Here is a 72,089-nt window from a genome sequence, read left to right on the forward strand (position 1 = left end):
GTATGGATTGAGTACACCCTCCTCTTGTAGTTGAGCCTTTGTTGTTGTTGGCAGATCAATGGGGTTTACTCAGGCCACTCAGTGACAAGGACTGGCTGTAACCACTTACCACCAACTTCTGTCATCTGTGGAGGATCAGCTGTGCAGAGACAGGGTGGCAGTGCTCCAACATGGTCTGTAGCTATCCACTGGGTATACCAGCCCTGGGATCTCCCAGGTGATGCAGGCCAAGGTCAGCCCCACCTATGTTTTGCCTGGGGCCACATTTCCTGAGCTATAAAGCAATCTGAGATAGCTACTACTTGTGCTAGGCTTGGAGATTCCCAGGCAAAGCCAAGCTGTGAATGTAGGCTGCCTGCTGCTATTGCTGGGCCTGAGACTCACTGAGGCCAGCCAGCTGTTGCTTATTTGAGGAGATTTAGGAAGTTGTGAAGCACGAGCCAAGACTAGTCATTCATGAGGAGAAACAGCTTGGGTGGGCCCATAAGTTGGGTGAGACAGAGTCCCTGAGAATCTCCAAGGCCAGTCAAACAGAGTTAGCAAGGTTGATGGAGTCTCAGATGTGACACCAGCTTGCCGGCTCTGTGGAGGGAAGGTTTAGAAAAAAGACAGAGGCCTCATTTCACTTTGATTCCAGACATTTCAGTTTCTACCTGTATACCACTGGTTCCTTTCAAACTGCTACCCCAGTGCTGGAGCTCAGTGAGAGTGAGTCTGAGTCCATGAGTCCATGTGTGTGTTCTTTAAGAGGAACTGCTTGGGTCTCCAGAAGTTTCTTCCACTGACTCAATCCCCGCTGGTTTTTGTAGCCAGAGTTGTGGAGAATTATCTTCCTGTCACTGAAACCCTGGAATTGGGGGCCTGGCGTTGGTCTGGGACTCCTCACTCCAAAGAAATGCCTCCAAATTTTTATCCACCACACATGAGTGAGGGACCAACCTGTTCTACATCTGTGCCCCTCCTACTAGTCTTGATAAATGTGGCTTCTTTAATTCCATAATTGTCAGCCTTTCATTTTCATTCAACTCAATTTCTGACAGTTCTGATTGATGGTTGTTCTATATTCTAGTTGTCATTTTGATGTGGTTGTACAAAGAGGCAAGCCATGTCTGCCTATACTGCCATCTTGACTGGAAGTCCTCCAGACTCATCCCTAGAATCAACCATGTTTCTAAGCTATTCAGAAACCATGGCATGGTTTTTAAAAATCTATCCAGAATGTCTCTAAAATCATATCAATAAATTTATGTCCCCTCAACATGTAGCCTTTGGGAAACTTTTTTCCATGTAATTGAATGGTCCTCCCTCGCTGACCACATAGAAATGTTACCTATACTTTGGCAATATACTGTTACCTATACTTTTCCATTAATATATAGGATTTAATGGAAAATGGTATTTCAAATCCAAACTCTGAGTGCTAGCTGTCTCACTGTATCAGGGTGTAATTGTTTCTATTCAGTGGCCAGAACTAAGAAATATAGACTTTTATTATAAATATGGCATATTTTAAATCATGAGTTGGGAATATATATGTATCAATATATATTATACTATAAATTCTTATATCTCTAATTCCAGTCTAATACTATACATCCTTTTCTACTTTCTCTAATACATATTCATATCTCCCTTCTCCCACAGAAAGAAGCCTATCTCCCTACAATAAGAATATATTTACTCAGTTTCTCAATCCTCCTGTACACACAAAATGTTTCCAGAATTTCCATACCCATACTATACAAATAAGAAACAATTGAGAAGTGTTCAAGGATCAAGATTATGTTTTCTGTGGGGGTTTTTTTTTTTTTTTGCAGTTCTGTTGTCTTTAAACTGAGAATATATAATTAAAGCACTATGTTTAAAAGTTATGTACTAATACTATTTAAAATCAGTACATTTAATGTTTACAAAAGAATTCAATCCCTCTTATCCTGAAATTCTTCTTTAGTCTTTATTATGATATAATCTACATCATAGAATGCCCATAAACATTCATTTTTTTGCTGACCAGCATTACCTTTATTACATTCTGATCTTGCCAGGTGTTTTCAAAGCTTAATATCATATACTGAGTCATGTACAACAAGTACAAAGCACATTTCCTAAAAATATATCAGTGAACACACCCCTACACAACTGGTTATATAAAGATGCCAATAAAGGTCAGTCTTAGAACTATATTGAATAAGACCATTTCAAGTGTTTCTAACCACTAATGCTGCTCTTAAACTCCAGAACATGGATTTACACTTCCCAATGCAAATGTGCTAAGGATCTTACGATCTGTGTATCTACTCCCACTCAATATCCAAGCCTGGGTTCCCTAAAAGCCTCTAGAACCAGCAAATTTACAGAAATAAGCAAAAAATTGCAATAAACCATTGCCATAGCTACCCATATTGCCAATTGTGGAATTTCTTACCTAGCGAGACACTTCTAAAAAGTAATAACTAATGCACATGCTTCAATCAAACTCTAAACCTCTCACTGGGGTTAGTTATATATCCAGAGCCTCAAGGTTCTCCATGGGATCTCAAGGATAGAAAGAGACAAGTGACTAATAAGGAAAGTTATGATTCAACTATTTTGTCATAAATCAGTTGAGAACCATTACATGATTTGTTAAATCTACCAAGAATATTCCTTCTTCTTAATTAGACCAATTACAGTCGGACAGCAACTGGTACCAACTAATTATGTCCTGTCAATACATACACAAGTGATAATTTTTCCTATATAATTAGATGGGGTAATGGCATGCTAATGACTTCAAAATGTGCCCTACACTTTGATAAGATCATACTGCCTTTCTAAGAACTTAAATCTCTCTGCATCTCACATTTTTGGTGGGGAACCTAACATAGCAACCTATCAGAAAAGATCCGAGATGCCAGATATCATGAGGATTTCTTCCTCCAACTGAAATGTGTGATCCACAGTTTATAAGTGACCACAACCCAATGACAAATAAAAGAGCTTAAGCTTTAGACATCTACCCAACCCACAAAAAATTGTTGCCTTCAATAGTCCAAGCTAATAAAATTGTCCCTGATTATTTACAGGCCAACCAAGTATTGAGTCATTAAATTAATAATGCTTGTGTAAACACTTCAGGAAAGGTGGATTTGTTAATTTAGGAGAAAAAAAAGACATAGCTTTCAAGGTTGGCCAAACTGATCCATGGGACTTATACTCCTATTAGTTACGGACCTATTTTTCCTTTTAGGACTCGCTCCCTTCTTTCCAATCCTAATACAGACATATCTCAGACATATTGTGGCTTTGGTTCCAAATCACTGGAATACAGTGAATATCACAATAAACTGAGTTATATGAAGGTTCAAGGCTAATTAAAAGGGGCATAATGGGATTCAAAATATTTTTTATATTTATGATTGTCCTCAGACCTCTTGTCTTTTCTTCTGAATGATATGCATGTGCTTAAAAAATCACTACACTGACACTATACTAGGCTGACCCCAGCTGATGTTCCTACATTGAAGAGACTGAAGCTACCATGGATCACTCAGCTGACTTTGACTCAAAGGAGGGGAATGATATTGTAACAGAGAAATGGTGCACTCTTAGCTTATCTAAGAAGAGATCAGTAGAAATCCAGTCAAGAGTTCAGCAATAGCCACACCCAGAAATAAAATGCATTACTTTCAGGCATAGGATTTCTCAGAAATTTCATAAACAACCAAAGTTGGCTTCCCTGATAATGGCCAACCCCTGATAAATGCCCCTTTGCTTCAAGGAAATTGTTCCCACTGGTAAGTGTTAAGTGATCACCTTGTGCATGGACAAAAAAAAATGGTATTTCACTGTTCCTTAGACTGCTGCAGCTTTCACTTTATCAATTTTCCTTGCTTTGGTTTCACAACTGATCTCCCTCATATGTGAATAAATATCGGTTGTGCTTTTAATTAAACTGACTATATCTGGATTATTCTTTGAGGCAATGGTCCTGAATCTAGTCAAGAGAGTTGACTTCCATTTACAGGAAACATCAAACAAGTGACCACATAAAACCACACAGTCACATCAGAATGTAAGAAAGTTCATACCCAGTGTCTGCAGTAACTCAATGGTGGAAATTTTAAAAAAAAGGGGAGATAGGCTCCAGATCTAAAGAGATTTGAGCAACATAACACTGAATGGAATGTTAAACCATATTTGGGTCCCACTGCAAACAAAGAAATTGTAAAAAGGTAGTTCTGGGATAATCATGAAAGTGTGATTATTAACCAGATATTAGATCATAGCAATAAATTATTATTAAGATTAAGTGTGATAGTAGAATTGTACTTATGTCAGAGAAGGTTCATATTTTTAGAGATAGTTAAGTATGTAAGAAAATATTTAAATAACATCTGGGATTTCCTTTTAAAGATTTCATCAAGGATGGAAAAAAGAAAGGAATAGAAGAAAACTCTTGATAATTTTTAACTTGATTGATACAATTTCACTATTTGCTATCTCTTCCTTTGTGTCCATCTGAAATAGTTCATCACAAAGATTTTCTTATATAATGGTCTTATATTTAATGTAAATATTTAATATATATGTATACACTAGTTTTAGAATCCTCTTTCCAAAAGAGAACATTTCCTGCACACTCTAAATAAACTCAAATAGCAAATCTGTGGGTAATTTCTCTTCTGCCACCATAGGCAGCATTTGCTGCCTAATCTGTATGTTGCACCATTGTTGCTAAACTGAATTCCTGAAAAGTCAGGTGGAATTACTTAGGCAGTGATTCTGGGAGCAATTTTTTTAAAAAAAGAAGAGTCCATCAAGATGAGAAAAAGTAGAGTGAGATTCTATTTTCTATAGTTGAGTTCAAGGCTAGTGTTACTTTTAAATTGAATTTTTCATGAAATAGCTTTTTAAAAATACTACTTACTAAATCAGTTCCATTTGATCATAAAGCAAGATAGAGGTGGGGGAAGTTCAGAGGATCAGAGAATGCATGAATAAATGATTAATTGGAAAATATCCTGGGAAAGCAGTATAATAAAAATGCTTCAGCTTTTTTCTTCCTTTACCCCCCTCCTTTCAGCTGTGATTTAAAATAAACAAAATTAAACAACAAATGTTAACTTCAGTGTCATAGAGGGGCTCCTGTTTGAAATATAAAATAAAATGACTGTGGGATAAAAGAATGAGTCATTCTTCTAGATTTCTCTTCCAGGCACTTCAGTATTGTCTCACTCAAGCATCATAAACTGAAATGCTGACTGAAATTCTGAGCAGAAGCAACTTCCCAGCTTTACTAGTGCCCAACTAATGTTCTCCCTGGACTCCACTGTAAATCAGCTCACAGAAAGAAGGAGTTACAGTAGTTCCTGCAAGATAGTAAATACTTGTTCAGCATTACCAATTTAATGTAAAGATTTCACTTAGTAAGTTTATATCATCCTTCTTATGATTAAAGCAAGTTCATTTCCAGAAAAGTTTAATTATGAAATTATCAATAAGACTCACTCTTTTCAAATAAGTTATTTTGCTTCAGGGTGAATTATACTAATTACTAATATGTACAAATTCCATTTGAACATTTAAAAAACACTAGGTAAATAAGAAAATAGTTAACTAAGCATTCTTTATTTTAAAATAACTGGTCCAAAAAGAAAATAATAAGATATCTTCATTCAGCATTGCAAAAACAACTCTAACCATTGGGAAATATCCACACCATACAGATTTATTGTTAATAAGGAACACTAACTCCTGCTTCTTGGAATGACTTTCCTTTTAAATAAACCGTATAGGATAGCTCTATTAAAAGACACCCAACCCTTTTTCATTTTTATTATAAGTCTATAGGGCTTTTTTAAAGTATATTTTATTGATTATGCTGTTACAGTTGTCCCATTTTTTTCTCCCTGTTGTTCCCCCTCTGCCTTGCACCCCCCACCCTCCAGAATCTGCCCCCTTAGTTCATGTCCATGGGCCATACATGTAAGTTCTTTGGCTTCTACATTTCCTACACTATTCTTAACCTCCCCCTATCTATTTTATGCTACTAATTATGCTTTTTATTTCCTGTATCTTTTCTCCCCCTTGTCCTCCTCCCCCTCTCCACTGATAATCCTCCATGTGGTCTCCAATTCTGTGATTCTGTTCCTGTTCTAGTTGTTTGCTTAGTTTTGTTTTTTAGGTTCAGTTGTTGATAATTGTGAATTTGTTGTCATTTTACTATTCATAATTTTTATCTTCTTCTATTTCTTAGATAAGTCCCTTTAACATTTCATATAATAAAGGCTTCGTAATGATGAACTCCTTTGACTTGACTTTATTTAGGGAGCACTTTATCTGCCCTTCCATTCTTAATGATAGCTTTGCTGGATAGAGCAATCTTGGATGTAGGTCCTTTGTCTTTCATGACTTCAAATACTTCTTTCCAGCCCTTCTTGCCTGTAAGTTTTCTTTTGAGAAACAGCTGATAATCTCATAGGCACTCCTTTGTAGGCAATTCTCTCCTTTTCTCTTGCTGCTTTCAGGATTTCTCTCCTTATTTTTAATCTTGGCTAGTGTAATTATGATGTGCCTTGGTGTGTTCCTCCTTGGGTCCAACTGTTTTGGGACTCTCTGGGCTTCCTGGACTTCCTGGAAGTCTATTTCCTTTGCCAGAATAGGGAAGTTTTCCTTTATTGTTTGTTCAAATAAGTTTTCAATTTCTTATCCTTCCTCTTCTCCTTCTGGTGTTCCTGTGATTCAGATGTAGGAACATTTAAAGTTGTCCTGGATGTTCCTAAGCCTCTCCTCATTTCTTTGAATTCTTGTTTCTTCATTTCATTTCAGTTAAATATTCATTTCTTCCTTTTGTTTCAAATCATGGATTTGAATCTCAGTTTCCTTCCCTTCACTGCTGGTTCCCTGTTCATTTTCCTTTATCTCACTTTGTATAGACTTCACTTCTCCCTTTATTTTGAGACCATACCAAACCATTTCTTTGAGCATCCTGATTACCAGTATTTTGAACTCTGCATCTGACAGGTGGTCTATCTCCTTGTTGCTTAGTGCTTTTTCTGGAATTTTGTTTTGATTTGTTCTTTCTTTTGGGCCATATTTCTTTGTGCACACCTGTTACATTGTAATAGGTGGATCCTTAGGTATTCTTAGGGAATAAACCCTCTTTGCTTCATTGTGTTGCTGTCTGTGGGGAGGGGTCAGAGAGGGGACAATTCTGCCCCCTTGATCTGCTCTAGCCCCACTTTCTGTCATTTCTCTTGCTTCCCACAAGTGGATTGTGCCCTTTCAGGTGCTGATTCCCATGTAGGTGGGTGAGTGTATGTTCTAGGATCCTGTGGGCCTCTCCAATGGACTCTCCTGTGAGACTGGGAGTTCCTCCCACCTTTGCCACCTCCAGAGGATTTTATAGCCAGAGGTTTTGAGTCTTTAGTTTCCTGGCCAGCCATCCCCCTGTCTCAGCCATGCAGTCTTCCACATGCCTCTGTCCTTTCCTCCTGACTGCCCATCCTCACCCCTCCCACTGGGCTGGATGAACGTTTCCTTAGCTCCTTGGTTGTCAGAGTTCCATGCAGTTTGATTTTCTGGTGGTTCTGGTTTGTTTGTTTGTTTATTTGTTTATTTTAATTGGCTGTTATCCTTCTTTTGGTTGTGCAAGGAAGCAAAGCATTGCTACCTACACCTCCATATTGTCAGGAACTTCTATAGAGGTTTAAATATGGCAAAATAATCAAACTGTCAGTCAACTAACTATTTTTCATGTGTCGCTACTTTAATTGTATCTCTATATACCTTTAACTATAATTGCATTTCCAACCCCCTAAAAAAATTCCGTGGCCTTTTATTTTTTACAAGCTTCTTTTGTAATCAACTGAGATCAGATAAAAATAATTAATTCATTCTAACAGTAGTTTTCATATCTTGCTAACTTTTAAAAATTACTTTGGGATTCTTTTCCAGATACTTGATTATTATTAGCAGAAAATCATATGACTGCATTAGATGACATCAGCTAATCCTCCAAAGCAACTGTTTATCTCCAATTTGGAAAGAAATCAACACTTCAGGCCTCCATGCAGAGAGAGCACACAATATGCTATAACCACAGTAATTAAAATTTGTTAGCATATCTCTAATATCTACAGTCTCATCTTACTGTTATTAAAGTTAAAAAATTCACAAGGGTCTTCTACTGGCATGAGCTCTATCTAGCTATGTGCTTTTGTGAATGGAGTAGTATAAAAATAAACAATAGTAAACAACCCAGTGCCCACTTCCAACACGCTCAAAGCATGCTCAAAAAGGAAGGTGGTTGGAGCATATCTGTGGCTTCACTGGGTTTAATCATCTTGAATTACTTTCAATTGTGTTTTGTTGTGGTTTCACAAGCTTATCTACCATGTGAACCAGGAAGCCAAGCACTAAAAAAGGATATAAATACAAACATATACATTCCTCAGCCCCTACTGTTACAAAATTTAAATATGTTGGAAACCATAAACACAATAGCCACAATTTATTAAATGTCTATGGTGCCTTAGGCAGTTTACATATGATAACCTAACCCTTTGGTCCACCCAAATCTTGCAAGGCAAGATTTTACAATGTCCTTATTTTACCTTTTCTCTTATTTGGGACTCACTGTCCCCATGAAGACAATTTGCTTCAGACAAAGCTGACTCTCATCTCCATACCTCTGGAATCCACCCTACCTCTGTAGTTAGAGGAGTCAGTTTGGGTTTCTTTTATAGTGCTGGTAGCAGCAGTACTAGTAGTAGTAACCAAAAGGACTCTAACTGATGACAGGATAATATTCATCCTCCAAAAGGAATAACATTTTCTTAAAGAAACTTGGCTTCTTTTTCCATCATTTTATATTTTTTAGACATTTAGAAAAAGCTTAGCTGCTTTCATAATACTAAAGTCTGAAACTTTCTTAAATAAATTATTTGTTTGATAAATGATTAGCTGAACAAATGCATGAATAATGAATAAATGATTGAATATGAGAGAATTTCTCTCTTCCTATATAGATCCTACTCTCATGCTGAGATATATAATTGACAAAAAAAAGTAATAAGTGACTATAATTCAGATATTTGAATTTATTTCATTTTTCTTAGCCCATTGATGTTAGCTTGCTATCTTTACATTCTACAGTACATCATACTAACTTACCCTCTCCCCTGCTTGACATTATTTGAAAATCATACATATCTGAGTTCAGTTGCCTAGCACCCGGAAAGTCAGAAAGAAATGAGTCCCACATCTGACACCACTCCTATGTAAGGTTCACAAGAGAAGGAGAGATTGGACAATAGAATGTGTTTTGCCTCAATTTACTCATAGCAATCAAAAATGCAATAGATCTTGTCCAACTGCCAATGGTAGTTGTTAAAAACATTAATGCTATGACTTAAAGACATTTTTCTCCAAGGAAGCCTAAGAATGTGCAGAGATGACACAGAGCTTGAGGGGAAAAGGTGTGGTGGGGGAAAAAATAGGTACTTTAAAGACATTAGTCATGCAGACCTGCTGAAGATCCCTCCTCTCCTGACTGGTAACTACTCTGCTGAGAGGAAACCAATTCTCACATTTGAAGTGGGAAATGACTATAGAGAGGGATAAAGTGGTTATTTATTTCCTGACCCTGCCAACTTCCATATTGTTCCCTTGCTGTGTCATAGTCACAGACTTCTATAATGACAGGAAAAAATAATTTCTAATCTTCCCGTTCAAGGAATAATTTCATTGATCTACATTTAATCTTTTTTTTTTCTGTGATTCAGCAGATCTGGGAACAGCCTCAGTTCCCAGATGTGCATAGGATTAAAATATCTACAAGTTAATGAAGAGGCGAAGAAATGTATTTCAGCACCAAGGAGAGTACCCTGTTATTTTCAAATGGTTTTAGGCATTCAGAACTGCATATCATTCATGAGACTAGAAAGAAATTTTGAAATGCAGTTTGATAGAAAACTGCTAAGAACTTATTTCACACATGATAAAAATTCTAATCATTTATGTAAAGTAAGAACTTGCTAAGGTACATGTTCATGATTTCAACCATGTGCTATGCAATTTTTTAGCTACCAATGCAATGGAATTAGAGAATCTTTGACTATTGCCAGATGTCAAAATAACAGTTTCTGAATGGAGCTAGACTGGAGGGAGGTTCAGTAAAATCACAGAAGTGTTATACTAACAGTGACTAAAAGCTCCATGAGAACAAGTCCTAATGTCTTTCTCACTTCTGTATCCTAAAAGCTTGGCCCATGGTAAGTGCTCAGCGAATATTTATGTGAGTCAAGTAAGGAAAATTGTATTGATGAATAACATTAGTTAAGTGACTGGGGGTGAATTCATAAATGCCTCACTTATAATGAAAAGTCACTTTTTACAACTCGTGTCAGAGATCCTCACACACCACACTGCTCAGCCAGAAACTTGAACACATATATACTTAACCTCTAGCAATGCAGTCTCTGGATCTCAAAAGCATCATGCTCCAAATCACATCTTTTATCTTTACTAAGCTTTCATCTAAGGAAAGGGTTCTTCTTAGAGACCTGGAAAGGTTATTCAGGTTTCAACCCATGTAATTAATATTACATCTCCAGGCCAGCATGGCCTCCACCCAAATGTAGCTCCTCCAATATTCAGGGTGACCAGTCAACCTGGTTGTGCCCTATTAACAGATGGACAGCACACAGGTGCAGGAGGCTACCTCTCATCCTCTTCCATGCAGTCCACTGGTGGCCCATGACTACTTGTTCCTATTCCCAAGCAGCCCAGGGAGGCCCTTCCTTCTGTGCCAAGACTAGAAAACATCAGGCCTTGTTCTGCTGTGGAATCTTCAAGGGTCCAGAGACATCTGAGCCCTGCTGTGCTGGAGACAAATGACAAGATTGCAGTTCTGCTCTGAGTTGCCACTATAGAGGACATGGGGTCACCCTGGCAGGTTTAAAGGCAAAGAGGAAAGATGAACAAGTAAAAACCGTGTTTAAACAGTTGTTTCCAATAGTCAGAATGTTATAAAGATTTCTCAGGCCTCCAAGTCCCTTTCCCTTGTTAATGACTATTTGTGTAATGAAACTGTGTGAGCAAAGTCAAACCTCCTAGCTCCTGGGTAGCCACAGACCCAGTTCTCAGCTCCTAAGAGCCTTCTGGGCAAGGCTCCACTCTACTTGGACTGTACTACCAGGCCCCCAAAACAGGGGGGAGCTGCCCGGGAAGCACTGATTTCCATTTCAAGCTGCATTCTGGTACTTTGTACTCCAGCACCATTGGCCAATCAATATTTAATGCTCAGAGATTCTGGCTCTGCGCGAGTCATGTCAGGGGACCTTGGGAGCCAATCTGCTTGAGCTTCTGTGTAATAATTATTCATGGGCTCCTGCCTCTTGATCCTTCTCTCGCACGGTCCCACTCTGCAGAATCAGTGCCTTATTCAGTCTTCTCTCGCTCTCTCTCACTGCTGCTGCTGCTGCTGCTGCTGCTGTAGCCGGACTCTGCCTTCTCACCGCTCAGCATCTGCACATCCCTACAATGGCTAAAACAGCGATGGGTAAGGTAGTGCATGGCTCTCCCTGAGCTTGACCTGGAGCCCACCCTCACCTCTTAGAGCTTTGAAGGCATTGGGAGATATTTTATTAAAAAAAAAATTAAGGGTAACACAGAAACCAAAAAAAAGACGGTTGGGAAAGGCCAAGAAGAAGGGAGGGTCCTTGGAAATCTAAAACTAAGAATTTCTTTTTAAAAGTTGAAGCAGGTAAATTGCCTTGTCATGGGTAGGGAATTATGTTGCTTATTTAAAATTAAGGCTTAGTCGTCGGGGTGGGGGCTACCTTTACCATTTGCCTTAAATGGGGATAAGGGAAATTTTGGAAAGTGCTTTGTAACATCCTTTATTTTCTATCTAGTTGTTGTTTTTTTTTTTTTTAAGAAAAAGAAAGAAAATGAGGAAGAGAAAGGGGATGGGAGAAAAGAAAAATGCCAAGTCAAAGCGGTCCCATCTCGCCTGTTTGAAAGATGGGTGGAGACAAGGGGTGGGTGGAGGACAAGCAGATTTTAACGTATTGTCTCACGGGTTAGAGAAACCGCTAGCCCTGAGACGCAGCAGAAGGGAAGGGCTGGGGTGGGAACCAGGCTCCTTTGTTTTAGGGGAAAGAGGATGGAAGTCAAGGAGGGCACAGAGGGCGCGGTGGGCAACTGCAAGGGTGGGGACTCGGGAAGGAAGGGTTGGAGGGACAAAGGTTTCCAGGGCTCAGGGGTGGGGTTTCTTTGTGTGAGGACGCAGGGTCCCTGGGCAAAGCACCTGCAGGCTAGGCTCACAACGCTGGCGGCCCCACCCTGTGTGGATCCTCGCCCTCACCCCACCCTCCAGCCTGTGCAGTGTCTTCAACAGAGAGAGGGTGGGGCGGGGAGCGTCAGCAAGACCCCCAGGAGCCCAGCCAAGGGGTACACAGTGCCACGCCCGCGCAGGGTGCTCCTTGGCTTGGGAGTACGACCTCACTATTGCCCTCTTCCCCATCCTGGCTTCATTGTTCTGTTTAACGGGGAGGAAAGGGGGACGAAGGAGTGGGTTAACATTTTTCTTTTCGAAACCACGTTACATAGGGTGATTAGGCATAGACACAGATAAAGGCTTCTTTGAACTCCTTTGATTGTTTTAAGGAAAAGCTTCTGGAATCTAGAAATGTATATATATATAACAATACAGAAAGAAAAGAGGTCAAGGTCTTAAATTGAACCACGTGAAATATCCATTTTATAGGTCAAACAGGGCCAAATATTGGCAATTTTCATAGGTTCAACCTAGATCAGGGAAGCAGACAGTGGAGACAGAGCCTGAGAGAGATTCCGCATCCAGAGCCTCCATCTCCAGCCGGCCCTGTGTCTCAAGTGCCCCTTGCTCCCGGGACTTGTCGGCCCTGGGTTGGACTTGCAGGGAGGAGACCGAGATTGTTGGCTGGAAGCTGCCCTCTCCAGGGACCTGGTGCGGTGAGCAGCTGGGAAAAGCAGTGGGCTGGGCCCCAGGCAGCTCCGCCCTTGCCCCACCCTCTGTGCGGAGCTGGAAAGACCTTGGGCTTGGAGTCTTGGCGGGGAAGGGGAGCTTCATGAGGAGGGTGGGGAGAAGGCGGTTGAGGCTCTGCAGTCCTAAGACCCCTTTTGCAGCTTTGCAGCCTGGAACCTCCTGGGCCCCATCCACGTGCTCAGCCAACCCGCGACACTCTGCAGAAAGGTTGGCTAGAGACCCTTCTGACCACACAAAGGCGTGGCCCCACCCCAATCGGTAGAAGACCATAGAGGTGACCGCTGCTCAGGGGTCCGGGCAGCATTCTCTCACCTTGGCTCCTGCAGCTCAAGCCCACTACCCACGCTCTGTTCTCCCGGAGTTCGCTGAATGGGGACCCCTTGGGCAGCCTCCCTAAAAGGGACTCTCGCTGTTAGAGCCAGACGCGGCTCTGCCCCACCCCTCCCAGTTGGGTCTAGACCCGACAACCGAGGTCCTGTGGGGGCGCACTTGGTGCTGGCTCAGGGAGCGCGGCCAGCCCTGCAGAACCCCCACCCGGGAGCTGGGCGCTCGCCCCCGCTGGTGCAGCAGGGGAGACTTTTCTGCGCAGTGTCCTGAGTTACCCCTGTTTCCCACAATTCGAGGTTCATTCGCAAGTCCAGGAAGGTTCTGGATATGGGGGATGGAGGCGATCAGGCTCTGCGCGCTCAGCCTACAGCGCTAAGAGGTTTCTGCCTGGATGATCGCAGGATGGTGGTTGGGGGGAGGGGGGGAGGGTGCGGTGGGCGGTGACCAAGGAGAACGCGGCTACAAATTCGTCATCATCAGTGTTAGCGTTATAATCTCAAATCATCATTATTTTTGCTTCATGATTCAATGGTCTTATTTGTTCCAAACGTTCGAATGACTGCATTTGGTTAAGGATTAACTCATCATGCACACTCTTCTTTCTCCTACTCCTCCCTTCCCCGCCTCACCCTCAAGAAGGAATTCTGTCTCTAGTCACTCATTCTATGTTATTAAGCAAACGTATTTTCAGGCTTTTTCGAGATTATGTATGTGCATGTGGGTCGTATATATGTGCAGGTGCATGCTAAGGATAGGGCTTGCGTGATAAAGAATGATGGGAAAATTCTCCGCAGAGAACTGCGGCTGCATTGGGTGAAAATATACATGTATAATTAAGATATTGGGATCTTCAGCATATATTCCATAAGGTTATATGTATAAATAAATATAGGTTAGGAACAAAATGTTAACTTTTTCCCCAAAACTGTTCTTCCTATTGCCGATTCTTGATATGGTCTCAATTCTACACAGAAACATGGTTAGTGAAATGGTAGCCAGCATGTCATTAATAAAAACCCCACCCCAAATATGACAGATGCAAGGGTCCTTTCTGTCCTTTCTGCCAAAAGTGGACTGTTTCTGCAAATCTTGAAGAGAAGCACAACCTCCCCAATATCAATGGAGTTTGAAATCATTCCATTTGCAAAACATAATCGATTAATTATCAGGAAGGGTGCTTTTTCCTGATTCATTAAACAATTATTGTATTCAGCATGATTGCACTAGGTGCATAGAATATACCCCATACCTTCTCTAATGAAGTAGGTGCCTTCTAAATAGTTAAATAATAGAAGTGGGAAAGATCAGGGTTCAGCTGTGATTTCAGGATAAAAATGAAAGAAATAGCAGTCGCTTATCAATTAACCATATAGAACATATTTCTTGCTGGGTGAATAAGCTGAGCCTGCAACAAGCACTGTGTGACCCCATGCAACACAACACGAATCACCCGTGTGATGGTATAAACACTAAGGGTGTTGCCCTATGTTCAAATTCTCTGAAAGAAAGTATATTTTTAAGTAATAAATTAAGATTGGGTGGCTAGTAATATTAAAATACAGAATTTTGTTTAGCCAAAATTCACAGTGGCTTTGTGATGTGATTTACAGGTTTCTATTGACTTATGCCAGTCTAAGGGGGAAGGGAATATTTTTATTGTTAGAGAAATTGCTTCTGCCCTTATTAACATTTTTAGTAGGGTTTTATCTGTTGCATTAAAAACACTTTTTCTTACTTTGAGGGGGTTTTCCCACTATTAGCAGACAAATTATGGGATAAACATTTGATCAGTTGGCCCAATATGTCTTCATCCTCGGTGATGGAAATGCTGCAGGCAGGCGGCATTATACTCAGATTCAAGAAATGCTCTCTCAGAGTGCCAGAAAGCCAAGTCACACACAAAAAAATACTTTTCCTCCCTATAATTTAGGACCAAAATATCAACTTAATTCTGTGAATATTTAGTACTTGGTATGGATCATAATTGTAACTTAAATCTGTACAATTAAAATTAAATGGAAGATGAAATCAATTACATATTTAATTGGGGATAGTTCTTATTAATAAATCCAGACCATCTTTAGAAAAAATTCCTGTTTTATGAATCATCGTTGTTTCTCATTCCAACAGAATGAGACTGACCAAGTACCCTATTCCTCCCCAGTAACTGGATGCTCACCTAAGGCTGGTTGCAGCTGGCCTCCCAGCAGGTGGCTGCCTGCTCTCGGTGTGGCCACCGGAAGCTGCTACTAACAACTCCAGCTCACTCCAATTTCCTCTTTGGTTTTCGAAAAAATAAACTGTATTCTGTGGTCACACATGTGAGACCTTATGTGGAAAATGCAAGAAATTTGCCAAACAAGGGGAAAAATACCAAATTAGCCAGTGACCCAGATGTTTTCAGTAGGAGGTTGGTTTCCTTTCCTAATTCTCTCAATTGGAAACCTTGGAGTCTGCATTAACTTTTCCTCCCACTAGAGGGCAATCAAGTTCTCTAAAGAGCTAGATTAATTTAAACCCACTTCAAATACTAGTGTTTCATGAATTTTTTCTTTGTAATCAGTTTATTTGGTTGCTTGTTTGATAAGTTAATGATGCTATGCTTTGCCCTAGTGGATAAAAAGGGTTGTGAACCTGGTTAATTATGTATTCTCTTACAATTTTACTTTCTAGTGTCATTATATTGTTATTGTAATATTTATGTTAATTGAAGCAGAGGTTGTGGATAAACAGTAAAATATGGTCTGTAGTAATAACAAAATCACTTAGGAACAGAATATATTATTAGTGTTTAAATAAATGAATAAATTAAACAAAACAATTTTTCATTTATTTAAAATATGCTCCATGCTGGGGACACACCTGAACATCATTGGCCACCTTCAGGAGTTTGTAGACTAGTAGGTAAAATAGATGCAATGTAATACTGATAAGAGGTACCAAAAACAAACATAACTAATTTATAAGATCATCAAAAGTGGATTTTTTCATGTTTGTATTGGTAGGGAATTTGTTTCTCTTATATTTCATGTAGGTATAATGTATCTGTAAAGTATTTAATAGTTTTATATGACTGTGTTCCTCAAATTTTAATGTGCATTTGAATCACCTGTGGTTTTCATTAAAATGTGAATTCTGATAAGAAGTCCGGTTGAGGCTAGCCATTCTACATTCCTTCAAACTCCCAGAAGATGCTGATTCTAATCACCAAACATCAGTTTAAAAATATAAAGTCTGTGATATACATGTCCCTTTCATAATCAGCTCTGGTGTGATGCCTTAACTTTGCCTCAAATCCATGGCAAACTTTATAAAATATTTCACTTCCAAACTCATACACTTAGGAATTGTATTCCTCTGGAGTGGCATGTTTTGCGCCCTCATTCTCTCTTAGCAGGATTCTAAAAATATATGTATTCCTATTGTATGATATTTGATTCAGCAAACAACCTTCAAGAGAAATGTCAAAAATCAGAACTTGGCACTGTGTGTGTGTGTGTGTGTGTGTGTGTGTGTGTATGAATGTGGCTTGTGGTACAGATAAGAAGAATTAATAAGTCAATATCTGATATTGCTAGCTTACTGCTATTTACAAAACAATTAGTTCAACTCAGAAGCTTTTCATTGTCGGATAATAAGCAAAAGCCTACAACCCCATTTGCCGTACAGTTAATTCACTGTAACTGCTCCACCTACTGAAGCAATTAAAACAGGGTAAATCACACTAACACTGCCTTCCAATGTGTCCCATACTTACTATTGACCAGATTTTTCTAACAGAATTTCTTCCTGGCCACCACAGGAGGAAATTAGCAATTGAGTAGGGATGTAGATCTGAAAACAGATTACCTGTGTGTTTTCTGCTTACTTAAACCAGTAAAAGATTTCTCCTTTTTTGACTCTTTCTAAGAAAGTCAACCTAGATGGGGAAAATGGGTCTTTGGGGACTATCAGCAAAGGCTTCACATGTCAATCCTCCTGTCCAGGGGCAGCAGGCCGTGTAAAGATGACCATGTTTCTGGAAACACTGTCCTGCAGAAGTGATACTACACATGAAATATCTCACATTAGAAAAGCAGTGTGGCCCAAATAGAGTACTAATAACATCCCAAATAAAACTGGCCACAGAGTTGGGAGGATATACTGTTATTCAACATGAAGTTGGATTAAGCCTCATTTTCCATTCCTCTGTTATTGTTAACTTCTCACTTCAGAGTCTCTCAAAAACTAAGAAACTTTCATTTTGCCACTCCAGGTACATTAAAAAGAGAAAGAAGACATGCTAAGAGAGCATTACAAAAGTAATGTATGTTTTAGATGTTTAATCCTAGCAGTCAGTGGCTGTATGCATACCTCATGTGGAGATGACAAAAATCCAATCTTGAGGACCTTCAAGCCAAAAAAATTTCTTGACTAGTCCTTTAACCAACAATATTACTGTGACATTGCTTTCTTTTAAGAATCATTTTTCTGGCACAAAGATTTCAAAAAGTCTGTAACAATCAACTTTTACTGATTGATTTAACTCTTAAATAATTTGCTAGGTACTAAGCATTTTATACATATTAGCTATGTTAACTATCCAATAATTATAAAAAGTAGTTGCTATTATGGGTAAGGAAACAGAGGCACAGAGAAATGAAGTGACTTACCCAAGGTTACACAGTTGATCTCATCCAGAATTTGGACTCAGGCCCTGTGGCTCCAGAATCAGCACCTTTAACCAGTACCAGATACTCTTGTATCTGCTCCTTGTCCTGGTGTTCCCACTGTGGAAGTCAAACCTGTGATGTCAGCATTAAGTTGAACAAGCCTAAGATGGTCTTACTCTTTCTGAGCACAGACTCACCTTGAAGAGGAAATACCTTCAAACTGATAATTAAGTTTAATAGCTAATCTGAGACTTATGGAATAATTGCTATGATTTGGGCTTTTGGGGAAAGAGAACTAGGAGATGTTGGGGGTGGAATGCATGGAGCACACAGAGTACATTGCTCTCTGAAGGTTAAGTGGAGGGGCAACACGGATTTCTACTGTGAATACACTGTGATGACCAGTTTAAGGGGGAAAAAATCTCAACCTAAGTAGTATCATCATGATTAACACATTTCAGAATGGGTCCTTAACTCCTTCCATAGCCTCTAGATACTCAATTTGAATACTCTGCCTTATGAAATAAATCTAAGACTAAAAGAAATATACAACCCAGGCATCCACATTTAATATAAGGATATTACTTCAAGACTCTCCTCATCTTATTGCCTCCAAAGCAGGCAAGCAGGAAAGATCCATGGGAAGGCTGTGACACACTTGTGAAACATTTTTAATTATCTTTTAATAAAGGAATCACAGCCTGCCATTTGTCAAGGAAACATTTGCAGTAGAGAAACCTGTGTTTATATAACCTATCTTTATTAGCCATGATTAAAGATAACATTTTGTGTACATTCATTCTCACAAAACACTTTTATGTGAATGTAAAGGTTAATTAATGCATTTCAGCAATCATTTTGCTAGTCATCTGGTAATACAGCTTCTCCAGGAATCATACTTAAAAGAAGAAGCCACACATTGCACTATAAAACCATAACAAAAATTAAGATTATTCACATTAGTAATTTTGTTGACCTCCAGGTTAAAATATTTAATTATTTGAAAAATTACAGGATTCCAAAAATTTGTTTTGTGGTCAGAATAGATAATTACAGTTCTTATAGAGTACATTAAGAAGAATGTTGCCTGGGAGTATTTTTTTTAACCAAAATCATTGCAAAAACGGTACCTGTAAGAGTGCTTATTTGGCAGTATTCTTCGGGAGCAGTTGTACTTTGGATGCCAGAGTTTGCTCCTCATCCACTGCTCTAAGGACTTAGTATGACAATGGATCACCCATGATATCTATGTCAATATTCTAGTTGTATGCCTTTATACCAGGATTAAAAGAAATGGATGAAATTTATCTAAACTGAGTCCCAAAAATATTTGTACAAGACAGCATTTTAAAATTCAAATTTTAGCCTTCTACTCCCTCTTTTAGAAGATTTTTTCCCTATCAACTGCAGCCATAATGGGGTTTTTTCTTCATTCAACAAAACTGCTCATAGTAAACTTAATAGTAATCTTTCATTTTGGGCTTCCTAGTGGATAGAAACCAAACTCCCATGGGAAAGCTCTATTTGGAATGTATTGGCTGCTGCAAAGCTGGGTCCGGAGACTCTCTCGAGAATGTCACTGTTATTGCTTCCAGATTCAACAGGAGGGGCACCAGCCATCTCAGGCTGTGGAGCTGAGGCTGAAGTGACTGTCACCTCCCTCAGGACCTTTCTTCAGAACATAATTGTCTTTACTACTGCCTAGTTGTGTGTTTTTTTAATACACAGGGAATACTATGGTTATTGATTTCAGAATGAAAGGAAGGAGGAGAGAGAAACATCAATCAGTTGCCTCCCATGCACCTCCCCTTGACCAAGGATCAAACCGGCAACATTTTGATGCACAGAATGATGCTCCAACCAACTCTGCCATCCAGCCAGGGCCTACCTAGTATTTTTTATTCCCAACACTGCTATCTATTGCTCTTATTTAAGTTATAGTTTTATCTGAGAACTGCTAGTTAGCATCCTCATTATCATTGTTCAAAAACACAAATAATTAACAGAATCAATTCTAGTCTTTTGGTGCATGGATTATGAGTCCTGTCACTTTAAAAACCATCTTCTTATTCTATGTCAGGGCTACTGTTTCCTTTTATAATTAAAAAAAAAAAGCAAGCAAATGGAGGATTGGAAAATGTTCAAAAGAAAAAATTAGGTAGCATGACCTACCTACAATGGACCTTGTAGTTCTTAGAACATCATCGCCTGTTCCATCCTTTTAAATCTTCATTACAATACCTACAAAATGAACATTGCATATGTGTTATTCTGTCTTAAAGTGAAACAAATGTGAAAGTGATTCCTACCTGTCAAGCACCACATAAATGCAAGTGATTGCATTTTTAATTGTCGGTTAGATGGAATGACTGGACATTTTACTCATGAAAACACCAATGCACATGCATTCAGAATGAGTAATAGGGAGCAAGGTGCACAGTCAGAAACTGACTTATTGATTTTTGAAAAATATTTCTAAATAATAAAAATTAAAATAAAATTTGAGTGACTTGCTTAGACAAAAGTGCCTGATATTTTGAAGGACTTGAGTTTAGGTCCAAGAATCTAAGATTCTTCTTTAAATTTTTTATTTTTCTTAAATGAACATTGGCTAAGAAGAAGCAATTAACTGATCCAAATTTTATTACAGTCAGCCTTCTCCAACTGTCCTCCTACCCAAACATTTCTAAGTGAAGGTGGCCCAAGAAGACAACAGCTGAGCTCAGAATTGCTAGGCAAAAGCAGGGTGCCTCAACAAACAGACACAGAGAATGTGAGAAGGTTGACAAACCAGACATTACACTCAGTACAGAGTTTTCTTCAGGTTCCATGGTTGCTCCTTGACCACATCACCTTGACATTCTCTGTCCTCTGAGTTGGACCCCAGAGCCCTCATGCAAGCCTACCTTAGACAAAGCAACCCAGGACCAGATGGTCAAGTGTGCTGAAAGTCTGGTTTAAAGTTGCCTCCAGGAGTTTAAAACAAAAAAGGAAAATGTTAAGAAAAAGTAACTTGTCACAGAGCTCAAAAGAATGCAAAGTCCTATGAAAACGAAAAGCAGTACTATTAACATCCACAAAAAAAGTGGTCAAGTCAGGAAATGTTGCTGTTCTGTGCAAGAGAGAGCTACCCTGCTTCACTACTCACACTCTGATTATGCTTCAGCAAATTATCATTTCTAGACCACAATTGTCTCGGTTATGAAAGGAGGAAAATAGTACCTTAGAAATTGCGCAGTTGGTAAGAGGATTAAGTAAATAATTGAATATTAAGCACTTCATTAAAAATATTAATCCCCTGTCCAGACCCCCTAGATGAATGACAAAACATTAAATGAAAAATATTAATTTAGAGTAAAAATCTGAAATTTTTGAGATATCATTGACATATAACCTTACATTAGTTTCAGGTGTATAACATGATTCAATATTTGTGTATGTTTTAATGAATTCTTATACTTTGTGAATTTCCACATGTAATAATAAATCTACTAGAAATTACTTAGAATTAAGGAAATGATCACTGCTCAATAATTCCTTGTGGTAGAAGAAGAGAAGATATATTTATGATGCAGTTGCCAATATATAGTATATTTCTAAGACAAGCCCATTTTGGGTGATGCCAGAATTGAAACTACTTTTCTCCTGCATTTATTTCTCATCTTATGTTTCTGTGTCATATTTCATATCTCATCCCACTTCAAATATATACATAAATAAAATTGACAGTTTCAATAAAAAGTTTCAATAAGATTGATCCTGCTTACCTATACAGTAAGGCTCATCAACATAAAATGTCACATTCAGCAGAAATAAAAACTGATTCCAGAAGCATTAAAACATATATGTCTACAACAAGGTTTCCTGAAGAGCAAGAAAAGAGAAATATCACATACAATACATGCACACACACACATACACATAACCTCATTAAAATCTTACTAAATAATCAATTTAATTCAAACCCTGCACCACTTGGCTGTTACACAATCTCTTGTTCCTGCTGCTCCCATCTCCTCCCTGCCTGGCTCTCTTCTGCCTCCTGCTTCCATTTTCAACACCCGTCCTTCAGCTTGATCTTTTTTCACAGGTGAAAGTAACTCCAGATATTTTCTTACCTACATCTATTTGCCTTCCTCCCCTCCACCTGTGGTTGGGCTCCACCTGCAGGGCCCTTCCCAGCTGCCACAGGTGAGAATAAGTCTACCGAGACATGGTCTGCTTGGGGTGGAAAGGTGGCAAATATCTCCAAGGAGAAGGGCCAAGAGCCTGTTCCTCAATGGGCTTTTATTGGGTTCAGTTTGCACAGGAATACAGGTAAAGCTCATCAATCATTGTCAGGCAGTAGGGATCATACAAAGAACTCTGAGGGCTTATTCTGAGTCAGGGTCAGTTAGCTAAGGGGCTATAAAACTTTGGGAAACAAATTCATTTCCTGCTTGGACCCTCAGCAGAAAATTGAGAGCATTCTTAACAAAGCAGGTTTTACAGGATTTTATGTATCCTTTCTTAGGCCTGATCGCCCCAGGGAACCGCCCTTTCCAGCACAGGGTCATACCGCCCTCTGTCATTGTTTCAGGCTTAAGTCAGGCAGGAGAAGTAAGGCAGCCAAGGGTTTAGGAGACTTCTTGCAGACAGAATGAGGACTCAGGCTAAGTCAAAGCCGAGGGGTGAGGGTCCATCACCCCCTTTTGCTATAGCCCCCCAAGTCCTTCCCTGAGGGCCCCTTTGTGGCCACGCCTGTCTTAGGTCATCCCTTCCTTGAGGAATCTTACCCATGATTGGCTAACCAGCCAGGCTCAGGGCCAAGCAGGGTGAAGTAAAAGGGGGCAAAGGCAGCACCCCTGCCAAGGAGATAAGCTTTGTCTCCTTTGTGGCTTATGGTCCCAAGGTCTCTCACTCAGCCTTAGCTATGGGGGCATTACAGCTTCTGAAACCAGGCAGGGTGGTTCCCAACATCCACCTATTAGTAAATGAGCATAGGGGAAATCCTAGAACCAAACACTACAAACAGAATTTCCCCCAGAAGACTATAATGGGGAAAAGGGTAGGGATTCTTAGAGTTTAGAATTAATCTCCCAGTCTCATGAAAATAACATTTTTTCAATCAAGAGTGTTTCTGATACCAATAAAAAAATTTTCTAAGCTGCTAACAGAATCTAAATATTAGAATAAGAAAGATATCCTGAGAAGAAAAATTGGCATTCATTCATCTGGCATCTGACTTTACAGAGGCTTCAGGGAAGACATTTGACTACCCACATAAAAGAACACTTTATTTCATTTTACCTCCAAAATTTCAGTTCATATACATGTATGGTACATAAACTAGAAATTATATTTATGACATAAATGCAGACATGTTAATAGAAATGTGCTTACATTTACAAAAACCTGAAATTTATTTATAAAAAACTATTTATTCTTACATGTTTAAACTTCAGTTACCTTCGAAGTACTCTCCATTTGATGTAATACACCTATGGAGATATTTTTCCCACTGCTCAAAACAGTTTTTGAACTCATCAGTTTTGATGCCTTTTAGTGCTTCTGCCATTTTTTGCTTTGCCTCTTTCACATTGACAAAATGTTTCCCTTTGAGGAGCTCTTTCATCTGCACCAACAAAAAGAAAGTTACTTTGCGAGATGGGGTGAGTGGAGAGGGGGGCAGACGGGGGTCATGCCATTCTTTGGTAAAAACTGCTGAACATTCAGCACAGCATGCTCCTTAATTGCTCATCATAAAATGGGCAAATGTGTTGAGTCTTCAAAAAAAATTCATGGAAGCTGAACACAGCCTCTCCCAACACCAGTTGGTACACTGATACAGATGGGTTTCTTGAACACTTACCCAATAAGAAAGCCTGCACTACAATGGGCTCACCATCCAAAAGATAATTCCAGTTTTCGGGGGTTCCCCTTCATATAGTAGAGTCTTTTTTCTAATTAGATACTGTTGATGATTGTAACAATCTACATATAAGAATACTCTATATTTTTTCACATTTTAAGCCATAAAATACAGATAAGATATACACCCACTTTCTCAGAAACAATGAAATAATGACAAAGGAGGAGCTTTATCTTAAGGCATTAATACAATTTAAATCCTTACAAGGTCATAATATATTGTACCAGGTAGGTGAGTTTAGCTTTAAAAAATATGTAGACATTTTCTCACTTTAAAAAAATCTAACAAATTTCTGAAATGTCTCCCCAACACACATAGGAAAAGGAAAAAAAATCTCTTCTATCAACCAAAAACTTAGTTTAAAAAATTCTAATACTAGAACAAATAAAAGAAAATTAAATTCAGTCTTTAGAATAAACATTTTTTTTCTTAGTTCAGGACTAACATTGAGGAAATATTAAATTAAACAGCTTAGAAAGAACTGGATTCCTTTTGTTGAAATTCTTCCTTAAATGAAATTGTAAAGAAACACAGTCATGGTCTATATTGGTTGTGCATTATAGCAAGCTGTATCACACACGACCTGCTAAAGAGAACAGAGGCAGGGAAGTGCAATGTGGAAGAGAACATGGGACTTCTGGAGTACTTGCATTGCTAGGAAGTATAAATTGATTACCTAAACTAGCTAAAAGGAAAGATGTCATTCTTGAGAAATAACAAATAGCCAAAACTTATTAATAATCTAAACATATATATTGAACTTAAAGCTACTCATTTTGAAAAATAGTACTCACCAATCTAAGTCAACCAGGTTTCATAAAAGTTGAAAAACAAAACACAATAACCAGAACAAACTAAAAATTTTTTATGATATATTTCCTCAAAGTATGAACAAACTCCACTGATCTCTCAGGCATGTTTATTTGTACAATGTCTTATGGATTCTGTGTATTGTGGAACCTACCTGCAAGAGAATTTACAGTTACTTTTTTAAATTGTCTGAGTTTGTTGTGCTATGTAATTATTTCAAGTAAATCAAAACCCAATTTTCAATTTTTTTTCTTCTCTGTAGCCATTTCCTTCACTACAAGAAGAAGCAAAATGATATTTTGACATGGAAAAATAATAACAAAACTATATTTATCATAGCATGAGCTTGCAGAACTTTTGTGCCCCTGAAAATTATCATTTCTTTTATATCCAAATATTTAGAAGAAACAAAAAGCATGTGAAAGAAGGAAAATGTAGAAAACTTACCCTGGACTAGTAAGTCATCTTTTACATATGAGTCTAGTTAGTGACTGATGGCAGGAAACCGACTGGGGGACTCAGAGGCTTCAGACATGACTCACTTGCTTTGTATTACTTTTCGTTCCTTGTAGAAAATTGTACTAATTTAAAGATTCTAGTGCATAATCTGATGAATCCTATTTCAGAAAATGAGTCTTTACACAGCAAAACTTGAGGTAGTCACATTTGATTTCCAAAACAAAAAAGCAATTTTCATGGCATGTCTAGATGAACCTGAAAGATCACTTTTATGTTATTTAACTACCTGAAAATGGTTGCTGACGAGAATGACATGTGGGAGCTGTAACGTTAAGATGTTTGACACTCATCTCAAAGCCTATTGCCCTCGCCTACTCCCAGAGATACTTGAATAATATCACTGCAATCACTTTTTTTCATATCAATTAATTCTAAACATTGTCAATATTTATGGGGGTTTGTTTTCAATATATTTGTTCACTCTCTTGTCCTTGACCCCAAGTGACTATAGGACAGGTTACTTTGTCCTGTATGTCCTGAGGACATGGCTTTCATTCAGGGAAAATATATTACCTGACTGTTGTTCAGTTTTTGTCCACTACACAAGTTACATGAGCATTCATTGCAGTTTTTGAAAGGATGACTAAAATATATCTCTAATGAATGTGATTTGAAAATCCAGTTTTTAGGACACTATTGAATAATCATTACATACAGGGCATTTTACAAACTCATTGAGTAAGGTTAGAATTCTTAAGTTTTTGGAAACAAGTAAACCTTCATCAAGCTTTTGTGGCCTTTGTCTGAAATACTTACAGTCTAGGAATTACATATCCTTTATTTCCTAAGGAAGCATTTAGGGAGACTACTCTAAGTCTGATGACACTCACAGATAAGGCTTCTGTTCCATGGAATGGAACCTTAGTAAGTATTATATGGCACAAACACTGAATTAAAATATTTCTTTTATTCACAGTTGATACTAGTAACTATAGTAAGTCCAATTTTGAAAGATACACTCAAAACTACAGCAACAACATGAACCTCTTGGAATGCATAGGAACTTTGTATCATCATCCCTGGCTGGTGTGGCTCAGTGGATTGAGTGCCAGCCTGTGAATGGAAAGGTCACTGGTTCATTTCCCATCAGGGCACATGCCTGGGTTGCGGGCCAGGTCCCTAGTTGGGGGCGTGTGAAAGCCAACCTATCAATACATCGATGTTTCTCTCCTTCTCTTCCCTGCTCTCTAAAAATAAATAAATAAAATCTTTAAAAAGAAAACTTTGTATCATCACAGAAATAGAGGTTTATGTGAAAATTGTTCAAGAAATATGTTCTGAATATTTAGCAAGTTTTCAGATTGGCAGAGGAATTAAATTAGGAATAACCGATAGGGCTTGCTGCATAAATTATTTCAGAGTTTCTGCTTAAACTGAGTGTGTTTCTTCTCAATGCTGAATGTGAATTAGCATATTCCATTACCTGAAGACAGGCAACCCCATTTCATGATATATAATATCCCTTTGCATTCACTATCTATATCCTCAGTGTTTAAACCACTGGTCAATTCAAGGGAAAAGTGAACAGGCTCATTAACTGAGATAAAGTTACCTGAATCTTACATTAACATTTTTCAGTTTGTAGTTGTAATAAATGTCTGACATTTTCCATTCCCAAAAGCTCCTGTTTTCACTGAGAACGTAATAGGCAATTTACCATACATGTAGCCTTATACCACCTTATTCAACAAAGACATAAATCACGGTCAGACTTACCCATGTTTTTCAGACTGTAAGATGCACTCCTCCTCCCCAAATTTGGGAGGAATAATGGTTGTTAATGCTGCTGTTGAGTTCTGTTTACATTTACATTGGTGAAATATTATGTTATTTATGTGATTAAATATCTTACCACATTTTTGCTTCAATTTTTCCCCTATTTTCCTCCTCTAAAACCTGGGTTTATCTTATGGTCTGCAAATGCAGTAATTCTAAAATCCACAAAAAATAGAAGCTGGATCTTATTTCCTGGAGAAAGTTCTCATACTACAATAAGGGAACAAGCAAACCAACATCCTTATCATTAATGGCCAAAACAGTTCTGACCCTAGAAATTGACCCCACAAATGCAATGATTAAGCTGCAAAGAAAGCAAGAGTGCTGCTGAATTAAGAATAGATGCAAAATGTTATTCTACTCTTCAGCCAAAAAATTAAAAAGTAATGGCAAGAGGTTTAAATCACCTGGGGGCCATGTTCAGCCATTTTGGAGACACAGTTCAGAGAATGTTGTAGCCTCTCAGAAGGCAGCTACATCCCACTCAAGGGAAGGGAAGGGAAGGGTCATTCTTACGTGAGAATTCCACTTATGTAGGTAGAGACTGTTTTTTTTTTCACTCTGGCTTTGTCTTGTTTAAGACACAACCAATTTAGCTATCATCTTAGACTCGTTACCACTACCTAATAGCACTGGGGACTTAAAAAAAATTACTCATCAGTATCCAGAACCAGGCTTGGTGATCAAATCTGGAAATCTAGACAGAATAAAGTGCTCTGTGCCTCTTGTAAAGCACCATGTATTGTGGTCTCCATGGAGGATGATAACAATTTCTTCCATTAAAATGGACAAGACCCTGCACAATATAGTGACATTCTCATTAAACTGAGCAGGAGCTGAACTGGCATCACAAGTAAGGCAAGGCCCCAGGTAGGTACAATTTACTGTCCTTATTCCAGTTTTCATCATGAGGACTGATTCATGTCATCCAATTTCTTTTCCTTGTCACAGGTGCTTTGCCAAGAATCAATCTAATTGAAATTTAAGGGCCTCATATGTTCTGTAAAACACACAGATGGGTTGTACAGTTTAGACCTTGGTAAAGGTCACTTTATTTGATACAATATCTATTCCTACAGAAAAAGTATGCTGCTTTGGCTGATCAAATATTTTCGTTTGTTTCTTTTCTTTTCTTATTGTTGTTCAAGTACAGTTGTCTCCATTTTCCCTCAGCTGATCAAATATTAATCTTCCAAAACCTCCCTGGTCATTATAGATTAGAAAACCATAATTCTTTTGGGGAGAGGGAAGTAAAATGAGTGCAAACTGGATACATGTTTATACTGAACCAGTTAGTATGACGTCATCCTAGCAGAAATATCTAGAGCATTACCTCATATCAGTGATGTGCTGGGATGTCAAAATAGATTTTTAAAACCTGAGATATATTTTTCATTTAAATATTGAATCCTCAATCACATATCCATCAACCAAAGTTGTTTTAATGCCAAAATTCAAGCCAATCTAGCATGCAAGTGTTTAAAAAAATCATGTTAGTCTATCTCATCTTTCGAGAAGAAAATCACAGCAAAGGGGTTCCCAAAAGTATTACTAAATAAGATAACAAATTTTACTTTTAGAAAATAATCTGACCCCAGATTTTAGGACTCCAAAGCAATTAAACTACCAGACCCATCACACACACACACACACACACACACACACAAAGAGTATGGTCAAAATCAAGTTAAAGTGAGCACCAGGAACCTAATTTATAACATATAAAAAGAAGGCACCACAAAAGAGCTAATAAATTGCTAATTCCCATCTCCATTAAGACTCACATAATGGGAGGCAACAAGAATGGAGGGTACAATTAGGATGGTGGTAAAGTGTGGGCTCAGTGTTTCATAACTGTAGGTGGGCATCTCAGGTCTCAGAACCAATTAGCAGAGAACCCTGATTCTCCCACTGTGTTCCGGTCTTTCAGTGAAGACTGCTAACAAGGCCCACAGCTCTCTCCCCAGTGAGCCCAGTCCTAAAGACAGCCCCACCTGGAAATGACAGATTTTTTCCCCTAAGAAAAGAGGTGCCCTTAGTTAATGTTTATAAAATTTGGCAAACTGAAAATAAAGACATTTTTTAATGAAATCCCTCAGAAACCAATAAAAATGTGATTGCTGTAAAAGCCAGTGCTATATCCTACATTCTACATATTCTCTGATTTTATCTTGTGCTTTCTAAACAAAGGCTTTCAAAAGAAAAATTTAGGTTGAATCCAAATTGAGTATTTTTAAAAGGTTTTATTTATTTATTTTTAGACAGAGGCGAAGGGAAGGAGAAAGAGAGGGAGAGAAACATCAATGTGTGGTTGCCTCTAGCACTTCACCTACTGGGGACTTGGCCTGCAACCCAAGCTTGTGCCCTGACTGGGAATCGAACCAGTGACTCTTTAGTTTGCAGGCCAGTGCTCAGTCCACTGAGCCACACCAGCCAGGGCCCAAATTGAGTATTGAAGCCAAGAACCCCACCTCCAAGTCCCACTAGACTAATACAAAAATGAAAGAAAAGAAAGGAAAAAGAGAATGTGCTAACAGACCCTGGGCACTCTTCAAGGGAGCCATCCAAACACAGGTACACAACTGTGCCCAGTCATCTGAGTGTGTTTTTGTGGTCATATACAGACAAGTTGTCCATTCAGAGAACATGAGATAATATTTCCCAGAGTAGCACATTGATAACATTTCCAGAGAATTTCCTTCACATGTTAATAGGAAATCTCACACATATTGCCACTCTACACTCAGCATTAGCCACAACTGAAAAGTCAAAATTTTGCCCAGTATGAATAAACAAAAAGCATTTTCTGACACTGTTGATTCCAAATCAAACAAAATGGAAGCACGAGAGTTCATTTTGGTGGCCATTCTCACACAAGCCAAATGAACTAGAAAATTGAAAAATTTTACTTATTTCACCTTTTGAAAATAATGGGGTATATTGTTGTGAATACTATACATTATTTTCTTGTTAAAACATAACATATATAAATCAAGAAGTATTTGAGACTTCCAGCCAAGATGGAGGTGTAAGTAGACACAGTGTACCTCCTTGCACAACCGAAAGAAGGACAACAACAAATTTAAAATAAAAAACAACCAGAACTGACAGAAAATCAAACTGTATGGAAGTCTGACAACCAAGAAGCTAAAAAAGAAACATCCATCTAGACTCGCAGGAGGGGTGGAGACAGGCAGCCAGGCAGAGAGGACTCTTGGCAAAGCGACAGCTGGTGGACCAGCAAAGCAGTGGATTGTGGAGCAGGGCAGGCAAGGCAGCAGCTGGTGGAGCAGGTGATCCCACATTCATGTGCAGATACACCAGGAGGAACACCCGGAGAGCAAGACTGACCTCACAACTCGGGGTCCTAGCTTGGGGAAATAAAGCCTCAAATTGCCGATTGAAAATACCTGTGGGGGTTGAGGTGGCAGTGGGAGAAACTCCCAGCCTCACAGGAGAGTTCACTGGAGAGATCCACAGGGTCCTAGAACGTACAAAAGCCAACCCACCCAGGAATCAGCACAAAAAGGGCCCACTTTGCTTGCGGGTAGCAGGGGAAGTGACTGTAAGCCAGAAGAGAGCGGAGCAAGCACCATTGTTCCATCTTGACCCCCTTCCCCACATACAGCAACACAACCCAGCGACTGGGTTGCCCTGCCCTGGTGAACACCTGAGGCTCCACCCCTTATATGTAACAGGTGTGCCAAGACAAAAAAAAAAAATGACCCAAATGAAAGAACAGATCAAAGCACCAGAAAAAATACAACTAAGCAACAGAGAGATAGCCCACCTATCAAATGCACAGTTCAAAACTCTGGTAATCAGAATGCTCACAGTATTGGTTGAATTTGGTCACAAATTAGATGAAAAAATGAAGGCTATGTTAAGTGAAATAAAGGAAAATGTACAGGGAAGCAATAGTGATAGGAAGGAAACTTGGACTCTAATCAACAGTGTGGACCAGAAGGAAGAAAGAAATATTCAGCTAGAACAGAATGAAGAAACAAGAATTCAAAAACATGACGAGAAGCTTAAGAACCTCCAGGACATCTTTAAATGTTCCAACATTCAAATTATAGCGGTGCCAGAAGGAAAAGAGGAAGAGCAACAAATTGAAAGTTATTTGAACAAATAATAAAGGAGAACTTCCCCAATCTGAAAAAGGAAATAGACTTCCAGGAAGTCCAGGATGCCCAGGGGAACACACCAAGGTACATCATAATTATACTAGCTAAAATTAAAAATAAGGACAGAACCCTGAAAGCAGCAAGAGAAAAGGAGACAGTTACCTACAAAGGACTTCCCATCAGACTGTCAGCTGATTTCTCAAAAGAGACCTTGCAGGCAAGAAGGGGCTGGAAAGAAGTATTCCAAGTCCTGAAAGGCAGAGACCTACATCCAAGATTATTCTATCCAGCAAAATTTTCATTTAGAATGGAAGGGCAGATAAAGTGCTTCTCAGATAAGGTCAAGTTAAAGGAGTTCATCACCACCAAGCCCTTATTGTATGAAATGTTAAGGGATTTATCTAACAAAAAGAAGATAAAAAATATGAACATTAAAATGACAGCAAACTCACAGTTATTAACAACCACACCTAAAACAAAAACAAAAATTAACAAAGCAAACAACTAGAACAGGAACAGAACCACAGAAATGGAGATCACATGGAGGGTGATCAGCAGGGGAGTGGGAGGAGGAGAGAGGGGGAAAAGGTACACAGAATAAGTAGCATAAATGGTAGGTAGAAAATAGACAGGCGGAGGTTAAGAATAGTATAGGAAATGTAGAAGCCAAAGAATTTACATGTATGACCCATGGACATGAACTAAAGGGGGGAATGAGGGTGGGAGGGTGTGTACAGCGCAAAGGGGGGAAATGGGACAACTGTAATAGCATAGTCAATAAAATATAGTTTTAAAAAATAAGTATTTGAAAGTCAAAGTAAAGGGGCTTACATTTTATGATATACATTTAGAAGAATAGGGGAAATAATTATAATTGTGTATGTATTCATATTTTACCAAATAAACAAAATATCTCTTATTTTACTCTATCTCAATATCTAACCTGATAGCTAAATCTCTAGAACAATTATTTTGTTCTCCTCCACCACTCTTTGTTCCTCAAAGAAAAAGAATCACTCCCCATATTTATACACATACAGGAAAAAAATAGAAAAATTTCAGGTAATTACATCCAAACTATATCATCCTTAAATTCCCCAAATAACTGATGTAAAACTGTTTTTCCTAAAATACCTAGATAATTGCCACTTTCTGTATTTCATTGGCTGTGATATGAATGTATTCTCAAATAACAAGAATATATATACTCAGAAGTCCTGTTTGGAAACTCTTTCTGAGCTTTCTAACCACTCAGATGAAGTAGAATCCACAAGTTCAAAAACAGTTTCTTTCTTTCTATAAACCTTTATACTTATAGTCATGTAGTCAATAACTCACCTGTGCAAATTAAACAACAAACACCAAAAAAAAAATGGGAAGAGAAAAATGTCTTGGGCTCTGTATTTCAAACTCAGTAATCCTAATATACTAATAAATAAAAAGTAATCTTATTATTTTCTTGTTAGAAACAATATAGAGACAGTGAAGGTCTGTGTAACAAATCTGAGCAAATTATTGGATAAAGTGAATAGTTATGTTCAAACTAAACTCCACTTCTATTGCACATTGGGCAGGTTCACTTCTGAGTATTTCATCTGTAAATCTGGACTAACTATATTACCTCTATCAAAGCATTACTGAGGCGACTATATGAAAATATGCATGTAGACAGCTTAGCACCATGCCTGCTACATTGTGTGTGCTCAATCAATAGCTGATACCATCATTCAGAGTTCATTGTAGCAATTCGGAAGAGTGGAAGAACTATAACTGTTCATACATCTTTAGGTTGACTGGATTTGCTACACAATCATTATACATCTTGTGGGCTTAATTTTAAATAAATTCACTGGAGAAATACTCTTACTTGAAAATGTTAATAGTTAATAGAAAATGAAACCAACTATGAAAAAGATTATTTGGAATTACCTACCTCGTCCTACATCCTTGCAACATGCATACCACTCTGCTTGGTATTGGGATGTTGTGAAAAGATTAATATATGCTGATTTTCAAAAACCAATAAAAATTATTATCATTTCAAAATATGAAATATCAATAGTGAGATATTATCAGCATGTTTCTAATAGTCTTTGAATTTGCTTGGGATTTTTTTATTGCTAGTACAAAGGTTTATCCAGATCATATATATTTCAGCATCTCAACTTATGGCCTATTTTCTATGAGGACAACTCCCCTACTGGACTCAGTTTTAGTGATACTTTCTCTGGAAAGCTTCCCTTGACCACCATCCACACAGATTTCTCCCCTCTCTCTGCTATGGGCCCCACAGTCAGATATTTCCTAACAGTGCTTCTTTCATACAGTCTCTTGTATTTCCCTTTCTTTTCCCTTTGCACTACCATCTTCCAAAGTCATACCACATTATCCACTAAAGTTTATTCAGTTGATTCTTAAGTGTGTCTTCTAGTGACAAATCTTTCCTGTATAAAATGGTCAAATAAATGAAAGAAGAGGCTTTTGTCAGGTAGTCCCTACTTTGGAAATGTTCAATGGCTCCTTATTTCTAAGATGAATATAATGGCCAAACCTTGACAGCAAAACAGGGCATTAATGATGGGCTTAAACCAGAACTGTGCCAGCAAACCAGGTCTTACAGCTACCCAGCCCACATCCACCTCTGGGCTTCTCAAACTTTCTCACAAAAATATTGCTAATGGTTGACTCAAAACTAAACTCCCAAGCTTAAATTTATTTACTTAAAATTCATGATATTCTAACATTCTTAGATAAAATATATTCATGCTTATTTTCATGTATATATAATGTTTTAAGTCACAATCCTTTACATGAGTAACACTTCCAAACATCTTACCCAAAATCTTGGAGCAGAATTGATTCCCAGGAGGACTTACTATCCTTGTTGTGTGGTCTATGACAACTCTATCATAGACAGTCTATGACAGTGCTGTCTCCTAGAGCACAGTGGGTGTCATTCCCCAAGATTGGAAGGTGAATGGTACTTTCTGGAGTTATCAATCCTTCTGTGAACTCAGAGTCCACAAGAGTGTTCCATACAGGCTCTTTAGAACCCCAATTCAATGTCAACAATAAGTATGCCTCCTCCTCTGCTTTCCTCAATGCTACTCTGATCCAGTTCCATTTGTTCTGGTTGCCATGCGACATACAAGACATCCAGTTAAATCTGAATTTCAGAAAAGCAAAGAATGACTTTTAGTATGTCCCATTCAATATTTGGATTAAACTTGACTAGGTGTCTTATACACTTATTTTCTAAATCTAGCAACTCTGACTCTAAAGCCATTCCTGACCACCTGTTGGCAACTTTGAGATTAATTTACTGCATTTTATCCAGAGGCCCAGCTTTGTCATTGGCCACATATGAATTTGCCCTCTGTGGGCCTATTTCATTTGCAAAACTGGTGGTGAGGTGAGTGGACAGTTGACTAAGTGGTCTCTCAGGACCTTCCCAATCTAACATTCCATAGATCTAGAGCATCTGCATGTTAAATCTGTTTCTTGTTGGCCAACAAGTGATGCGCCTATCTGTAGCACCCAAACTAATCTTCTGAGAGTTTCCATCTTCCCAAAGTATTCACTCTCCCTTGGGTTGCAGTAATGATATGAAGACTCTGCCAAAAGGCAAAAATTACCTATAAGGTTCAATATGTTATATTATCACCATCTGTTTATAATTGCTCACAAATTAGAGCACAATGTGCCTATGATTTTTTCCCATTTTTATTAATTTATTAATATCTCTAATTAAAGAATCACAAAGGTGAGAGAATCACCTGCTCATCACTTGTCCTGGTGGCAATCAACAGTGCTACAATGCCTTCCAAGGTCACCTGAGAAGGACACCCTTGAAGAAGAAAGGGGAAAATGAAATGGGGAGGTGGAGATAAGGAGGAAAGAGGTGCTCATCTGAGCTCCTGCAGCTGTTAGGCCAGGTGAACACCCAAACTGGGTTTTTCAAAGTGCAAAAGATATCCTTATCAGGTTTTAGACCAAGTTTTCAGTGCGTGTTGAAAGATGGAAACATAGGAAAATGAAGTTGGGGAGGAAGAGAAAGCAGCAGCATAGGTTCCTAGAGTATGTATCCACTTACTAATCATCCTAATGAGTTCTCTGCCTATCTCCAAATGAAAATGTAACCATTCAGACTGAACCAGCAAAGAACACCTCCTGAATCTCACTTATATAAAACAGACATGCACATAAACTAGAATGGATCTCTCTACTAATTTTCTGTTTCTGCTTCCTCCAGTTCTTTCCTGTCTCTCCCTCCTGTCCTGCTGGATCTCAATCCCTTCCACCTTCCTTACTCTAATTCCCTGTTTCCTACTTCTTACCTAATCTGCTACAAGAAGTGATTTATGTTTTCTGTAATGAGGAGTATGCACTTTGGAGTTCAGTTTTAATTTTTCATCTATTTATATTTTGTGAAAGAGAGCAAAGTGGGGTCGCTGGCCATACACATTCTAGATAAGGCTATTACTATTCAAATTAAATGATGCATTAAGAGGAGATAGAAAATGAAAGATTTTTTTCTTATTGTTGTTCAAGTACAGTTGTCTCTATTTTCAACCCACCATGTCCCCCACCCCACCCATCCCCACTTCCCACCCTCAAACCTACCCCTTTGGCTTTGTCCATGTGTCCTCTATACATGTTCCTTGATAGGCCTTCCCCTATTTCCCCCCATTATCCCTTTCCCCACTCTCTCTCATATGATCTCACCTGCAAGTTGAACCTAATGAACAAAACAAGCAAGCAAGCAAAATGTAACCAGTGACACTGAAATAAAGAAAATGAAAGATTCTAATTGTAAGTCCTTTGTTTCAGCCTACAAGGAAAAAATGAAGGAGCTGTCCATGCTCTCACTGATTTGCTCCTGCTTTTACCCAGAACCTCGCAACATCAATATCTACACCTATGATGGTGAGTTTAACAATGGAAATGCCCCTGGCAGCTAGATCATTTGGAAAAGCTTAGATGAATTCATTTCTCTCTCACAACTCCTGATAGAATTAAATTGGTATTTGGTGGCTTTTGCTATTGACTTGCTGTGTGTAGCTGTTAGGCCTTATTGATTGCCTATTGCTCAAAACAGTTTAAGTTTGGTGCTGATAACAACACATTAACATCTCTTAAAAACATGGCTTAGCCCTGGCTGGCGTAGCTCAGTGGATTGAGCACAGGCTGCGAACCAAAGTGTCGCAGGTTCGATTCCCAGTCAGGGTACATGCCTGGGTTGCAGGCCATGACCCCCAGCAACCGTACATTGATGTTTCTCTCTCTTTCTCCCTCCCTTCCCTCTCTAAAAATGAATAAATAAAATCTTTAAAAAAAACATGGCTTAATTGTAATTGCAGTCATGTCTAGCATATCAATATCCACAAAATGTCCAAGGCTTTTCTTTGCAAATAATATAATGTGCTAAGTTCTAATTATAGCAGATCATAATTTTCAAGAAAAATGTTCATACTTAGAAAACTTGAGAGAGAAAAATCAACTGCCATCCCAGTTTTTGCTTTAGTATAATCTTTATAAAGTTCCCATATTTGGTGTATGCATATCAACAACCTAATAAGTTCCAATTATAAAACTGATTTATGACTGAGGCCCCAGATAAAGAGGATTTAAAAAGAAACCCCCCAGAATTGTCTGTCTATACACTGTTTTGCAGTATAATCCATTCAGACTGATTTATCCTGATTCATTCTGCTCCCTCCTGGCTCTGCCGCTAGCCACATGACCTCTGGCAAGCCACATAGGATCTCTGAGCCTTATTTAAGTGTAATGCTGTCCTCTCAGGGGTGATGTCGCTAAGTAATGCAAGTCAAACACTTAGCACCGAGTTTGGCCCCTTGTAAGTACCAAAAATGGTAACTATTATTATCAACAATACCATCCTTACTTAATTCAGTCAATATAATCAAAATGTTTGATACAGTTTCACATATAGTAGATGTAGCTGAAGTATATTTTGCTGGCTGTTTGGCTCGCAATTATTTTTCTTTTCCACATGGGTAAAGAAATGCAGTTCAGGTGACAGGATCTGTGGCCATTAACCCCTCTGTGCCTTTAAAGCCTATTCTGGGACTCAATGGCATTTTTCTTGCCAAAATGATTCTATCATCACACAAACATCATAAATGCTAGTCCACTCTTTCCTAAGGAAATATCCTTTGTCTGATAAATTCTCATTAGAATGTAGACCCAATGCCGACTTTGTACAAGTTCATTCAGTCAACAAATAAATGAGATGGATCCTTAATCTGCTGGGTGCAGCTATGACTAGTATTCTAGCTGTTTCTTCTGTGATTCCAGTATCTCACTGTGTGCTGTCACTGAGGCTCCAAGGTAGACACAGCACAGGCAGCTCCTTCCAGGAACTCAGGACCTAGAAAAGCACCACACTATAAAAGTCAATAAGGAGATGGAGTGTGGTCACATGCTGAGAAAGAGGATGTACAAAGTGTACTGGTTGGACAGAAAAGACAATAACAGTTTCTGTTGGCTTAGGGATTGACAGGAAAAAGAAGTCAGACGTTATATATAAGCTCAGTCTTAGATGTTGAACAGACAATTCAGCATTACTCATGCTCTGCTTCCTAAAAGAATTGGTAGAGAATTTTAAATTTCTAAAGCCTTTAACCTTGCCTTGTATTTCTATTTAGATAATAACTTGAAGGGTTTATTGCAGACAAATATTATCTGATAATAATAATAATTATATAACAATAATTATGATAACAAAGATGTAACATATTATTATTATTATCATTATTTACATTTACATGCACTTAGTGTAAATGGCCTGAGCTTTACATTTAGTATAGTTTTTTTAGAACATCTTGGTAATTTAATTTTTTAAAACAGCTTTATTGAGCAATAATTGACACACTACGTACTTTACAAAACACTGCATACTTTAATGGATGTAATTTGATGAATTTGGACAAGTATCTTTTACCTTTTAATTGTCACAACAATGTTATAAGAAATGTACTCTTTTTCTGCATCTTTTAGATGAGGCAGTAAAAGCTTAAAGAAGTTAACTAACTTCCTGTGTCACACAATTAGTGAGGGGTGCTTACTATTTGGTTGCAAATACAGGCAGTTTCCATTCCTGGATGTCTAACCTAAGCCTAGAATCCCATCACCTTATCAAACAAGACATTTTTATTTGCCTTCACATCCTTTATTTATCTTCACATCCTTTTTCATAAGGTCCTATAATTTTTATTGAATTTTATTAAAGATATAACTATAAACTTGGACACCTTCAAGAAAATTAAAAACATTTTTACATTTGTGAAAACCACCCACATCACATCTAATACACATATTGAACTGGTTTTGTCAGCCTTGTCTGTTGGCCTTTGAGGATCTAAGGTCACTTCCTGTGTATCTGGGTTTCATTTGAGTACAATTTCAAAGTGCACTAACCAAGCAAAAGAACTTTAATGAAAGCATAGAATTTGCATCAGGAGAAGCAATATTTCTACTGCACTCTGCTCTAGTCAGAACTTACCTAGACACCTGGCCAGTTTGGTTGCCACAGCTCTAAAGGGACGTTAATAATTAGAGAGCACTTCAGGATTAAGGAGCAGTGCAAGGGTAATGATCTAGAAATGGTCATTCTGGGGCACTGAGGATGTTTTAACCTGCAGGGGTAGAACTTGGATTGGAAAATGATAGCTATTTTGAATACCTGTAAGATGCAGAGACAGAGCAGAAAATGTGCTAGCGTTCAGAGAGCAGAACAAGCCTGGACCAGGGAGCAGTCCAGGACCCCAAATATGCTACACTCATCTGAAAATGAGAGCTGTCCAATGAGCTTCTAAGAAATCATTATCTTTTCCTAAGTTTAAGTTGTGTAATCATAAATGCCATAGCAGATGTTAGCTATCACTCTATTTTATATTACAAATTATATTACTTTATATTATAAATCATATTATACAGCATTAAAACTGGAGGGTCTGCTATTCTGCTTATCTTTTGCACCTAAGCTGCCAGTGAAAAACATGGCTAACCATTCTTCAGTTGTTAAATGCACACAGTGTGTGACTTAGCTAAGCAGATGTCACCTTTTCCTCCTCCAACACAGTAACCCTTTCCAGGCTCCTGTCTACAGCTGAGACATCCTGAAGGAAGTTGTTCTAAGAAGCAACAAAGTAGAAGCAATGATATTACAGTGGGATCTTGTTTTATTGTCCCTGCTAGACTCTAAGCACCTTGAAGACAGGGACCCTATCACAGTGTCTTTCTCAGAGTGGACACTACACATGCCTGATGACGACTCTGCTCAACAAATGCATCGAAGGGTACACAGGGAACAGGCAGGGTTTGCACAGGAGCAATGCTGGGGCCCAGCATTTCCATCCCCTCAGGGAGCTACATTCATTCTAACAGCACCTGCAATTTCCAACCACAGGATTATATATAGGAAACTGGAGAACTTTGTTATTTCCATCATCAGTTAGTCTGAAAATGCCTCCAGCCATAGTAACTTATACACACACAAACACCTATATCTGTGCTACTTGCTTTTCATGTGAAGCTCATATTTATTCAAAGGAAAATGAAGTTTAGATTAAAATCAATGCAGGCTATATTTTCCTAAGTATGCCTGCCATTACTCAACTCCCTATGGACATTGTTGAATTCCCCAACACTGTAAATATTTATTTTGTTAAAATATATCCATAATTATACTGAAGAAAGAGGTCTTATATCTTCAAAACAAGGTAGAGCAAATGATCCTATGCTGCATTTTATTCCTATTTGACAGGGTAGCAATGTTATTTTCAATTGCTAGAATTCAAATTATTAAACTAAGATGATGCATCATGCTCTGTATGCTTAACATTCTCAAATATTTATTTCTCAGACATGGAAGTGAAGCAAATCAACAAACGTGCCTCTGGCCAAGCTTTTGAGCTGATCTTAAAGCCACCATCTCCCATCTCAGAAGCCCCACGAACTTTAGCTTCTCCAAAGAAGAAAGACCTGTCCCTGGAGGAGATCCAGAAAAAACTAGAGGCCGCTGAGGAAAGAAGAAAGGTAATTTTCCGTAATTTCTTTAAATTTATTTTTAATTGTAGTTGACATAGGTTATAATAGCTTCATGTCTATAACATAGTGAGTAGAGATTTATGTACCCAGTCCCTCTCTCTCACACACATGCACAACACACACCCATACACCAAGCAGAAGTTCCAGAGGACAATGACTCCTGAATACGTGTAGGTCTTCAGTAGACCTAGAGTCAGCCTACTTCAAGCAAAGACTGCTGCTTTTAGACTTGCCAAGCCAGAGGTCTCAGACACTGAAAGAACTTTAATACTGTGGTACCCCTCCCCCATTTGGATCCCTTATTATAAAAGTGGCTTCCCTCATGATAAACACCAGGAGGTTGCCCTGTCCTCCTCAAGGCTTGGCTACTTGCCCTTGAAGTTGCTCCTCCCAAGATCAGGACCCTCTTTGGGATCTATGACTATCTTCCTCTACTCACTTCTAAGCCTTGGTGGCATTTTTTCTCTTTTTCCCATTGGTCCCTATTTGTATTAGAGATCTTTTCTTTTAACAAATTTCAATTTTACACAATCAGATGACAAAGAAAAGTCAAGGGTGTTAAAAATGGAAGGCACTCAGAAATCCCAAGGACTTTAAACACAGTGATAGAAATTATGTCTGAATATATCGTTACCAACTATGTGATTATAGGAGTCCATCCCATCAAAATACCTTTATTCAACCCAAATGGAATTATTTTAGGTAATTCACCTAATACCTTTAGGTAATAAGCTAATTAATTTAGGTTATTCAGTTACAGCCCATCAAGACTTTGCTGCTGACAGATATAAATAATGAGCTGTAATGGGAGAGAGCACACACACTCAAGGCCAAGTTCTCACCCAAGTGCTGGTATGTTAGAGGTCACAGGCATGGGATTCATATATGCGGATGCCGTGACTTGATTAGATTACAAACTCAGTGACTGAGCTAAAATGGAAACTTAGAGATGAAAATTCAACATCGTTATGGTTCTAGGTTATGTATTTAATTTGAAAGAAACTATTAAAGGAAAAACAAGAACAATGAAAAGATGATCAAATTAACTGGGAGTTTTCATAAAACTCCGTGAGTTAACTACTTATGATCCTAGTAATATTCCTGTCCCTGAGCAACAACTTACCCACAATTATACCTTCATATAACTGAGTTGAACTAGAAATTGACCACATGGCTAAAAGACATCTCCCTTTTTTATTGTCTCTGAGAATTAGTGTTCACCTCCATGAGACCATATTATTTCATGAGGTCAGCTTGAAGCTCATGTTTTGAAATCAATGTTTCCAAACTGCAACTGACTCACATGGGTGAAATGATATGAACACTTTTGTCGTCCACCCATCCATCCTTCCATCCATCCATTTATTTATTCAACAGACATTTATTTAGCAAGAGGCAGAAGAGCTAAGCTAACCATACATCCCAGTTGGCCCAGGACAACTCCAGCTGACTCCTGCTATTTTGATGTCATTATTACTATTTCAATCCCATCAGTGTCCCAGTTTGGACAGTAAATTATATGGACATTCCAAGCCAAACACAGTGTTTAAGAGTGTTTTTAAAGCATAGTGGTTAAGTGTACATGGCTAAGAGAATGCCTATGATTCAAAGTTTGGCACCACCATTTAACAGCTGTATGACTTTGTGCCAGTCACTAAACTCTATGTCCTATTTTACCTACCTGTAAAATGAGACAAATAATTGGATCTATAGCACAAAGGTATTGTGATAATTAAAAGAGTAACTATAAGAGTTACTTATAGTAGTCATAAAGACATAAAACAAACACTGTGAACACACTGTTAGCTGTTATTGGGTACAAACCCATCCAGTTCCTGACCTCACAGATATGATAGTCTAGCAAACTCACAATTTTATAAAGAAAGGAAGCTTCCCATTAACACAGATACTGGAATGCTAACATACAATGTAGTTCATAAACATTTTTAAATATTAAGAATATTATTTTTCAAATTCTTTCTACAAAGAAAGAAAAGTTAATAGGTAAAAAATATTATTAAGTGGCTTGAAAAAATAACATTATGAAAAAATGATGAAAAGTTAAGGATTTAAATGACACTGATAAAATTTCATGCTAAAATAGATTAAATTAAAAAGAATGCTACTCAAACTGGTCCAGTGATTTATAATGGCATACCAACAATATTGGCATAATCAACTCTAAAGTCACTGAATCTCAGAAAGAAAGATGTGTTGCTTGTTTTTAATAAAATGGCATAAAAGTGGATCGTTAGTCACCAAACTTGATAGACTTATATTTTCTATTTGTTGGCATCTCACGTTATAAATGGCAGTTAAAGTCAAACCCAGGAAAAGAAGTAGCACTTTGCATAGCAATGGATTCTGAACTAAAATGCTGGATTATTCGTGACTCAACAATCAGAAGGCTTTCTGCTCCTCAGAGATCATGCCTGTGGGCCACAGACTCCTCGTGGGTGTCACTCCCTCCTCCATAATTCTGTTCCAAGGAGTCACCCACAGTACATGCATTACAGGCTTTAGCTGATTGGTTCATTCTAAAGACCTTTAGATTTTAATCATTTTATATTTCTTAGCCTACTTCTGATCCTTCAGCACAAAGTGAAGATCACACCTTTTTGTTTCATACAATTATATTCATTTGTCATATTTTAATAAGGCATTATTTATAACTTTATTTGGGTTAACATTTTCTTTCATTGTTAACAGTAATTCAGTAATTAAAGATATCATTTAACGTATTACAATGACATCTAGTGTCTGATAAGTGGTTCTAGACAGCAAGTAATATATACAAATGATGAGAAGGGACAAGAAAATAGTGGGATAGGAAGGTACATTTACTTTAGAAGTAAATAGAAAACCAGACCTATCTAAATGTAGCCTTAAACCTCCTATGTGTACCTAGCATTAAAGTGAGTTTTATAAACCACTTAACTCAAATTTATCTTCCATTTCATTTGCACAGCAATTAAACTCTTATACTCAGTAACATAAGAAATGGTAATAAACCTCTTTGGAAAATGTTCAAGTGCTCCTAAATGTACAATAACTCTTTTCCCAGGCTCATTATTTCTCCCTTTGTGTGCCTCTCATGTACTTACTCCAGTGATTTTTGAGATCATTGTGAGAAGGTTTATGTCTAGAGAAGCTGTTTGGTAATAACACACTTCTGTTATTACAAGGGCAGGATGGAAAAGCTTCCTTAGTCTACCAGAATGCCGTGGTGGATGTCTTGGTTCTATAAATACTTCACCTTGGCATTTCCATTATATCAGCTGATCATTCTTATGCCCTAATTTTCTATTTTAGTATTTCAGTGAACTTCTACATTAGGTACATTTCTGAATAGCTTCAGAAATGTCCCTTCATGGCCAGATCCTTTTCCCTTGAACAAATTTATTTTTAATAGCTTTCAGCAAATCCCAGCTGTCTAGCCTCCCTGTCAGTCAGTGTAATCAAGATTGCTCTCTGCTAATCTATATAAGCAAGGGATAAAGTAAAAGGACTTATTTGACCATGAAGTGAGGACTTGACTTCTACAAAAATGAAGGCAACTGCTTCCACTTCTATAGATCTAATTTTTATCCTTCATCCTCATACTCATTTCCTGTCATGTTTTCATGTACTTTTCTGGAATAAATGTTTATTTGCTTATTGGTAAAATACTGGGATCAGAACCAATTTTCTTCCTTGTGGCTGTGACTAGAGGATCCAGCGAGATTAATGAGAGAACATTATTTCTCCAAGAAGCAAGTTAGAGAAGTTACAGGCAGTGGTTATCTAGATGCTAGGCTATGAAAGAGAAAATAACTATGATTTTCCATAGCAGTGTAGATACAGAGACATAGGAACCAAGGAAAGGCCCTCAAGACTATTAGCTCCCTGAAGAACTTGTTTAAGAGTTGAGCACCAGTGAGGAAGGACCAAAATAGGGAGCCGTAAATATTTTCTCAGTAAAGAATTCATTTTGTAATCAACTTCTCATCCTGTAATTTTTTTCATGGACTTGAACTTTAAATATTAGGAACATAGATTATTATTAGGTCCTACCAATGCATTAGTTGAGACAATGGTGGCTGTAACAGTCCCTTCCAGTATGTTGGAAAGTACCTCCGAAGCCCTGAGTGTGGCCAGCCTGTGTCATGTTACAGGGATCTCACATGAGAACACTCTGTACTGTTTGCCTTCTGTTTCTGTTTCACCCCACTAATTGTGCTAACAGAATGCACTTGACACCTAGGCTGGGGCTAATCTCATTTAGCCCCAGTCGCTGCAAAAGTACTAACACCATTAATTGGGGCATTTCAACCCAGCCAAACGCCACTCTAGTAAATGCAACAGACTTCTCTCCATCATGGCAGTGGTGCCTGTGGGTGTTTGCTCACACAGAACAAGCATGTCCCACCAAGGCAAGATGTTTTAAAGGGTGTATGTTGTTATTTTAGCCTTTTAAATTCCAAGGGCTTCCTTTCTCAGGCCTTCTCCCCTGCTGTCTCCCGAATGTCATTAGCTCTTTCACAAAAGACAATTAAGGATGCAAAGTGCCAAAGTTAGTTTGAGCATCTGAAAATTAAAAATCATGTAGTTGTCTCTTGATAACCATTCACGGTAATTCTCCCAGCTTCCTCTCCAAAAAGTAGCCATGGAAAACCCAGGTAGCTTCTATCTATCCAGGTAGGTCCTATCTAGGGCCATGTTGGATAGTCTGAGGAGGAAACAAGGGAAGGACCTGCTAACTCACCGACTAGAAGTTTCACACATCTACTTGCTTTTAGCACAGAGGATAACCATCCAAAAGGGCTGCTACAGATAGAGGATTTTGACATGGTTTATTTTTATCTATGTGGTTTTCTCTCCTGAAGCTGCCACATGGTTTCCTGTCCGTTAGGAGAGAAACCTAGGTTGCAACTTTATCTCTAGCTCTTGGGCACGTGGAAACCTTGTTTTGTGATAACCCAGACTTCTCTCCCTCTAGAGAGTGTTCTGGACTGGAGGCTACTTAGGTTGAACTGAATTTTCCAAGATGAAGGATCAGATGTTTCCTCCTATTTCTCTGAGATGCTTACTTTCCTGTAAAATTTTATATAGCCCATTCAGTGGGTGAGTGTGGGTGTGGAGGAGGAAGGCAGGGAAGGGTTGACTGTCATCAGCATGAGGCCCCCTGAATCCACTGATGTCAATAACCAAAAAAGTTTGAACAAATAACTACATACATGAGATAGCCAAAGTTTTACATTTGAGTTTAGCCATACCAATAGGTTCAATTGCCATCATCTCCCAGTGACAGGACTTTGAGTTTTACTTTCCATAATAATGGCTATCATTTGCTCAGTACTAACTTACTCCTTATTAAACACTGTGCTGATTACCTTGCAAACATTGTTTCATTTGACGCTCACAAGCAATCTTATGAGATAGGCACTATCATTATCCATATGCCAAAAAGTATTAATTGCATGAAGGCTGCTCTCAGAGAGACACTTTAAACACACACACACACCTTCACTCAGTCTCTCTTTCTCTCTGAAACAATTCAGTAGTCCCAGTAGCAGGAAATAAACAAAAACAACATGGGACACTTTACCAATAGTCCCACCTAAAGTCACAAGGATGAACCTAGAAAATATTTTTCATATTTCTTCCAGAAAGACTCCATTGATTTTGAACTTATTTTGTGTGAGCATTTTCTCTTTATTTTTCATGTTGGTTTTATGGAACACTCTAATAGAGCAGGAATTTTCCAAGTGGGGGGTCCACGGAGATGTCAATGAAACCATTATGGGGTTAAAACCAGAAGTGGGGCCAGTTCCCAGGATTTTCTTTCTAATTCCCAATGAGTCCCTCAACACTGAAATAAACACATCAACAAGAATTCTTAAGGCTTCTGATTTTACCATTCCTATAGAATTTTATTTGAAGGGAAGTTTCTTCTCCTGTCAGACTTCGTATTATTTATACATCAAGATTTGTCCAATGAGGCCCCCCAACCACTACCACAAACAAAAATGGTTTCCTATTAATGCTTTTAATGGTAGTAATACTTCACAGTCTGTGAAATATGTTTGATCTACCATTGTTTAGACTCTCACATTTAGTTCTGTGAAGGCCATCTCAGAGGATCAGCAATCCCAAGGAATTACCCAGAAACAATCAGTGGGTAATAATTTGGGCTTAAGTGTGGATAGTTCAGTATTAATTAGTATGTAATTGTGGAGAAGAAAATGAATATGGATAGAAGTTAACATGTCCAGGGTCACCAACACAACTAAAACTTGAACACAGGCCTGACACCAAAGCCAATCCCAGTGTATTTTTCAAAAAGTAGACTGAGAACTGACTGTATTATAACCCCTAGGGATGCTTATCAAAAATACAGATTCTTAGGTCTCACCAAAGAGTCACAGAATTGGAATCTCTAGAGGTGGATACCAGGCATTTACACTTTTATCAAGCTCCTAAGTGATTGCTAACATTCACTGTAACAGAACTTTATCTCCCCCTGCTGCTGCAGGAGGGTCACAGTCCTTAAAACGTGGAGAAAAAGTTTCTGGTCTAATCATGAGCAACCATGGGGTTTCAAAGATGACCCAGGGACCTCAGAATGTCACAGAAAGGTCCGAAAAAGGACTTGTTGTCTGTGGCCATGTGGACATTGTTCACGCTGCAGACAAGTCTGGAAAGGTAACTGGGCACATGAATAAAAGGGGGGCAGAGGAGGCAGGCATGGAATAAAACAAGAAAGTAAATTTGGGGATTAGATTGTTGAAAGCAGGGAGTCAAGCTCATTGCAGGACCCAGCCTACATCTTATCGAAAAAACAAAGAACCAGAGAAAAGACAGAGCTTGCCTCAGTCCTGCTATTGTGCTCAGGCTTCAATGGATGTTGCTATCCAGTGATTAACTACAGTCATCCCCTGTTGTATAAATGTTTAGCAGCAACTTATGAAAAACAGAAACAAAAATTCCTCGATGAGGGTTAAATATTTCTTCTTCTAAGACGGCCTGTCCAAAAAATTCACATCTGAAAATCCAGCTAACCACATTTCCCCACTAACCACCCTGTGGAAACCTTGAGCCAGAGGGATGAGACAGGATGGACAGCAGAGCTGGAGACTGGACAGACTGTTCGTCTGCTGAGAGCTCACTGGAGTCTGGGACGCTGTTCCCCTCGGCTTGCCTTGAGTGACTGTTTCTCTTGCGCAGTCTCAGGAGGCCCAGGTGCTGAAACAGCTGGCAGAGAAGCGGGAGCACGAGCGAGAAGTTCTGCAGAAGGCGCTGGAGGAAAACAACAACTTCAGCAAAATGGCAGAGGAAAAGCTGATCCTGAAAATGGAACAGATTAAGGAGAACCGTGAGGCTAATCTAGCTGCTATTATTGAACGTCTGCAGGAAAAGGTAATCACCACAGAGCCTTGAGCAGATGCACTCATTCAGACACACCCGAGCACCACGACACGATCAAAATATGCATGTGCAGAGGACAGATCCCCCGTGCACTGGGCCTCCCAGTATAGACTGACCCGGTGGGATTGCAGGGTGGGCCGGGAATAGGGACCCAAAAGGGAGGCTGGAATTTGTCACACTTTCCAGTGGGGAATGGATTCAGGGAGGCTGATTTGTGCTTTACAACTTTACAAGTGTATGAAAGACTGCAGGGCAACCCTTCAGAGACAATCTATTGGAAATATTAAATACTTCATAAATAAATATAAATATATAATGTTTAATTTTAGTTTAATCTTTAATATGAAATAAGTATATAAATATTAAGTTGGAAAATATATTTGTCAGAAAAGGACAGAGTATTTATGAATGGTGGGAAGCTCATTGTCTCCATGTAGGAATATTTACATGGAAAATTTGGCTATAACAACATCCCATGACACCAATGTAAAGAATAGCTACTGGGGAATGTCCATTTCCTTGTGTGCTGATACGCTGGTGCCTTCCTCCTTGCCCCTATACATAAACTGATCCCCATCAGTCAGGAGGTGCAGTCCTGGAGATCCTCCAGAAAATGTTTTTTCTTGCCCTTCTGCAGGCTCTGTGCTAACTAGCCACCACCACCTCCACCACCACCCCTTAAAAATACCTTTGAAAATGGACAGTGTAGCTCTGAGTAGTATAGTTCTGTCCATTCCCAAAAATCAGACAGAGCATTGAGAAAGAAGACCTTTGAAAAAGGCTGCCTCTATCCTTTTCTGAGCAGCACCCTCCCCTTCTGTACTGGGTGCTATTACGTGGCAGGCACTGGAGGTACAGGGAGGTGTGGGAGTGTCCCTGCCATCAGAACACAGAGTAAACAAGATCAATGTCCTGTTTTCTGAGTATTTCTTAGGAACTTTTATGTCATCTATTAGAGTTGGACCATCTCATCTAAGAATCTGGCAGCCTTATCCTGACATTCCAGTGACTCTTTGTTTTCCCTCCCATTCTATGACTACAAATATCAGACCAGAACCAAAGGAAGTCATACATAAACCCTAAAAATATATACATTTAAATTTCATGGAGATTTTCATGGGCACCTGTATGCTTAAGGAATTTTTGAAAGCTTTGCTAGAGCAGGGCATATGAGGCTCTCAGGATGTGTGAAGTTCAGGGTGACCTGGGCAGAAGCCAGAACGGCCACTGGTACCTTAACCAAAACCTTAAAGTTGAGATTTATTTGCTCATATAAGCTAGTCTTTTCATATTCTCAGAACTATGTCATTAGGTTTCACCTAAATGGGTCAGGTCAAGCTTGGCTGAGATGCAGGAGGGCAAAGTTCCACTGGCTAAAATCTATAGACCTGACCCTGAACCAGTCAGTCTTCCTCCATTTGTCCTTAGTTCCCACTTTCCCACACCACTAACCGAGGAGATGCTGCTGACAGGTGCTTGTAACATGGACAACAGAGAACCACTGTGTTCTAGAAAGAATAATTGTGACTCCACCTTTGTCTCACATCCTAGGTCCCCCTCCCCTCAAAAAACCACCTGGCATTGCTAGGAATGGGACACCCTGATCTTACTGCAGCAGGACACTTCAGTTCAGCCTGTGGAAAATTCCCCACCTGATGGCATCAGTGATCCTGAGCAATAGCTGCTCTTTCCTCAGACCCAACTGGGAACTGTAACATATAGTTAATTTTGAAAAATAAGTTAAAGCAGGTATAACCATTTTAACACTAATGCATATATTCGTTAAACATACAACTTCAAGGCTAAATATTTAAATGGACATCCAATTACTCTGATTACTATCTTTTGATATAGGCCAGGGCACTTTTGTATCTAATGCCCCTAAAGTGTCCATCAGGAGTTATAAAGCCCTTAAAATATTAGGGAAAAGGAAAACACCATTAAAAACAAGAGGAAAAACAATATGACATTTTATTGCTATTCTCTGGATTTATACAGTGCCCACAATATTTAAAATTCTCTTTTGGTCACAGTTTTAATCAAATACAGTAGTTGTTTTTTAAAGATGCCATAAGTCTTGTAAGATCTTCTGCAATGTGACACATACTGGTTCCCATGTTTTCCTTTCTTGGAAAATGAGAAAATTTCCTAAAGGCAGAAATCAAACTGAGTTACTTGCAGTCAAGCACATAGCATGTAAAGGAAGGGGCAGGCCCTCCTGACTCTGTGTTGAGTAAACGTCAGGCTCGGTGACATTGCTGCTCCTTATTTTTCAGGAGAGGCATGCTGCGGAGGTGCGCAGGAACAAGGAACTGCAGGTGGAACTGTCTGGCTGAGCCGATGGAGGGTGTGGCATGCCCCACTGCTGGGAAATCCCCCTGCCTATATCATAATGGATCACATGATATCAGTATGGAAAATGTATGACATGGTTTAAAAAGAACTCACTATTAAAAAAAAGAATCAAAAAATAAAAGAAATCAATACGGTCTCTTTGCAGAATGTTTTGCTTGATGTTTAAAAAGTACCTTGGATCTTATTTTGTAAATACTTACATTTTTGTTAAAAAATACAAGTATTGCATTATGCAAGTTATTTCATAATCTTACATGTCCTGTAACAGGCTTTGATGTTGTGTCTTTCCACTCAAATGAATTTGCTAGGTCTGTTCTTTTCAAAGCTCCTTGTGTCTGACTCCCTTCCCTGCCATTTTCATTCCAACAGAAAAACGGGGTCAGTAGACAGTCTATGGTGCTAGAAATCCACCATTGCCTAATGGCCTAGACAGCTCTATCACTTCTGAACTTGACTAACACCATCCCTACACCATACATAGGTGTGATGTCTCCACACCATAATCTACGTACTGCCTAAACATGGGAAAAAAAAACAGGTTAAGGATAACCACCAATCATAGCATTGACTTTCGTTTCTACTGGACTGTGTGCTACCAATATGCTTTGGTTTTAGAAAGGGATGGATAAGAGGACAAACCTGAAGTCAATCTGGGTAGAAGCAAAAAAACCGAACCTTTAAAGTGCTACGTTTCAAACGGTTCCAGCAGCCGTGAAATTGCTTAAATCTCTAGTTTAAGTTCTTTGGATGGAATGAATTAATTAATGTGTCAGGTGGCTCATTTGTGGATGCCATGATTGATGATGTTCATTTTAAGCTCTTACCTTAGTACAAGTACATGATGCTACTGAAGAATACTTTTCGCTTGGAAACTGTGAGTTGGTTGTTGCATTGAAACACATACAGATACAACACACAATTGGAAACACTGTGGACTTCCACTTAAACTGGTCTTTCTTCCCCAGTGTGAGGCAATCCTGCTGATTTAAAAAAAAAATCAATCCATCTGTGAGAGCTGACACAGTTAAGGGGGTACACAGGGCATAGTGCCAACTAAGGGAATCACCAGATACCCACCGTAATTACCTATTGCAGTTTTGAAGTCGTTTCTCCCCCAACTTCCAACTCCTGAAGGTTGCTGCCTGCATATTTACTCTTCATTAGTGCTATTTTCCTGTATGTCATTGTGAGCAAGCTGTGATTAATAAAGAATTGGAGTTCTGTGAACTAACAAAAGTTTGGTCTGTTCTCTTGTCCCTTCATGGGTCTGACCCTGGAGTTCAGGTTTCAAAATGGCCAGTAGATATGACGATCTCATAAGCAAAGACACACTGGAGCATTTGATGCTCCCCAGATCATCAGTTTGACTCAAATAAACTCACAAAAATTATCTAAAACAAACAACCAAATGAGCAAAGAGACAATAACTCGAACTTGGAGGAAGCAAGGATCCTGCTGGTTCACTTTCCTCTGCAGCAGCAGGCAGCCTCTTTCTTTTCTCTGCCCCTCTGTCAGGCCAACACAGTGGGAAGTGTCTTCAATCTGTTGTCCTAAAACCTGCAGGACTGATGGAGATACCACAGGTTCAGACTGATCATTCTGAGGAGGAGAACCCCTTTCGAAGCACTTGGAAAGTTCCTGGCACCACTTCACAGTCTCTGCTGTGGCACCAGGCCACCTTCCTCAGCCTGGTAAACCGAACTCCCTGCCATCCTGCTGAACTTTGTGCTGCTGAGCAACAGTGCGCACATGGGCACAGCGGGGTCCTGCCCGGGACCCAGATGGTCCTACAGGAACCACGTCCAGTTTTAGCAGGAAATCACACATAATTGAAACCACATGGATTCATGAACAAGTAAACTGGGCTATTGTCCACAGCAGCACTAAACAAGCCAAGTTGAGGGTTGAGGCCACCTGGTCTCCATCCTGAATATCTTATTTGTGTGAATCTGACATTGCAGCAGTGGACACACACATGCTTAAAAATAGGAGCTCCATGATCTTGTTTTGGAAAGTCAATCAGAACTTCTGACTAGCATAAAATAAGCTGTATTTCCACACTGTTTTTTATATAACTCAATTTGGAAAACCTTACCTGAAGGGCTTCCACTGAACCACACCCTGTGATTAAGCCCTGGAAATAAGAAAATAAATGACTAAGAAACTCACAGTCCAGTCACTTATTTTGGCCCACAACCAGCAAGCAGGATATTTGACAAGTCCTTATTGCTATAAGGACATTGAGGGGAAACATAATTTCCATGAAATTCTCTGAAATATTGGAAATAGTGATAACAATTTCTTCTACATTGTTGGTAGTATTTCTCAAACTACTTTCTGGGTCCTAAATTGGAATTGCTGACCAGTCCAGCTGCTGAATCTCAAAGGTGAAGACAGTAAGGCCCAGATTTTGCCCCAGGTTGCAAGGCCCACTTCTCACCATTTCTGTCCTTGCTAGTAGTTCATCCACAGACCACCCTCAAATCTCATTACCCTGGTGGGGATGGATTATGTCTAAGAAGTTTCCCTAGACCAGCAGCCCTCAAATTTCAGCAAGCTTGAGAGCCATCTAGAGGGCTCATTAAAAACAGATTATGGAGCCCCACCCAGAGTTTCTGACTCCTGAGGTCAGTGTGAAGGCCTGAGAATGTGCATTTTTTGTCTGCAGTCTCACAAAGGCCCAGTGCAAACAACGAAATTGGTGCTGGTGTGTGGATTCTTGGTGACAGCATACCAAGGATCTCTGTTGCAACCACAGCATGTTCCATTGGCCATTGGGCACGAAAACAAAACCATTCCATCTTATTCAAAAAAGTGGGAGTGGAATATAAAGGAATCCAAGAAGAAAAAAATGAACAAGTACACCTCACAGGATGATTGAAAGAAAGCACCTGGGGCTTGAATGGGGCGAAGACAGGTCAGAGCAGGGAACCCATGGCCTTGCTTCTCTCAGGAAACATCATTTCAGTAGGGTTTCCATCATCTAAAGATGCTCCTGACCCCTTAACAGATAAACTGAGAATTTTCTCCAGAAATCATGCTGTTTTATAACTTACCCACAATTTATTAGTCTGGTTCCACTTACAGATATTTTACAGAGTGTCTTGGTTTCCTCAAGACTATGTTTAAATTGTGTCTATGACTTTGAAATGTCCCATGAAGAAAATTCACATAATTCCATTGGTTTGAAGACCCACCCACCCCTCCTATCTCTTTCACACTCAGAAAATGTATGGGAGACCTGGGCATTGACAAACAATGCTCTCTCTGGAGGTGGGCACCAGCCCAACAACACTTCAGAAGAGAAAACAAAGGTGAACATGTACTGATAGCCCTCCGCCCCTTCCAGCCCTAGACACAACAATCATCTTTAACTTCTAGTGAGGCAATTTGCTAAAAAATTCCTAAAGCAAATACAGAGCCCAGAGCAAAACCAAGATTCCCAATGTCCTCTCCAAATAACCTCAGAGTTATTTTGGAGTCCTCACTGTCCTTAATGCCACTTCCAATGGATCGTCAGCAGCATCATTTCATGCCCTCGGCTGTCCTGCATTCCCTGATGCTCTTCTGCTCCCATAACTACTGCTCTAGTTTGGGTCCTATTTGATTCTTACAACAACCAACTAACAAGTCCCCTTTGCTCCAGTCTGCAGCCTCCTCTACACTGTGACCAAGCCTCTCCCATCTTTTATCAGCAGCATAAAATGCCCACTCCTCTACATGGCCTCAAAGTGCCCCACCATCCCTCTCTTCTCTCAAAACAAGTATTCTCCTTGGACACCAAACTCTTCACTCTGACATGAAATTTCTAGCCACTCTGTACATGCTGTGCTCTGTCTAGAGATGATCCTCACTACAGTAGCACCAGGAGAGGCTAGATCAGGCTGCGATGAAACCCACAAAAGCTCAGTTAAACACAACCACAAAGGTTTGTCGCCTGCCCCTGCTATCCATATCCAGTGTGGGTCTCTGTGGACTCGGCCCCATGCTTCGGTCAGTGAAATGCAAGTAGAAGTGGTACACCACCTCCAGTGGAGGTGTAAGAGCAAATTCACTGTTCACCATGCTGTCTTCCCCTGTGGCCTAGAATAAAGATGAAGTAGAGCACAGTGCCATCTGCAAGAGACACACAGCCTGAGGGAGATGAGCTCCTTTCAGATAAGCCCCAGAATTTTGGAGCTTTTATTATTAACAAGCATTAATGGATTAAAACTCCTTTCACCATCACAGAGAGCTCTCCTCCAGCCCCCTCATTCCCAGTCTAAAATGGGATGTTTCAACCTTTCATGTTGTTACATAGTTCCAATCCACTTGAGCCTCAAATGCCAAAGAAACAAATAAAGGCAGGGTTTTGGGAGGGAGGCCTTATCTAAGAGCCTGGACTATTTATCTCAGGTACTAAAAGGCAAAATGAATGTCTTCATTGGCTTGTTTTGGTGATAATGAGAGTCACAGGCATTATTTTAAAGAGAAAGAGAACAAAAAGGAAAAAAAGAAAACTGTAGCACACAGAAGTTTCTCCCTCACACTTGTGTCAACCACCTCTGAAAGTTATAATTTCTCAATACACCAATCCCCATTGCTGAGGCTTCAACACACCCTGCTGTGTATTTAAGGTAAAAGCAAGGTTTACTAGCATTTCATTTAAATCCATGGTTACCCCCAAAAGTCTTTTTAAACCTGCTTGTGATAAATGTGGTACCTCTCACCCTAAGTACCAATTAAATAAACATATCAATTCAGTTCTTCGAACAGCATCACAGACAGTAAGCCAGACCACATTAGTGAGCAACAGTGCACAGGCTCAGTGAATTATCCCCCCTCTCTTCCTGAGTTATAACCAACTCTTCTCTCTTCCTCGCCACCCACAATCCAGCGGGGCCCATCCAGTACCAAGGGACAAGAATGTGACGGACATTTTAGAGACCACCTTTGAATGCACCAACAGGGCCTCTACTAACTTTCAGGTCAGCAGTAAGCACTCAGGTCTTTGAAGAAAAAGAAGTGCCATGCCCTATTCTATTCCAACTGTACTGCCTATTTTTTCTACCCATCTCAGTCGAGCTTCTAGAAGCTGTTTCTCCTCCTTACCTCCTCTGCACGTCTTAACCTACCAGCATCTGCCTTCTGCTCTCACACACCAGTGAAACTGCCAGTACCAATGACCTCTTTGCTGCTAAACCAGATAGGAACTCTTAGTCTGGCCAATACTAATAAGGTCAGCCCCAGGTTCTACCTGCCCTAAGAGCCTTCCTCGAACCCTTCCCACCACACTAAGCTGGTAAGACATTCACCTCTCTGCTATGCTCCCAAAGCACCCTGTGCAAAACAGTGTAGTGAACAAGGGCTTGGGCTCAGGGTTTAAGGTTCCTACCTCTCTGACCCTGGGCACATTGCTTATCTTCTTTAAATTTTCTCATCTGTAATTTGGAGGTGGTTGACAGACTCATTGTGCTCAACTCCTCACTCTCTCCTGGTACCCTTGCCCATTGCCACGTGACTCTGTAGTATCTCCCAGTAGAGGGGGGGGTTGATGCTGGGTTTGGCCATGCATCACACTTTGACCACTGGAATAATGATGAATTTGACATGAATACAGCCTTTAAATGTACAGAAGCTTGCCAGTTCTTGCTTATGTAATTTATCATGAGGACAAGTCATACAGGAGCTGCTGGGCAGGGAAACGTGGAGACACATGAGCTGACCTGAACCCACACAAAAGCATGGAGCTAAGCCCAGCTGACTAACATCCTGAAACAGAAAAGAAAACATGCAAAAAAGTATTTGTTGTCATGAGCCACCAAGGCTCGAAATGATTAAGCACACTATTATGAGATTGATTAATGTAACATCTGAAAAGGTTGCTGAGATTAAATGTGCTAATATAAAATACCTTCACACAGCACCTGGTACGTAGCAAATATTCAATAATTATTAATTATTAATATATTTCACACTGTGTTATAATTTCTGTTTGCTTAGCTGTTTCTCTCATTTAATCATTAGCTCCTCTAAGGCAGAGCCTCTAATTTATTATTGAATCCCTAGTATTTAGCAAGTTTAACACACACACACAAACACATGAATGAATGAACAGAATAAATGAATCAATTAAAATGAGAAAAATACCTAGGGCAGTGTTTGACATATGTAAGCACTTAAAAACTATTAGTAACCATTATATATCCTTCTTCTGTAACCTGATAGTGTCTTCTTGGTTTTAAATTATCTGAGCTTGAAATTAAGCTTAATGTCCTACAAAGATTATCAGAAAATTAAACTTCTGTGAAAACTGGAAAACTTGCTACCATCTAACAGTAAAGAAAAACAGAATAAATTCACTTGGGGACAACTCAGTGACAAGAAATGTAACACCAGACTTTCAGCTAGCTACACACCATCAAACCACTGGGGGTCTCAAGTCACGAAGCCCCCATCTGTTCCTCAGGAACTGGAGTCTGGCTGAATGAAACTATTTTCGGAAGTGGAACAGTATGGCACCAGTACAGGTTATAAAGTTTGGTGACAAGAAAATCTCTGGCCTTTCTGTCCTGAACAATGTATGTACACTGCTCCCTTTAAGCCTTAAGTTCCCCCTATAAACAACATCTTTCCCAATGGAGACCCCTGAGGGCACTGCTTCCCCTGGAGGCTTCTCAAGAAGGTAGGAACAACAATAAACAAATATGGAAAAAAAAGGCGGGCTAAGTCTCTGCATTGCTCTTCTTGGTCACTTCCAGAGCATTCTACCACCTCTCCGAAACACCTACTCTTGAATCTCATGTCACCAGACTATTCAGCCTCCCTTGTTCACTGCCCGTGTTCACTACCAGCCCCAAGGGCATGTCCTCTCACTTCCCCAGGGTTTCTAGTTCCCAGTCACTGTTACTCTTTCAATTTTGTTCCTGTCCTAATGACTGGCCATTTTAATATCCACACAGATGACACTTCCACATTCTGCTCCGAGTCCCTCCCTCCTCTGCTTCCTCTAAGTCACTCAGTCTCATAGTTATCCCCTAGACCTTACCATTATCAATAATCCTAACCCCTCCACCATCTCCATGCCATATATCCCACTCTCTGACCTCCATCTCCTGCCTTTCCAGACAAATACCTTTGGTACCTGAACACCTATCCTGCAGCCACACTGGATTCCAATCCCTGGATGTCCCTTCCCCTCACATTCACCACTTCCCTCCTTATCAGCATGGGCAATCACTGCCATCTCTCTCTTTGATATCCCACAACTCCCGACCTTATTGTGTTGTTCTCAGTTGGCCAAAGCCATAACCCATCCTAAACTAACTCTCCATCTAGTTCATGCCTGTTCTCATACAGATGAACATCTCTGTAGAAGTCACACAGCTATTCTGACCAGTCTTCCTTTAAATTCATGAACATGAACTTCAAGCAAGCCTTTCATGTTACCCAGCAACCACACTTTATTTCTCTGGTTTTCTTCTTATGCTCCATTAAACCTCCTCAAATTTCTAACATCTCCTCTCCTCTGTCCACATGCAGCTGATGATTCGCTGAGCAAGTGAAGTAATTAGGCTGTGATATACATAGGCTCCCAACAACACACCTCCCAGCTTGCCACAGGCTGTTCTGCTTTCCTGTCTACTACCACAGTCCTTCCATTTCTACACTAGACCCATCCTTTCTCATCAACTCTGATAAATTGTTCCAGGAATTCTCTTTCTACAACATCAGCATAAAGACCTGTTTTTTATTTCTTCCATCTTAGAAAATGCTTTTGCATTTTCCCACCAGCTACTGACCTATTTCTCCATTCCACTGTGCAGCATAACTCCTAAGGCATTGTCTCCACTCACTGTCATTTCTCTCCTCCTCGTCTCCTGTGAGCCTTCTCCAATAAGTCTTTGACTTGCTAGTCTTCTACCTGCACAAGTCTTGTCAGGTTACGATGATCTCTATGCCATTAGGTCCAAAGGTTAATTCTCAGGCCTCATCTTATTTGACTTGTTATTTGACATAACTAGTGACTCTCTCCTCCACGGTATCTTTCTTCATGTGGCTTTCACTGCCCCAAACAGTCACGTCATCTACATGTTGACAGCTCCCAAAACTTTCCATCTAGATTATCACCTGAACTTCAGTCTCATAAAGCCAACTGACTGCCAGCATCTGCATTTGTATATCTGTATAGCAGGCACCTCAACTTGATATGTCCACTGCAAAATTCCCAATATTCCTTATGCATCCGGCTCCCTCATTCTCTTGAATTTTCACCCTTCTCACTGCTCAGCCAAAATCCTTATAGTCATCTTTCAGACCACCAGAGGGCAGTGTCTGATCATATGTGATAACTTTTGCTCCTGGTCTTCCTTTTGCACAGGAGGCACTCCACTATATCTGCTAAGAAATAAAAGACTTGGACATAAAATGCTATTCATCTCTTTCATGTTACTAATTAAGCACATCGTCTGCAGTGATAACAAATACTGTAAATGGATTAAAATGTATTAAAATGGAAAATGGCATATTCACAGCCTCAACCTGAACAAATCTCCACTTCCTAATCATTGATCATTTTCATCACTCGGCCACAGGCCACAACAGGTACTAATATCGGGTGAGAAGGAGTTTTCTGGCTTCTACTTGGCATTGATGCTGCTCAAGCACTTTCAAACGCTGCTGCCTTCATATTGAATTTTCCTATTTCACCGATGAGAAGCAATTATCATTTTTGCCTGGCAGATAAGGGAACGTGGAGAAGGTCTCTGTGGGCTGGGGCAGAGTTGGAAGCAGCCTCCCAAGTTTGACAGGCTGCCCAGAATTCTCAACTCACTGCCAGCCAAGTGAATGGGCCCTGGAGCACTGTCATTTCCTGGCAAAAGTCAATGGCCAGGTGCTTTCAAGAGAGTGTCATTTGAAACACCCAGAGCTGTTAATCCTGGCAGAGCACACCAGGGCCCTATAAAGAAGGTGGGTCCCAGAAGCTTCAGCAACATCTTCACTAGGAACCACTAATGGGAGAGCCCAGACACTGTTCCAGGAAATAAAAAGCCATAAAAATTAGAAGGAAATAACCCAGGCTGGGCTACCTGGTTATTCAATCAATGGGCATTCATTAAACAGCACTGCAGGAGTCACCGTGGGGACAGCAATGTATAACATATTATCCTCACCCTAAAGGAACTTAAATCTCATTATGAGAACATGACATATAGTCATAAAACATTTGTTAACAGTAATATAAAACAGACTCTACTCCTGTGTGGCAGAGTTCAACAGAGATTGTCAATAACTATTTGTTGATCATTTACTAAGTTCCAAATATCAGTGAGATTCAAGAGTGTGTATTAAAGGCATGTGCTTGCCCTTGCAGACTTTACGCTCTCATTGTAAACACTATGGCTCATTCTGTTTATTAATGTATTCAGTGAAGATTAATGGACCACCTATCACATAGGGAGTATCATGAGAAACAAGAGGGAAATGAATAACCCACAATCCCACCCATGAAAAACTCAGTCTGTTAGGGGATGCAGATGAGTAAACAAATTGTTTACATTCAATCCAGTGTGTGTGTGTGTGTGTGTGTGTGTGTGTGTGTGTTACTTTGAAAATTGAACCATTTGTAGTTTTCTGGTGATAAAATGCAATGTATCATTTAGAGACTAGAAAATCTTGATCAGAGAGGCAAATGGAGGTTAGCAAATTTTTGAGGACATGAAGAATATAAGATTGGCATTTATCTTCACAAAGTTAAAGGCAGAACCTCCAAATGTTAGAACCAAAAAGTATAGTTTCCTGGTAAAAAGGAGGGGGTGGTATAATATTTGTTATATACTAGGCACCGTTTTAAGCACCTGACACATATTGATACACAGGGTGGGGCAAAAGTAGGTTTACAGTTCTTCCTATGGAAAATAATACAACAATTATTAAATAATAATACCAGAATAACTCTACTTCACATACTCAAAACTGTAAACCTACTTTTGTCCCACCATGTACTTAATCTTCCCGGCATATTGAGTGGATATCATTATTATTGTTTGATGGGTGAGGAAACTGAGACACAGAGGTGTCCAGTAACTTGATGCAGGTCATGCAGTTAGTAAGTGATGAACAGGAGTTGAGTTATGTAGCCACGTCTTCAGTTGTTTCACTGCTTTGCCTCCCAAGCTCTGCAGCTGCTCTGACTCAGTACCTTTTCTTTGAGCTCATCCACCACCACCACCATGCTGATTCCAGGGAGGTCTGCTCTGTCCCCTTCCAGAACAGACATAAACTAAGTCCTATAAAAGTCTTTACTAAGCCATAAAAAAGAATAAAGTGGAAACACAGGAAGAGTGCTCAGAAAACTAATCTGATTAATAAAACGTGAGTCTCTGATGCTTTTATAGTTAGTCTGCCCTGTTCTTTATGTTTTCCTCTGAACACAGCACTTGCCCCAACAGTTGGCATCTCTACATGCCTCTTGCCTGAGACCCTCACCTTCTAGTGTGCTCCAGATGGTAAAGCCATCTTTGAAATGGGTGATATGTAGCAACTACCTGGACGTCTAACTTAAAGAGCATTTTTGTTAGTGAAACTCCTTCCCCATTTCCACAGATTTATCAGAGGGCCCACCTGTTCCCCAAGTGACTGACATCACACATGGCTTCATTATACCAGTGAGACTTCTAGCCCAGGACCCCCAGGCCCACAACCTTCATGCTGAAGTGTGTCCTCATTCTTCCGAGCATTACCTAATACACCACACCAATAGCTGTGTCCACCTGGGAGGAACTATACACCTGTAAAATGGGTGTATTTCTTTGTAAAGTTACAAGTGTTAGACCAGGGAGGAAGCTTTGGACATAGAGAGGAGAGGATTGGACTCAGCAGAAGTTGAATAAGTGTTTTTCTATAAAAGTTGAAGGTGAAAAAATTTCAAGTCCAGGGAGGTGCAAGATAGCATCATAGGAGGACGCTGAACTCGCCCCTTCCATGAGCAAAATAAAAAAATACCCGTTTATGGATAGCAAATACTCCCGCAGAACGGCAGAGTGCTGGAACAGCTTCTTACAACAAACAAGGCACAGGGACTGAACAGAGAAGGCTGGGAGCCCTCCAGGAGCTGTGGGAACTCTCCAGGCTAAGGCACAGGTAAGCTTCATTGTTCACAGTCCCCTCCACCTCCATAGGGTGCTTTGGCCTGCCTGCAGCACCACCCGCGGTGAGTTCACAGATACATTGCCTAGCGCCTTTTGTCTCTGAACAGAGGGAGCTGGGAGGAAAAATAGGGCGTCAGCACACCCACCTGGACTCCCTGCCAACAGCTGCTCCTCCTAGCAGGCTCTGCCTGGCACCCTGAGCATGTGTTTGGCTCCATGGCACCTTCCCACAACCACCTGGCACTTAGAGCTGGCACAGCAGTTGCTTCTACACTGACCACTTTCGGTGTTACAAATCAGAGAGACTAGATAGAGAAGGTGGGAGAGTCGCAGGAATTCTCTCTGTGGGGCTCTGGTGAATGCCATCGCTTACATCCCCCTCCACTTCCATAGGGCCAGTGAGGCCACTGCCCAGCTGCTCCGGGCTGCCTGCAAGCTCACTGCAGTGTGTTCCCCAACATATTGCCAGAGCCCATTCCAGCTCCAGCAAAGGGAGCAGGCAGGATCAACAGGGCATTACTACACGCACCTGGCCTCCTACCCAAAGCTTCTGTGCTAGGTGGGCCAGACTAAGATGCCTTACATACCAGCATGGCTGCTACCAGCCCTTGGAAATCACTGGCACCCAGGCTGCACGGAGGCCACTGCTACACAAGGCCACTTTTCCAGTACTGGTAGAGACAGCTATTTTGTCTCATTACATAAACAAAGACAGAATGTCAAGCCAAATGAAAAGACAGAAGAGTATCTCTCAAATGAAGGAACAAAGAGAATCCCCAGTTTAAAAAAAAAAACTCTAAAGGCAAGGAAATAAGTAATTTGCCTAATAAAGAATTAAAAAAAAACAATCTTGCTGGGCTCGCCAAATTTGAGAATGAAATAGAGGAACTTAGGGAGAACAACAAAGAATCAGCAAGTGTAAGAAAGAACCAAGCAGACCTGAAGAATACAATAACTGAAATAGAAAGCACATTAGAAGGAATCAACATAGATTAGCTAAGGCAGAATGGAGCTGTGACCCAGAGACAGACTAGTGGAAATTAACCAATCAGAACAGCAGAAAGAAAAAGAATTACAAAAATACAAGACAGTTTAAGGGACTTCTGGGATAACATCAGCACTCAAATATTTGCATTATAGGAACCCCAGAAGGAGAAGAAAGAGAAAAAGGAACAGATTTTTTTATTTGAAGAAACAATGACTGAAAACTTCCCTAACCTGGGACAGGAAACAGACATCAGGTCCGGGGAGCACAGAGTTCCAAACAAGATGAACCTAAGGAGGCCCACACTAAGACATGCTGGAGTTAAAATGGCAAAAGTTAAAGATAAAGAGACAATTTTGGAGGAAGCAAGAGAAAACATGTGACATACAAAGGAGACCCTATAAGGCTATGAGCTAATTTTTCAGCAGCAACTTTACGGGCCAGAAGGGAGAGGCAGGACCTCTTTAAGGTGCTGAAAGCAAGAACCCTACAACCTAGAATAACTTACCTAGCAAGGAATTCAAGAAGAAATAAAGAATTTCCCAGACAAGCAAAAACTAAAGGATTTCATCACCATTAAAACAGCTTTACAAGAAATGGTGAAGGATCTAGTAGAAGGAAAAACCCTAACCAGAAATAAAAATATATAAAAAAGAGAAAAACCTCACAGGTAAAGCCAAATATTCAATAAATACAGCAAATTAGACATTTAAAGGCTACTGTAAAGGTTAAAAGAAAAAAGTATCAAACTTAACTCACACTATGATAAGTAGTTAGGAGATACACAACACAAAAAGATTTAAAATATGACATCAATAACATACAGCATAGAGGGGGCGTAAAAATGTAGCCCTTATTGAATATATTTGAACTTAAATGCCTATCTGCTTAGATAGATAAATAATGATATACATAAACCTCATGGAAACCAAAAACCTAAAACCTACAAAAGATATGTGAAAAACAAAGAGAAAAACACTTAAACAAGACACTAAAGAAAATCAGCAAACCACCAAGAAAGAGATCAAGATAAGAACAAAGGAACAGAGGACAATTATAAAAGCAACTGAAAAACAATTACCAAAATAGCATTAAATACATATGTATCAATAATTATGTTACATGTAAGTGGGTTAAATAAAAAGACATGGGGTGGATGACTGGATTAAAAAACATAGTCTATCTATACAGGAGACTCATTTCAAACCAAAAGACACACAGACTGAAAGTGAAGAGGTAAAAAAAAAGATACTTCATGTTAGTAAAAATGAAAAGACAGCTGGGGTAACAATACTTAAGTCAAATCAAATAGACTAAAACAAATATGTAAAAAAAGACAAAGAAGAACATTATATAATTATAAAAAGGTCAGTCCCAGAAGAGGATATAACAATCATAAACATCTACTCACCCAACATAGGAGCACCTAAATATATAAAACAATTATTAATGAATATAAAGAAATAAATCCACAGTAACACAATAGCAATAGGGTATTTTGATACGCAACTCACATCAATGGATAAATCATCCAGACATAAAATTAATAATGAAATAATGACTTTAATGTCACATTAGAGGAGATTGACTTAATAGACATTTATAGAACTTTTCATCCAAAAACTTCAGAATACATATTTTCTCAAGTACATATGGAACATTCTCTAGGATAGATCATATCTTATGACACAAACAAGCCTCAATAAATTCAAGAAGATTGAAATCATATCAAGCATCTTTTCAGACCACAATGATATGAAACTAGAAATCAACTATGGGAAAAAACACAAACTGTGGGGACTAAATAACATGCTACCAAATAACCAATGTGTCAAAGAGGAAATCAAAAAAGAAATCAAAAAGCTATCTTGAAACAAATGAAAATAAAGACACAACTTTTCAAAATGTATGAGATGCAGTATAAGCAGTTCTAAGAAGGAAGTTCATAGCTTACAGACCTACCTCAAGACACAAGAAAAATCCCAAATATACCATCTAACTCTACACCTAAAGGAACAGAAAAAGAACAAAGAAAACCCAAAGTAAACAGAAAGAAAGAAATAATTAAGATCAGCATGGAAACAAACAAAATAGATATGTTTTAAAAATAGAAAAGAGTATAAAGGACACATGGACAAAACCAAAGAGGGGTAAGATTGAGGGTGAGAGGTGGGGGTAGGTGGAATGAGGGAGATAGTGGGGGGAAAATGGAAACAACTGTACTTGAACAACAATTTTTAAAAAGAGAGAAAAAATAGGAAACAGCAATAAAACTAAGTTGGTTCTTTCAAAAGGTATATAAAATAGACAAACCTTTAGCCGAAAGAGAGAGAGCAAGAGTGCACCCAAATAAATAAAATCATAAAGAGAAGTTGCACCTGATACCACAGAAATACAAAGAACCACTAAATTTGACAACCCAGAAGAAATGGATGCATTTTTATAAGTATATAACCTTCCAAGACTGAACCAGGAAGAAATACAAACCCCTACATTTCTTTCTGCAAAAGCCCCAAAGTGCAAATGTCCTTCTGGAAGCCAAGGGATGCAGGCTGCGAGAGTTCACTCTCATTGTGGGGTAACCTTCCATACGGCAGACTCCCCGAGTCAAAATCAGCCTTACTGTCCCCAAGCAGAGGGCAAGAGGCTGTAACCAAGAGGAGAGCCTGCAGGGGACTTCTGTTCCTGTCTGAACCAGCACCCAAGACCTCAATAACGTAACTTCTCCTCTGTGTCTCACCTTCTCTCCCTTTAAATATGATACCCTACCTTTCTCCAAAGAAACAAATGAGCTGAGATCAATGGGGCTATGTCTACAGAAGCTTTGAACTTGTTGGTACAAAGTACTACACAGGTTGCCATGATACCCACTCCCTTAGAAGTAGCTCCTTGAGAACAGTTTCAGGAAGATGAATTACAGCACGATGTATTCACCTAGTGGTGAGAATCTGCCTGCCCAGAGTGTCTACAAGACTAAATCTGAACTGAAGCCATACCTGCTGACAGCTGCTGGACTACCAGAGGCTGTTAGGAAAATGTGGCATCGTTGGTTGTCATTATTTGTGTGAAAGAATGCAACACAGCTCAGGCAAGGCCAATGGGAACCTGCCCTACCCAAGAAAACACTGAGGTGTGTCTGTGTATGTGTGTGTGCACGCGCGCGCATGCACAATACAACCAGGCAGACAGGAACCTGGAGATACCAGTTCCATTTGGAAAACTTAGTTATCTGTCATTGCCTCCAGAAAGCAAATTCTAACAACCTCAAAACAGCTTCTTTGGGGTTACTGAGGAACTAAGAATTCAGAAATACCCATGTATGCATGGTCAGGTGGTGAAGGATGATGGGTTTGCCAGCATTTTCTATTCACCCAGAAGAGGATGAGTTCTTTTAGCCAAAAGCCCACCTGATTTTTCATTTGCCATCTGCTCTTCTTGCATGTGGCATCTAATGCAGGGCCCTGCACACAGGATCCTGTGACACTGATGTCCACGTACCAGGTGTACTCGGCTGAAAGATTTCTAGAATGTTCTACAGAGAAAAGTCAATAAGCCACAGCCACAGAACCCTAAAATGTTACCCAAAGCTAGTAGTCCACATTTGGACATATAGCCCAAGCTTATAACTATTTTGGTGCCCTTTTATTCCTTTTTTAAAATAGCAAAGTAAGGAATTAAGAAAAATAAATACCTCATAGACACAAACAACAGAATGGTTGCCTCTGGTTCCTTTTCAGAATGGTTGAAAGGGGCCTGGAGGGAGGGAGAAGAGGGTATGTGGGGAATAAATGGTGAGGGAGGCAGACAGCCCTGGGCAGTGAGCACACACACAATGCATGATGGTGTGATATAGAATGGTGCATCTGAAGCCCGTATGATTTTATTAACCAGTGTCACCCCAGTAAATTCAATAAAATTTTTAAATAAATAAAATAGATCACCTAATACTCTTTGCCCGCATATATTTTTTTTCTCTCAAATGCAGTCCAGGAGTTGCTTACTCATGTAAAAATCAACTTTTTCATCACTTACTGAGCACAAACCATGTACCATAGCTTAATTATTATGCCACATAATATCTAGTGTGGGGGGCCTAATTTTTTTTTTTTTTTTGAGATAAGCAGTTGAGACTAATGTCTTGCATTTCCACACTCCAGGCTGAGTGAGCATCAACTCTGTGACCTGGGCTGGATGCTACAGGGCGTGGAAGTGTATGAGGGCAAGTCTCTGCTGCCCAGGGCAGGGCGAGAGCCCCCTAGAGTGGTTCAGTTGGGGTTTAAATACCTGCTACACCATATCTCCCAAGGTCTATTTCTCTCCTATTAAATGTGGAAGCCAGGACAGTAGATGGTATCACTGTAATAAGAATAAACATAAAAGGCAATTTTTCTTAATGCCTGTACTCATAATCCTAGATAGGCATCCTAAAGTTGCAATGGAATATAAACAGAGTACCCAGGGGTCCCAGAGTGGGAGGGGTAACTTGTGCAGATACCCACTTTTCAATGAAGAAATCACTTCCCTTGGATTTTTTAATCTTAGGAAATATTGGTAGGAGAGGGGAAAAAAAGGAAAGGAGGGAGGGAAGATGAGAGAGAGGGCAGGGAAAAGGAAACAAGGGAGGAGAAATAGAAAAGAAATCTTTTTGTTGTTTTGAAAGCATGATCCATTCTTTAAAAAGAAAAACTTCTATTGGTCGGCAGCAAAATCAGTCTCTGATCATCCCTCTGCTTATTTTGGAGTTACAGTGGCTTGGTTCCTGGGATCACGAGCAACTTTCTGCTTTAACAGAGCCCCCAGGTGTCAGACTTGTTACTCTTCAGTCCTGAATTTTTGCCACAAAATCTACTTCCCACCCCTAATGATTGCCTCTCAGGTACACAGTAACAGAATCCATGCCAGGTTCCAACTTGGAGACCTGGTTAAATTCAGAGGCCATATGAGACATTAATGCAGTTTGAAACTCACCCACTTCACAACTAAAAATGGGATGAGGAACTAGATCCTTCATTAGGAGTGAATAAGGAGAGGTGGGTGGAAGGGTAGAAACTTGAAGCTGTAAGATGAGGAAGGTCTGAGGACCTAATATATAACAGACTACGGAGGAGAGGGAAGGGAAGGGTTGGTGAGGAGGACTCTAGATTCCTGGCTAAATGGGGAGTCACAGAGACTACACAGAGGATCTGGAACTTCCCTGGAATGCTGTGGTCCAGCTGGAAGAAAAGTGTGTTCAGACACTGAACAACCATAGCTGGGCGTAACAGTCTGGCCATGAGCACAGCAGCCTCATTCAACAGTTTCTGTTCAGCTGCAGTTGTAGAGCCAGGTCCAGGCTGAGGCAGCAGACAGGCCATTAGTCAGCTCTGAGCCCTGCCTGGGAGCCCTGACGCTTTACACACATCCCCATGACCCCTCCCCATGTAGATAGATAGGCTCACTATTCCTAAACTTAAAATGTCTGTGTCATTTGAGCCTGCAGACAGAGGCAGGGGACTGAGCAGGACTGTGATCACCTAGGAAAACATGCAGCCTCAGGAAGATCTGATTTTATTCCCAATGTTCAAGCTATAAAAGAATTCTCCTAAAATATACAAGAACTCCAGAGAAAAACTCCAGGAGAAGGAAGCACTTTTATTGCCAAAATTGAATCCCTTACCCTGTGACACCTCTTATAGAATTCCCACCCTCAAAGCATTTAAGTTTGCACATTGGCCTTGACAAACAGCCAAAGGTCACACTTCAACTCTGGTGTCAGTTTCACTAGTGGTCAGAGAGCCACAGCATCTTAAAAGTTAGTGGAAGTTTTCTGGTTTCTTTGGGGATATTGATCTTGAATGGTACAGAGGAGAAGAGATCCCACTGTGTGTCTGGAAGCAGGTAAGTTGTTTCCAAACGCACTTAAGTCACCAGTGGTCTTCTCACTGGATTCCTGATTTCCCGTCACTCGGGCAGCCCTCTGCCTCCACTTCTGTCCCTTTTGTGTTAGTTCATTTCTGTTAGTATCAAATCTGTCCCTTTAGTCATTCGGGATCTCATAAACTTGGTCAGTCATTCTCATTTTATAGAAATTTTAGTTCAAACATCTATGAAAGTGTGGAACAAATGTCATCTTACATTAATTTGCCTGCATCTCCACAAGCAAGACCATGCATTCTAATCATAGCAAAGAACTGCTGTCCTTACTGGTTCATTTAACTTAGCAGACACCAGGACTCCAGAGACAATGTATCCAAGGATGGAAGCAAGGTTTAAAGGTTTAAAGTCTCACTCCTTGTTCTCCCTCCAGACACTATGTGATTTCCTCTCTCCTCATCACATTTGCCCTGTTTTTTGCCGACATTGAAATTACTCATCATCCTCATCCACAGTCTCTATCTCCTGGGGAGCAGTGGATTAGGCATTCTCGAAGGACTTTCAGACACTGGCCCAAAGTAACCCAGAGCCTCTGTGAGGAAGGTAACTGGAGTCAAGCACCACCCTTGCTCTGCCTTTAATCATACTTCAAACCAATGACAACTCTGAAGTCCTCCTTCATCCTTGAAATGATCTGAGAATGTTCCCAGACCATTGGACAGAAATCCTCCACAACAGGGCTGGGCATAGGACCTTTGTTTAAAGTATGCTCTGAGTTCCTCATGAAGTTTCCAAGCAGAAGGCAATCAGGCAAAAAATCCAACTATTATTAATATAAGGAGAACACTTTGTGCAACATTGATGTAACCTGGCAGCCCAGGAGAGTAGACTGGAATGAGCATTCATGAACAATGATTACTTCACTGTACTAGTCAGTGGGAGCAGTAGACACCATCATTGAATACGTGTACTGTGTGGATGTTGCATCCAATATGACCAAGCAAGTACAGCAATGAATCTGCATCAAATTTTGCATTAAGCATGAACATTCCTCTACAGAAACTATTCAGATGATTCAGCTACGATGCCCACAGTTATGGGCAACTGGTGATTGGCAGCTTCATCATGACAACACACCCGCTAATGTGTCATGTCTTATGAAGAGTTTTTTGGCAAAACATCAAATCACCCAGGTGACTCAACCCCCTACAGCCCAGATTTGGTGCCTTGCAACTTCTGGCTTTTCCCAAAATTAAAATCACCTTTGAAAGGGAAGAGATTTCAGATTGTCAATGAGATTCAGGAAAATATGATGGGATACCTGATGGTGACTGGGAGAGCTATGTGAGGTGCCCAGGTACATACTTTGAAGGGGACTGAGGTATCATTGTCCTGTGTACAATGTTTCTTGTATCTTGTGTCTTCTTCAATAAATGTCTCTATTTTTCATATTACATCGCAGGATACCTTCTGGACAGACCCCATATGGGACGTTAGGCAATGAAGAGCTGTTACTATGAGTGGTTTATGAGAGACTGTCACTCGCTTTCTCCCCTTGGTCACCAAGTAAGATAATGTTCCAGTCAACTTTCACGTAACATTCTGTCTCTTTCCAATAACTCTTTCCAGTAACTCAGAGGCCCCACAGAGATAGAAGACATGGCAATAGTGCATTGGTCTAATATGCATCCACTCTTGTTCGCAGCACTACAATCTAATCCTTTTTAAGAAAGAATACATAGAAAAGAAGGTGAGAAAGAAGAGATGAGGATTTTTAAAATAAAATGTCTAGAGTTGGATATACTCTAATCTAAAGGTATACATATAACCCTAAGGGTTAGAAAGTCCATCAAACGACATCTCCCTTGTACCCACATCTTCTCCCCATTTCTCTGCCAAGGGGCCCTTACCCTGTGGTGATTGCTACTGAAGGGCAGTCAATACCCAGCCATATGCCGTGCATGCTAGCACAGTCCAGCAACTGGAAAGGGTGTGACCTAAAGGACCAGCGGAGACTACGCCACCACTGTTATAGGGCTATCTTCAGACAGCAGACTGCATTCTCTGAAGTACATCTCTCTGTTCCCTGGTTTGGTCTAAATAATTTCAGTGTGTGCTAGAGTCAACAACACTCACCTTTTTCTTGATCCTTCTCATCTGAGCTATGCATTGTCTTCTCATAATTTAATCATAAATCAATTTTCAATTCCGTATTAGTAGCCACCTCATGGGTTTGTTCTTAGAACTAAATGAAGCATAAGTATAAAGTGACCAGAGTGGTGCTCAGTACATAAGAAGTCCTCTATCTACATTGGCCATTATGTACCATCATTATTCGTGTGCATTTCTCTTCATCCCACTGACCTGAGCCTATTTTGAGGACTGACATTGAGTCTGAAAACTGGTCCTGGCATTCTATGCACTGTCACCCTCCCTCCTACAGGGGGCCTTCCATCCAGAACATCCCCACTCTCTACGAACTGGAGAGCACCTCACACACATGGGTCTCATCAGCTTCCCTTTATCGCTCTGACTACTCTGACATTCCTGTCACTGTCACTGCTCCTAGAGTTAGTATATACTTTGAATTATTTTCCTTGAAAATAAATAAATGCCATCTTCCCACAGTTTTTTATTGCTTCAAGTCCTTCACTAGTATCTGTTACTCCTTTTATTTAAAATTACCTACCAATTGTGATGTACTGATTATATTTCTTTTTTAGGTTAAAAAGATGCTGACTGGGGCACTTGTAGAAATATTTAGTTAAGATACATCAATCACTGGGCAGATGGTTACTTGCACACTGAGTGCAGAGCATTGTGTATGGAAAATATGACCAAACTTAACAAATGTGTTTGATTCGTACCATGGGCAAGTCACTATGGCAAGTTTCTTATGTGGAAAAATGTCTTTTTACATGAAAAGATGTTTTAAATTTAAATGTAAATATGCATAAAATGTGTAAGATTGAAACAGGTACTTGCTATAAGAATCATCTCAGCTATTTTTCCATGAATCACTAGCAATGGCAAATAGTCTGCCATCCCCAACCTGAGCTCAACAGCAGAGAGCAGCCATGGATCATGGCCAGGCAGAGAAGAGGCCCTGGAAACCTCCTCAACACAGCTCCTCAGGCCATCTGTGTCAATCTAGAATTCATCTAGTCACTCATTTATTCAACAAATATTCATCAAGAACTTACTATGTGTCAAGTAGTGTCATAGGTGCTGGGCATTAACAGCACACAATACGGAATATAGTTCCTGCCTCCCTGAAGAATTAGTGTGATAAGAGGTTGGCCTTTAATGCAAAAGATATTTCCACCCCTGCCTTAGATTATCCACATGCTAGTATGTCATCTCATAAGACAAGAAAGTAGAAACAGACACAATTACTCTTACTGTCTGTTAATTCAAGGACTGGAACTTCTGGATAAAGAGACTGGGAAACGGGTTCATTAGTCATGACCTCTTTGGCTAAAACACAACAGAAAATCCAGTATAAATGCCTTTTAAATGGTAAAAAAAAATTACTTGCCTCACTGTGTTAGAGAACTAACTTGTCCCTCACTATTCCATACTAATACAACTCTCATTACTACCTAGTGGCATTTGGCCACCCAGAATAAACTGTACTTTCCTGCCTTACTCACACTGTTTTAGCTAACAAGACATATGCCAAAGTGTATGTGGCAGCTTCTAGGCTCTTCCCCAGGAGATAGGGAGCATGTACACTTTGCCTTCTTCTTCCTAAGGCTTCCTCTTCTAGCTGCCTAGAAAACAGATGCCATTAAAATGGACCTTAAGGAGAAGGGACATATCCTAGAGGCAGATAGAGGAGTGATGATCTGGAAGAATCCTGGGTCCCTGAGGACTTTGTAGAATGTGGTCAGCACACCAGACCCAACCTGCATTCTTACAGACTTTTCCATGAAAAAGAATTAAGCACTTTTAATTTTAATTCTGTTTAAGTCATTGTTATTTTAGGTGTGCATGACTCACAGCAAAAGCTTACCCTAATGATGCATTCACATGATGGGAAGTCCTGCTGTGGGTATGCAGGCTTCAGGAATGGTGTGTTCTGGTGGCTCTGACTCCATTCCTCTGCCATCCTCTTGGCCTCTGTTTGCTTCATGAGGGAGACTCATCAT

General features: G+C 39.7%; 1 protein-coding gene across 1 annotated transcript; it reads left to right on the forward strand.

Annotated features, from left to right (window-relative positions):
- The first annotated feature begins 11,366 nt into the window (after window positions 1-11,366).
- STMN2 (stathmin 2) lies at window positions 11,367-51,198 on the forward strand. Its single transcript, XM_028518965.2, is given in 6 exon segments — window positions 11,367-11,486; window positions 11,488-11,545; window positions 35,968-36,063; window positions 40,025-40,197; window positions 47,416-47,607; window positions 49,893-51,198. Coding segments are annotated over 6 exon segments (699 nt in total). The 3' UTR covers window positions 49,953-51,198.
- The last annotated feature ends 20,891 nt before the right edge of the window (window positions 51,199-72,089 follow it).

The sequence above is a fragment of the Phyllostomus discolor genome, chromosome 7 (assembly GCF_004126475.2).
Source record: "Phyllostomus discolor isolate MPI-MPIP mPhyDis1 chromosome 7, mPhyDis1.pri.v3, whole genome shotgun sequence".
NCBI lineage: Eukaryota > Metazoa > Chordata > Mammalia > Chiroptera > Phyllostomidae > Phyllostomus > Phyllostomus discolor.